The sequence below is a fragment of the Eschscholzia californica genome, unplaced genomic scaffold (genome assembly GCF_041429995.1).
Source record: "Eschscholzia californica isolate CP2 unplaced genomic scaffold, dmEscCali1.0.p SCAF_1, whole genome shotgun sequence".
Taxonomy (NCBI): Eukaryota; Viridiplantae; Streptophyta; class Magnoliopsida; order Ranunculales; family Papaveraceae; genus Eschscholzia; species Eschscholzia californica.
In genome coordinates, this window is record NW_028238198.1 from 37,384,805 (window position 1) to 37,447,194 (window position 62,390).

Genomic DNA, 62,390 nt, shown 5'->3' on the forward strand with positions numbered 1-62,390 from the left:
CCTGCGGAAGACATTAGCAGGATCTTTGTATGAAGAACCCTATTGAATTGAAAACCTTTCATTTCAACATCTGCACTTCTTATGTTTCTAACCAGCCAGTATTTCACATCCTCTGACAAAGACGCCACTTTGGTCACCTGTAAGTTCAATAAAATATAAGAAAGTTTCCTTTGATATCTACACAAAGATAAAAGCAAGTACATCGTAGTCGGTCCAACTTTACCTCTTACCCACTGAAGATGCTTCCTTTAATTTACGAGTCTGATGGTATCAGTATCCGCCACAATTAACTTTGAGTGCCTCGTTTCTTGAAAAAGAAAAAGACTTTGAATGCCTAGTCAGCTGAAGAAGTCTCAGTATGACTTTTGAACTGAACAAAGATTTTCTTAAAACGTATTCTCTAAATTTACAGCAAAACTTTACCATATTTTCAATTACGAGACGGATATCAACATCCTGTCAAGAAGCTCAAATTTGTAGATAAAATATAAGAAGTTCCAAGAGTAGGACGAGGTCAAAATTGTGAATAACGGATCAAATTGGGGAAACAAGGCACAGGAAGAAAAAAAACGTCAACAGCAGGATTCGAACCTGCGCAGGCAAAGCCCAACAGATTTCGAGTCTGTCTCCTTAACCACTCGGACATATTGACGGTTGTTGTCTCATATCGTGGTTTGTTATTGGTTTAGAGATAAAGTCATTATGCCCTTCTGAAGGCCACTATTTTGGAGAAACGTGATTTTTAATCGGGTTACAAAACTTTTGGGTAGAATTCTTTTGGTTTTGTTTTATCGATCCTACTACAATTTCTTTCCTCTGAATGCTGATAAAAGTTGCCGGCAAACTATCATTGTTGGCAATTTTTTCCAGATGTTTCTCTTCTCTCTCCTCTTCCGACCACCACTATCATTTTCCTCTCGCTCTCTCTGTCTCTCAAACTTTAACGTTTTGTCTATCAATCTCACTGTCCCAGTGAAAGGTGCATATCTGGTGGCCTAATGACCCCAAAACATCTCGTGACACGCAACGTCGCTGGCGAACTTCGAAAAAGTATTTGCTATACGAGATTCAACTGTAGTAACTAACATAATTAAATAAAATTTTACCAAATTTAAACCTAAAAGAGAAGATTTTAAGAGTTTTTTTTTTTGAGAAATCAACTAGGATCTACGTTAGTCGTTATAAGGCATTGATACATCGGGACGGTATGATAAGCACAATAACTATCGAAACATTACTGACCTATAGCCTGACGAATTAAATGGCTAGCCTGACGAATTAAATGGCATATAGCCTACATAAACTACTTTAGTAATACCCAAGTTTAATATTCTTGGATTTGAACTTCCAGTGAATCGAAGTTGAGACCTCTGCTTGCAGAGTATATACACTGGCCAACTAAACTACCAGTGGTTGGTAGATTTTAAGAGTTGTTAGCCCAGCAGATACGACGTAGGATTTCATGGGACTCTCCACCCGAACGAGCTCTATCTAGTACTCTTCTTGCTGCAAGAGTTGTGGCACTTACGAAATAGAAAATTTTTGTTGCAATAAAAGAAAACCACTTTAGTCTCTTAAAGAAGACCAACAAAAAGAAATTCTATCTTGGAGCACAAGTACATCTATAACTCAATAAATAATAGATTTTCAACTGAATAAATCTGTGCCAATTTAAGACTAGTTCAATAGCTACCACAAATAAAAAAATCCGTTCTTTAAAATGCACAAACTTAGATGTATCTAATTGCATAAAAAGCACATACGTAATCCAGAAACTAGCTCATTAAATATCTAAAACCAAAACCAGGCACAAACTTAGATGTATCTAATTGTATGAAAAGCACATACGAAATCCAGAATAGGACTAGCTCATTAAACATCTAAAACCAAAACCAGGTAAACATTTCAATTTAACTCCTTGCTCTGAATAGGCAAAACAGACCACATCCCTGTAACAGCACAACAATGTCGAAGGGGTTTCTAAATATAACAAGAACCATATCAATAGAGTATTTAAGCAAGATCAACCTGGCATAACAGCTCCCTTCAACACTGCAAGAACGATATCTTAGAAATGAAAAACATGATAGTTACACATGGTGCAGAACTGAAAACCATTCATAACAGTGATGAACTCCAAACTGCATCATTCTGGACTCTGCAATTATAATCTTTAACAATAAGAAAGTACTAAAATAGTCATGAGAAGCAATAAGAAATTATTCAGTAGCTAGAGAGGGTGAAAATATAAATCCTAACAACAATAGTTTCTCCCATGGCAATTAACATAAACCATTAGAAGTGAAGAACAAACACCAATCCGGGAACAACAAAATTGAATGTCATCTGCTTACAAGATTGAAAGCTGAACCATATCATTTAATATCCCTCATGAACTTCTCATACTCCGCTTCAGCACTAGAAATTGTATGCTCCGAAGACGAAACAGGTGGTGGTGGTACTGCATGATTCGAAGCCCAAGGGGCAGTTCCCATGCTATGTGAGTGCTCTACTGTTGTATGAGATACAGGAGGAGGTGCACTGTAATAAGATTGGTACCCTAATGAAGATTGGGGGTATGATGGTACACCATACATACTGGACGGCAATGATTGTGCAGAAGTATTTTGAGATGACAAACCCGGTGGGTAACTCTGTTGTCCTTCACTAGATATACTATGAGATGACACACCTGGGGGTATAGTTTGAAGTGATGGAGGATAAGGCGCACCATATGGAGGAACTGGTTGACCTGGCATAGGGGTGTAGATGCTTGAACCAGGAGGAGGAGGAGGAGGGGCATATGGAGGAGCATATGGAGGAGGTGGTGGTTGTCCCCATGGATTTGGTGCGCCCATGTAGCTGGTATGTTGTGGATTTGGAAGAGGACCACCAGATGTGAATTGCTGAGAAGCATAACCTCCAACCGCCTGATCAGAACCAGGGTAAGTCATCTTCTGAGGTGGAGGTCCAGGTGGTACAACAGCCGGAGGTTTACCTGCAACTCGGACGGCTATTACTCGCCCCTCTAGCTGATAACCGTTCATACTAGCTATTGCATGATTTGCCTGAGCAACATCAGAATACTTGACAAAGCCATAGCCTTTACTTAATCCAGTTACCCGATCCTTAATAACTTTGCCCATCACAATATCACCAAACGGAGAAAACAACCGTATTAGACCATCATCATCGAAATTAGGCGGCAAGTACCCAATGTACAAATTCGTATCGTCATAATCCTTCCCTGTCTTATTAGCTCCACCTGCCATCAGTCCTGTTTGCAGTCCACCTCCAGTACTACCTGAATTGTTGGTGCCACTAGCCCATGGAGGAAGACTTCCAGAGCCTGAGCTGTTTGACCCAATTAAAGGCACTGCTGAGTTTTGCCTAGTCATTGATTCCGGGCCATTCCCACCTAGTTCTGTCAGGAAATTTTGGTATTCATCGTCCATTTTCTTGCCAGTAGTACCCTTCATAGGACAGTCAATCGTGGGGTGTCCTCCATCCCCACATATCTTACAAAGTACATCACTCTTAAAAGTCGACGTGCGAGCAGGACAAGCGTATTGGCGATGACCCGGTTCACCACACAACCTACAGTACTCTTCGTCTCTTATTGTTCCATTTAAAGCAGCAAGTTCCCTCAGCTGTTGCCGCTTATGCTCATTTAGTACTTCATCAACAGGTTGCAATAGCTTTTCCACCATCCCAGCAGCAGCATCAAGTGCTTCCTGAGTATCAGCTTCTACCAAGACATGTAAATCTTCATTTTCGGCAGGATCCGGTTTCATGTCATGTTTTTGCTGTAACCTTCCTTCTTTAATCGAACCTTTGCCACGAATCACAATCTTTGCACCTGTTTCCTTCGCCATTCTTTTCTGTGTATTTCCCCTTGGACCAATAATAAGTCCAATAAAATTGTAACCTGGGTATTCCTTCATGGGTATGTAAAGCTTCTTCTGAAGTTTAGGAGGTCGGTAATCAGCTGGGGGTTTAAACGCAGGATTCCGCTTAATCAGTTGACTTATAATTTCTGACCTAGCCTTAGTAAGTCTCTCTCTGGCGCGGTATTCTCTGGTGTTAATTCTAATTCCCATGTTATCATAAATTGGCTCAGGTGAAGGTGAGCGAGCGCCTTCAGGCCGATCATCCAAAGGCAGTCCAGAAGATAACATTCTACTGATCTCCAAAAGTCTAATATTAAGAGCTTGAACTTCAGGGTCAAGGTCCATAGTACCTGTAAATTCCTTCATGAAATCAGGGAGTTGAATAACTGGCTTCGGTTCATCATCGGCCCAACGTGACTTTCTCTTTCTAGTTCCACTACCAGAATCAGTGTTTTGTTGGTTATCAGATTCAGAAGGAGGATCCCACCTGCTACGACGCTTTCTTCTAGAGCCTGTTTCATCCTCGCCACCACAACTATCTTTATTGCTGCCGCTGTTGTTAGCTCCGTTTTCAGATAGATAAGTTGACTGATTATCTGGTTCTAGTTCCTGATTCGTAACTGTCAAAGCACTGGATTCAGATTTCTCAACCGAGCTTGACGGATCTAAACTTGGAGCTTGGGCTTCCGCAGAAGTGTGATTTAGGTAATTCTTTATGGTTTCTTCTGCAGACGGTTGTTCATGAGAAACGGGTGCATCATGGTGAGATGGATGATTTGGATTAGAAGAAGTTAGGGTTTCTGAAGCAAGAGGAGGAGAAAGATTATCTCGTATCATGATCCGATCGCACAGTTCTGCCTACCTGCAAAATACATTAATCAATCAAGAAACAAAATATGGAGCAGAAGCAGAGTTTTTTGTTTCGAAAGTAAGTACATTCATATTGGCGGCAAGAAGAGTGAAAAAGAAATATTATTAGGAAGAAAACAAAATACAGATATGATGTCAGAGACTGGATTGAGTAGGAGTGCATACTTTGCATTACTCTCATATAATACACAATATAGAATGAACGATAAGTTTATACGCATCCATATACACATCTACATATGTCACGTGAAATACATAATTCCCAGAACATTATTAAAAACTAACCAATGTCTATCACGCAATGAATCCGAATAATAATCATGTCATTTGCAAAGATCATAAGTCCAATATTTACATCATCTCACTAGCTAAAGATTAGCTCTAAATTAGTGCTAATAGCTATTATTAATAGTAAATCACTAAACACTTCTAGCAAGAAAAGCATTACTACTTTTACAGTACCACAATATCATCGATGTACTCCTTTTGAGTGATATGATCAACTTGGTTCATTCTATCCCCTATTCGAAAGTTATATTGCTATCTGAAACAAGTAAGCAACCTTGCTTGGTAAAGTCGGTGGATTTACGGGTAGGAAGTAAAAGGTGAGTCTTAATTTACATAGATTCAATCACAACTAGAAAATGAAAAACAAATATTCTCAAAGTAAGAACTTGAACCCAAAATCAACGTGATACTAATAACCCTAAATCATTCAAACAACTGTCTCCCTTATAATGCAAAGTTAAGGGAGTAAAACAATGAAGAGATATACATGGATGATAGATAAGATGAGTGGATTATCCTTTAAGAAACTTGATAAACCAAACCCTTCTAATAAGTAATAGCTAGGGCAGAGATTTGATAACCAGTTAATCTCAAAAACGCATCACCCATCAAGTAAAAAATGAAACTTTTCTATTCTACTGAAACCCAACCCGTAACTGAAGCCGATCTAGGGCGTCCTGGGACATAAAACCCTAAATCGAGTCATTTATTGAAGAACTAAAAGAAATGAATAAACCCTAGATCCGTTTCGATTTCTAAAACAAAAAACCTAATTCCACATTGAAATGACAGCATCCAAAAATTGAACAAGGAAAAAGTAGGATAGAAGAAAGAGAGCAAACCTTTCCCTGAGGAAGTTCTGTAAAAAGGCGAACCCGATCGAGGAAATAGCAGAGTTGGGGAAACGATTAGGAAGAGCGGCTGGAAGATAGAGAGAGAGAGAGAGAGAGAAGAGGCGGCTGGGAAGAGAGAGAGATAGAGAAAACGGAGAGCTCGGCGTACCAGATGACGGTGTCGAGGAGGTGATCTACTAGACTGCCGTTCTAGATGGAAAAGGATGAGAGGGGATGATATCAAAACACCAAGGTCTCAATTTGAAGATCCGGACTCTCCTTTATTTTCCTTATCGGTTTATTCTCGCAAGGTCCCAATATATGGTAAGCTCGCAATTTTAACCCCTAACGTATGGTCCCGCTTTCTTCTTTCAGAGATCGGTGAACTTATCAAACAAAGGTTCGATATATTTTACGGGGTCAATCACCGGCTGTGATTTTACGGCGGTCAGACAACAACTTGACGATGACAATGTGGCATGATTGTTAATTGAAACTTTCTCACCATGATATGATCGTATCTCCTGTTATGCGTATATTTGACGCTATTTTTTATCACTTTCTTCTTGTCGGTTGACGGCTATCGGTAGGTCACCCACCGACGACCATCATTTAAAAAAAAAAATCTCCTTCCTCCTCTCCTCCCACCACCATCCCGCCGCCCACCATCATCTCTCTCTCTCTCTCTCTCTCTCTCTCTCTCTCTCTCTCTCTCTCTCTCTCTCTCTCTCTCTCTCTCTCTCTCTCTCTCTCTCTCTCTCTCTCTCTCTCTCTCTCTATGGATAAGTCGTCTTTTTTAATGTTGGTCATCGATCTCCAACTAGTCGTTGCTATGTTGGTCATCGATCTCCAACTAGTCGTTGCTTGCAAGATCAAAGTGACAAAAGATATGGAGGGAGTTTTGGACAAAAGGGCAAAAAGAAAGAAAAAAAGAAGTCAACCAATAAAAAGAAAATGAAGAGAAGGCCAAAATAGAAGCAAGTCATCTTTAGAGGCCCATTTTGATGAGTTGGACAAATACTTTGCACATTGGGTTGGAAGTGCTCTTTCAGATTCTTTTTCGAGTTTGTGTTGGAAATGCTCTTACAGAGTTTCTCACTTCGGGTTTTGCATTGGACTTTGGAGGTGCTCTTACACTTGAGCTCTATATGAAAACCAACACAAACTATGTTCAAATATTATGTAAATTAGCTAACTAAAAATATTGATGAATAGTTAGGTAAGAGAAAAAGTGGCTTTCGGAGTATTGACCATTTTCGCCATTAAACAAAGACATGGCCTGAAGAAGTCCAGATCTACTCCTTTCGTGAGAGGTATGTCATTTTCTATTTCCATCCTCGCAAACACCAGAACTCCGCTCATGTTACCAAGTATTGCCCTGAAGAATTTTTTCCAGGTGCGTCATCTGTGCTTTTCACCACTTCTTTCCTGCTACAATACGGGGACTAGGACCTGCCAGCCTCTCAACTGAAAAACTAATTTCTTCCGTAGGATTCCAATAAACCAACCAATATAGCTGTTCTGATAGTAGAACTAAAACTACAATAAGGAAATTTGCTAATGGTAATGAAAACTACACAAACGGATCAAACATTAAATGAAGTTGTAAGGGTGGTCTTATCTCATGACTCATTTAAAACATCAAGCAAAACCATCTTACATCTCACCTATAGGACCCAGTTTACAAAATACTGAACTCTTTCGGAAGTTCTACCAAAGACAATCATATGAAGATTGATATGATTTTTGAAACTAAAATACAGACTGATTTATGTTTATCCTTGTGGGATTTATCAAAAACTAGTCATTCCCACAGTTGAATTTGTACGTTTTGTAGCCCGAGAAGCCTGAGATGTAGCCTTGGTAAAGTACATGTAATAGTAAACGTTTAGAATCATAGTTGCAACTACAAAGACAGCTCCGGCGATGAACACACCTTTGCGTAGTGTTTCACAAGAAAAATTGTCAGCGTAAATTACCCCCCTGTATTTGGTATGATATGCATTCTTTGCTGCACCAGCAATTACACATGCCTCTGCGATCAGAAAAGTCACCCTGCCAACAGGTGAAGCAAAGGTTAAAGAGTAACTTTGAGACATAACACAAATATGGTTCTTTCATTTGTTCATTAAAAAATAACACTGAGTTTGGCTTGTCGATGAAGCAGACATGGGCCAACATGTTTATACACAACAAACTGCTAACAATGGGAACAAAATTTCCTGCTCAGGGGCGTGCTGAGGGGATCCCACCCTGCTTCACGAACCCCAACTACATTTCTTACTTACTGTTGATTTTTTGACTTTCCATTTTCTACTTTCTTCTATATTTTATTTTCAATTACTTAAACAAAGGAAAGTAATGCAAGAAAAATATTCATAGCTTCCTCGTATTCTAGTATATTGATATGTGTTTTATGGACCTAAAGCTTAGGTCTCCTATAAAGATTTTACATGTAAAAAAGTTTTATTTCATTTTAAGATTGCCATATATAAGTCCCACTTAAAGTTTAGCACCAGACACCTGACTTCTCACCATGATTGGCTAGTCTATCAAAAAATAGAAGGCAATTCCTAATTGGAAGGTTATCTAAAAGGACAACCCAAATTTATAAAGCATGAACAGCTATGTAATATTTGGTATGATTTGAAGCTGTGGAATGGGCAGAACTTAGTCCTACAAAAAACCAAGATATTCCCCATGGCGAGGCGTTCATGCTAATAAACCTGAATCAGCCAAGTAGCAAATCCACTTTAGAACAAAAAAGCCTCCAGTTTAGATTTTGACCAATCTATCTTCAATTTAATAGCTGAAAAGATATATGATATTATTTGTTGTCTGCACAAGATATCTATCGTGGTTCTAATATAGAAAAAGGGGAAATGCAGAAACTCCACGAAACATTTGTTTTTTCTAGATCTTTACCTACAGGAAAACATTCATGCATACTAGCATGTGACACATAGTGGCATAACTTCGGAGCACGAAACGTCAGCAGAAGATTGGGGAGAAGAGGGTGCAAAATGTCTAAGAAGAGGAAATATCTTACCATGAAGAGACAAAATATATAATAGACCAGGCTCGATGACCACCAGGGGCTAAAGGTCTCCCGAAACACATACACTTGGTGACTCCCATAAGCAATGATTCACTTGACAGGAGGAAAAGGAATGAGCCAACTCCATAACCAGTAGCAACATCGGAGTTATAGACACAGTAGGTTTCATTTCTGTCACCTTTAAATATGGTTCCCTGTCATGTAGAAAAGAGTTACGTCAAACTTGAAAAAATTCACTTGATCAATAAAAAGTGAAATTTAAAACACTACTGTGTTGCATGTAAACACAAGTACTCTCCACAAATCAGATTGCAAATACAAAAAGTTTGGTGCTTGAAGACCAAGGTGAGGTAATGCATTTCTTAACTAGTCTAAGTGTTGGGTGGGCAGTTTCTTTCAACATAGTCACCGCAAAAAAAAATCAGCATCCACAGACATTTGCTTTTGCTTCAATATTTTTTCGTTACATCAGAGTGATATTTACTCTTTCTGCACCTCCATGCTTATTTCAATAAGAATTCGACAAAAATGTTCACTTCATAAATTGACCGGGAACAACATGCCCCTCCCGATTCAGGGTCTCACCCACTCTTTTCTTTTTTAGGTGAGAGAAAAACTAAGATAATAGATGCTCCTCGGCAAGGTAAGGCGAGCAAAGCCCCCACTCAAGCCTCAATAGCAAACTAGGCGAAATCTCAAGAGAGGAAGACGAGCTCCTCCTCACCCTTGCGCCTTTGGCATTTAAGAGATCCTTTGACAACATAGACTAAATCACAGTTAAAGAAACACATAATATGATTGGAAAAAGTTGAGACTGAGGCTGATGCCTAGGGATTGGGCCAAGGTCCGGAGTCTAGGTGTGGGGCTAGGGCCAAGGTCCAGGGTTTAAGGCTAAGTAGCTAAAATTATGATCAAACAAAAGTTCTAGTAGTAAGTACTCAACAAGAGAACATATTGATATATCGATCTTAGCTAAATGGAGAGTGGGATCAATCAGAATCAGTCCACAAAGACGGTTAGCTCAATATCATTCTCATACATCTACAGAGAAATACAAACTAGACTTTCCCAATTATGCCACCGTAAGATCTGTTTAGACAATATTTCATCATACATAGCTCTTATAATAACTGACTTAAAACAGATTGTATCTGAACACCAATATGGACGGATCAACTTTTACACTCGTGAGAAAGTAAGAAAGAGTAGATCACTGGTAACAGAGAAACCCTAAACTAAGAAATGGAAGCTAAAGGAAACCATCTCAAAATATATTATAGTTGCCAAATAGAGGTTTATACTGAATAACTAAACAAAGATGAACTGTTAAACTACAAACCGATCTCAAAACAAGATTTAACTGGGAAGAGAGAGAGAGAGAGAGAGAGAGAGAGAGAGTGTGTGTGTGTAGCTTACAGTGCTTCGTCGACGTTCAGCAGCAATGGCGAATCCAAAGGCAACTAAGCTTAGAACAACAACCAGGATGAGTACTAGGGTAGAGCTTCGTCCCTCCCCCATCTCTCTCTCTCTCTCTCTATCTCTTCTTTTTCTGCTTTACTTTTCTTCTTCGGAAACAACACAAAGAGGGCGTGGAGCCGTGTACTGTGTGTGAAACTGTGAACTGATAAAACAAAGTGAAAAGCATTTATTTAACAAAAATAAGTATGAAGAAAAAGTTCCAAAAGTATGACTCAGTGGGGTCCACTAGTATAGCCCACACCTGAAAGCTGTATCAAACTCGGTCGGAACTTTGATCACATGTATCTAAGACGGACGGAATAGTCGAAATGACTGCCCGTTAGATTTCCCCCTGGACCTTAGATGAGTGGATTAATGACATTGCAGGTGGATATGCATGTTGACAAAAGGTCTAAACACATTTTTGAGATATTAAGACATTTTAAGAGATTGGTGATGTAAAAAAGTGATTTTCTAGTAGTCACACGAAAGTAACCTGGTAACTCTTGATTGATTCCATCTTTTCTATGTAATGGAAACTTGAGATGCGACACCTGCAAGAACTTACTGATGACTCGTGCAGGTTTGAAGAAATTAATAGAAGTGAATTGTGATCCCTTTTCAGAGATACTTATAGGTTTGTGAGGCGGCAATGGAAAGTTGTCAGTTGATAGCCATGTGGCATGATCGTACACGACAAGAATCACTTAACCAAATCATATCTTTTTATCTACAACAACTTCAATTTGGAAAGCGAATCTTTGGCGTTGTCTAGCCTTCTGCATAACGGTCGTTATCTTGGGAAAGTGCATAACTCATAACTCAAAGTGTCGAACTTATTTCTGCTCTATCTCTCTATTCAGAGCAGGCTCAGAGGCACAACTTACTCAGATCCACCTTATGTTTGCCACTATGCTATGACAGAGTTCAAGGTGCCTAGGAGGATCACACCCACCTACACATATATCTCTCTTGGTAGAGTAGGATCCAGGTGGCAGAGCTCGTTTAAGTCCCCTCTCTGTTAACTTCATCGCAAACTCGTCCTGTATACGTGAGGATGAAGTTGACACGTGCCGCTCAGGTCAATTTGTTGATCAATTATTGGCTCAACACGAGTTCCCTCACTCCTTAACAGAGTGAAAGAACCAAGGCTTTCAGTGTTCAGTTGGACGAGGCTTGCTTGCGCCTAAAAGAATCAAGGCTTTCGATGCTCGGTTGGACGAGGTTTGCTTGCGCCTAAAAGAATCAAGGCTTTCGATGCTCGGTTGGACGAGGTTTGCTTGCGCCTAAAAGAATCAAGGCTTTCGATGCTCGGCTTTATATGTGTATGACTTAAGCAAATCTTAGTTAAAACACTTCAATTAATTCCAAATGTATAATTCAAAACTATATCAAGAAAATATCTTTGCGAACCAAGTTTAAAAGGTATGCACGCCTAGAGGACCTTTTTGAGTTTGGGGCAAAGTTTTTCTTCAGATGCAATGCATTCCACGGTCAAGACAGGATATATCCACCTGCATCTTCCAAGATGTATGTTCCATGGAGCACTATCTTTAAGATTTTGTATGGTCCTTCCTGTTGATGTCAAAAAATGGATGTCTTTGTTATCAGTCAGAGAATAGAGACCTTGATGCTGGATCGTCTAATTGAATGATGTTTCGTCTGGATGATCAACAATTCTCTTATTGATTCTCGCTCCTTGCTCCTAGAAACTTGGGGGAAAAACCTGCAAAGAGTTTGGAAACCTCTCTAACGCTCGAGACAGTCAGATTGCCCTTTGCAGTTAAAGTATGAGTATTGAGTGATCCTTGCGGAACGTAATGAGCTTACCTTGGTGAAGGTGATGTGATGCCCTTTTATAGACTGCTTAGGACCGACTGTGATAGACGGTGGGGATGAAGCGGTTTTGATCCACCGTTCGGGATTAAGACTATGTTCGTAGTTAGGGTTTCCTTTCCAGTCTATCTCGTATCTAGGATAATTAGAAGTTCCTCCGTTCCATGATACTTCGTAGATATCCTGCTGAGTTGATAAATCTTCTAGGAGATGTTTCCTCCTTTGGGACTCTTGAAGCCCAAGTTAGTTTAAACACTTAGGATTGTAGCAGACTGAAATCTTTAAGAAGATTCGGGATTAAGCCTGTAAGCGTGCGGCGCGCTCCTGCCTTCCCATGTTTAGGATGTAAAGCATCGACCTTGCTTACGTGGACCACCTATACTTCTTACGAATTACAGGGTAGACCTGGTTGTGTTGTTAGGCGAAACAGGGTTGGAGCTCCTTAGATGATTTAGCCGACCTCCCAGTTCTGGGCTTAGGTGGCAGATCCGTTTGGGCCTAGCGGTCATGTTGCCTTGAGACGGGTTGACACATTGGGCTTATGGTTTATTAGTAACTTCTTGACGTCAGTCAACGATTGACCATTTTATGTATCATCACTTACCAATTGGAAAGCGGGAGTGCTACATGTACAAAGTCTTTGACAAAATTCTTGACTTAATGAGTCATTTTCACTAAAAGACAAAAGTTTTTCAAAATTTGACTTTGATCGGGACCGTTCACTTAGCATTTTGTCAAGAATCTTGTTAAAGATTCTTTATACATTTAGCATTTCCCATTGGAAAGAGCTACATTGCCTTCTTACCGCATTATGGTATGCAAAACTGTTGAGCTTGCCTGATCTCTGACCTCTTCTATAAGGTGCAAGGGTTCTCTAATTATTTTTTAATTTTTCTCAGAGTCGAACTATTTGACTTGGAAGTAGGTATGTCTATTTTCACTAGCAAGACAGATTCCAAAAATCACATACCATTTTATAGAAGGTCTCCCGATGTTGCTCTTCTAGGGGTAGTTTCCTACGCCCAAAGGACACCGAGGAGCTCATCTATCCAATTTTTCCCCTTTTCTTCACATTTAGTATTCAAGCATTGAATGAGGGTTCGGTTCTCGCGGGATGAGTTACGTAGACGTATGTTGCTTTCACTCGATGATCTTCCAGGAAGCTTCGTACTTCTTCATTATCACTGTGATTTTTGTGATCCTTCAATTTGCTTCTTCAGGGCTCTTGCCTTCTTTAGGTATTTCATGAGGTCAACTGACCTCATATTCCCCCAAAATTTGGTTCACAACAAGTAGGGAACCACCGGAAGTTTCAACCTTTGTCTCTTTCATTCGCAGAGCTCATTAGAACCCTGCTAGCAAAGCTTTACACTCGTCTTCAAGATTGTACAACATTCAACTTCACTATTATCTCTTGGATTTGTTGAACTGATCTTTGTGATCTAATGTTGGACACTTGTCCTCTTTTCTCATTCTCATTCGAGATTGTGAGAGGGCGGTTTCAAATTGGCGGTGGCTTGTGGCGGTTTGGTTTCAATGGGTTTTCAAATTGAGACAGCCAATTGAAGAGGTGGTTTGAAATTTGAATTATGAAGCTTAGGCGGTTTGATTTGATAAGCTTAGGTCGGTTTATCCTATATATATATATATATATATATATATATATATATGGGGTTTGAGAGCTTATTCAACATCAACAACAAACACAACAACTATTCTTTAGAGAGAGTTGGAGAGAGAGCAAGTGAGAGAGAAATTTTGTTCATAGTTTTGAGCGGTGTTTAATTTCTCGGTCGTCGAAAATCTAGTATAGAAGGTTAATTTCTATACGGTACCATCTTGGGACGAATTTGCGGGTTGTGTGAGTCGTCTTCATCTATCCTTCAATAAAGTTTGCTTGTTCGCCCGAGGACGTAGGCTTTAAGCCGAACCTCGTTAATTCTGTTTGCATATTTAGATTTTGGCTTAGCTTTTCGATTAATTTTCATAGTCTGATCAATTTCTAAGATAGATTCGATAGCTTCCGTGAACTTTTCGTACTAACAGAGATTGATCCAATTATAGAGTCTCATTTTTTGTCGTCTTTCGTTTAATCTCAGTGAGTTGTTAACACTATTATAGATTCGAAGGATGGCCCTTCAACTTCGTAAATCGATCTCTTGAACAAAACCATGGGGAGCTCGACGACCATCTCTTTCTACAACTGAAGTTTCTTTTCATGTTCTTTTTGGAGTCTCTCTACTTTCCTTCACATTCCTTTGTCTTGTTATTTCTTCCTCTTCTTGTTGGGTTTCTCTATGGCGTCCAAATTTTTGTCATTAGCAATGAATGCAGTAAAAGATGTAGCAGGCTACAGGCATAACAAACAAATTCTTCACAAGAAACCGAAGAGGTTTCCTTTTCGACTCCACTTTTCTCTGATTTTACATCTGATCTTTGTCCTGGATTCATATGACTAAATGATGATAGATTGATTTGTACAAAAAACGAAGTTAGTGATTACTAGGTTCGTGTTTTTAACGAATATTTGGAGGTTGTTGAGCGCTCCCCTTCCTTTAGTGCCAAAGTGATGATGTCAGAAAGTAGTTTTCCCGGACATCTTCTTAATTGATCAAGACCTCTGATCAGAATATGAATTCTCTTTTATGTTTTCTATCAGATTAGGTGGGCAGAGCTTGCAAAAAACGAAAAAGATACTTTGGCGCCTAAGTCAGTGAGGTGTTTTTTTGCAGTTTTTGGAAATAATTCAAAAGTCAAGTGTAGACGATAGCTTCGATACCTTTTAGGACAAACCGGAAATGCTTATATAGGTTTGGATGATTGCTGAGAGCACGACTAAAATGTTGTGGTGGTAAGGCACCTGCATTGATGGTAGCCACGTTTGTGACCGATTAGAAGATAATATGTGATGAGTGTGTTTCTTCTAATATAAACAATTCGTACGTGGAAAACATACCTTTGGCCCTGCTTGACCTTCTGTGTCAATGTTGCTCTCTTCAGGCACAACAGAGCTCAAGGTGTCGAGCTGACTTTTGTCGGCCTCCTTACTTTGTCTCTGAGGCTTAAAGCAAGGAAAGGTGGCATGGGAAAAGATGAGGAGAAATGTCATATTGTTTCAAGTTGTCTTACTATTTGAGTATATTGCCCTAGAAATCCTAGTTGCCTCTTCTCTTCCGATGTATTCTTCTTTCCATCACTCGTTCTCTCTCCGTATTCGGTTCTTCGTTCCGTCACTCGTTCTCTCTTCCCCATCACTCGTTCTCTCTCCTTATTCTGGTTTCTAGATCAGAAGACGCTTTGTTATGTTAACAAATCACATTCGATCATCTATTATATTTAGTTTTATGTTTCAAGCATTTTGGGAGAACGTTAGTATCTTCAACTGAACAATAAGAATTGAAGTTCAATTTCAAGCATTTTTGCAACCACAGTCTAGAGTTCTAATAAGAGTTTTTTTTGTCTTCAGAAGCACTTCCCTCAATTGAGAAACTAATTTGATCTATTTGATGATCACAGTGACCATAGCAACATAAAATCCAGATAGACAGATTTCTTAGTCTTTACAGTTCACTCTCTCTGTGCTGATAAAAGAGAACCAGGTTCCAAGCAAAAGAGTAAAGAAGTGTCAGTTGCATCAATTTAAACTCCATTCGAGCACCGAAAAGAATTTTTCATTCTTATAAACTAGAACAACAAAACCTTCTCCACACAAATTCCGAAACCTTCACACTTATTGTGATCACACCAAGAAAAGTAAAAGATATTCAGTCATCATCCTCCCGCACAAGAAGCTTCACATTAAACACAACGCGATAAAATATCAAAGTTGAAGACGGGAAACAACTAGTCGTTCCATAATCTTCGTAACTATGTTATTCCCTTCCGTCTTTCAGCAGCAGCGGCATTGTGACTTCTCTTCTCAATATCTGCATTAATACTACTACGAAATTGGAATCTCAAAATTACTTTTCAGCATAAAAGTAAAACACTAAGTCATTTCTAACTGGAGGCAGTCACCCACAATATCGAATCCTAATCACTTCCTTGTTTTTACTTCTTTTTCCCTTTTTTGTACTTTTTCTGCTTTACTCAAGCCTTGTAATGAAATATCTAGACAACAAAACAACAAAAATAGAACTGCACAATCACCATCAACTCGTTATTATTAAACTGGAATCTGCTGCATCTGGGGGCAGTTTTTACTGTGGTGGTAATTTCCACAAACGAACACATGCATCCTCGCCCGAACTCACCACGCTGCAGTTATCAGTAAAAGCAATTCCATTAACCCCACCTAAGTGAGCATTCTTGATTGTTAGTCGGGTTGATGCCGGCTTGCTGATCTCGTATATTATCACACATGTGTCAAGGGATCCAGTAGCAACCATGGTGTTATCGGGAGACCAAGCCAAGCAGTTTATGCGAGCAGTGTGGTACAACATGTTTTTCACTTTTACCTGCAACAAATCATTGAATTTTACGATTATTCGCAATTTCAAGAAATCAAGATAAATACTACTGAAATATTACATATTTTACAACAAGAATCCATCTGCACATACAAGAGGAAATGTACTTGCTGATATGATGAGTGAAAGATGTATCTACTTGAACGCAATAAAGCAGAAATAACTGACTAATACTATTTTACGGAAATTACGAGCCAGAAGTATAATCCTAGTTGCAGGCAAGGAACAGAATCACCAGCTCAAAAGATAGCTCTTTTAAAATAATCAACTAAATGCGAGAACAAAGAAAAAGTATGCGAGTCACCAGAAAAGAATAATAGTGCACGTGTGCTATTATTGGTTTCATAGTAGAACTGTCCACTAGAATTTCCACAATCTAAATCCGATCCAATCTATTTTTTTCTTTCATGTGCTAGGATCCGCTTCAAGACTTCTTTAAGAACTCGAGTTCATTTCATAAGACATCTTCAAGTAGCAGCATTTACGAATACATCAAATTTCAACTCAAGAACCAGTGCATGTACTACAATCTATAAAGATAGCTCTTTTACCAAATCACTCGTCTCTCCAAGACAATGTTTTACAATCTTTCACTCTGCGTTGATTGTGCTCTAGATTGATGAAAGACTGTCACAATTAGGTAATGTTCATCTCCAAGTACAAGTATAAATTTTGAACTCACTGATACTTATTGGAGACTCCATGTTGGAGACACAAAATGTTGTACACAGGTCCAATGGAACTTGTTTCTTTTTTTAATTGAAAATTAATATTCAATTTAATTCAAATAGGTGCACATATTGAATGATAATACTAAAAGATGTATCTCTCAGTAATTGCATCTCTTTGAAGAGGCATTATAGCTCTTCTAATAGTCACCTAGAATTCTATAAATACCCATCTTGTTTCTTATTTTATAAATAATCTTTTGTTTAGTTCTAGAATTGCATTAGAGGGTCAACTAATTGTGAGGGTTCTCTACAAATTTGGTTCGCCATTTCATGGAGTTGAAAATAATACTAATTCTAGAAGAAAGATCCTTGTATCTGGGGAGATGATTCGGCAATGTAAACCATTTAGCACCAATGCGGGACGGAGAGCGTCTAAAGGAGAGTATCCAATACTCTGACAGTCTGACTCCATCTATTTACTATTTCTAACTTATTGTGCATCTCAATCGTATATATGAAAAGCATTTATATCTTATTCAATAATTGATATTATTGTGATTGTTTAACTCTCTTCAAACAATCGAAAACCGCAAATTTGTAGAACACAAAATGCATCACAACTCTGAAGTCTTCGAATACACTTCTAGTACGTATTTTCATTCCACCAAACAACAGATATCAGATAATCAAAGTATTGATTTGGTCAAGTAAAAAGGTTGAAGAATTGGAAAATGCAGAGTGGTTCAATAGCATCTACTATTGGTATATATTACTTTGAGAGACCACGGAACCACAACCGCAGCACTGGAACCCCACCCCTCCGTTGCGAGGCTTTTATCAAGTTCTACCTGACATATTTTTACCATTTTTACCAAATCATATTACTCCAATTATTTGGGAAAGGGAGCTTCATAACTACACTTTTATTTTATTCTGTTATTGCTGAGGATTTGAAAAACGTCATTATGTTATTATTCAAGTATGGCGCCAGTATTTGGTAGTGAAATTGAATTATGTGAGATATATAGTAGTAAAAAAAATTAAAACTTAACCTCTCGTGATACACGGTCCCAGACAACAGCTTCTCGGTTGGCATCAGCTGAAGCAAACATAGAAGCATCCGGTGAGTAACGTATAACAGTGATAGCACCTCGATGCTTCTCAAGTGTTGCCTCTTCAGTAAGTGTGTCGCCATTGATGGAGTAAATGTGCAGTTTACCATCCTGTCCACCAATGATTGCCTCACTTCCGTCGGGCGCTATTGCACATGCTGCTGCAGCGTAACCAAGACTGATGGTTGATGCAACCTTTTCCCCATGGAGTATGATAACTCCTGTATCAGTTGAAATCAAAGCAAGTCCAGGAGAAAGAGGTGCAAGGCTCAAGTCCTTGGGCTGAATCCCAATATCAATTGGCTCAGCCTCACCACATTGATCACCGAGAAGGGGTATTCTCCATACCTGAGATTTTGAGGATAAACAAAGACATAGCCATTATATACAATAAATATATTTGTTCAGAAACACCTATACCTATTTATCCTAAATACCTTGGTCCAAAAATGAATTTCATATTTTTTTTCTGAACAATATAAAACCATATTGAGTACATTAGAGACTGTTGGGACCATATAATTCTTCTCCGTGCCAGTCTTTAGCAAAAGCAACAATGTTATGTGTGTAGTTGTGATCATAATGAGACGAACATTAGCCAAAAGTATATACACGGGAATACCATATATCAACAGGTAAATGTCTCAAATAGCCTTTGTATCTGAAAATATCTACCCCTTCCCTCTGATTTGATGCCCTTTGGGTTAATTAGCTATGAGCCTAAAATTGATAAAGAGGGACCCTAACTTGCACATTTTCAGTAAAAAAAAGGTCAGATGGCATAATGGATAATGCAACTCACTATCCCAAAATAAAAAAGAGCAGTAGGTTGTAGTTTCTAAATAGAACCTGTAAGATGATTACAATAAACACTGAAGTCAAGAAGGCCAAGAAGTGCCATATCGGAAGCATAAAGACCCAAGTCTCTTAAATAAATTACGCACCTTGTTGTCAAATGCAAATGAAACAATTTCTTCTTCAGTAGCATAAAAAGATTTGATTTGAGAATTGTCTTTCCTCTGTAGCTTTCCACTATACCCAATCCCTTGAATCCATCTTACTATCACACCATCGTAGCTGCTAGACAAGATGACATTCTGGCTTCCTGGAAGTACAGCTAGAGCATTGACACTCTTCAAATGTCCAGAGAAAGATAAAGGAGATTTATCCAGGTCACTGGCTAAGTATACACTGATTGTCCCACCCAGCGAAACAGTGACAAGGTGATCATTCTGCCAGAGACATCCAACTAGCATGTCTTCAACTCCACTTGATCCTACTGATGCCAAAGTCTTTTTCACCTTCCCGTTACCATCTTCACAAATTTCCCATACTTTTGCAGTCTTGTCCGCCGATACTGTCAGTACCTACAAATCAGCCATTACTGTTTCAGACAAGTAAATGATTTCACAACCATAAACAACCCTGTGTGAGGATAGCACAAATAGTAAGAAACAAGCGTGTAAGAAAAGTGCAACCGAATGAAACATAAATACAATCATTCAGAAATAAGTGTTGTCGTTTCATACCTCGGAAAGCCTACACGGTACACAGGAATCAAATGAATAGAACCAAAATGGGTATTTATTGGGTAGAACATAGCATATATAAGTTACAGTTCAAATCTACGGCTCTGATAGTTGTTCAGATTATGTTATTATAAAAATTAGATAACTTTAATATGTTCAGAGGTTCAGTTTAGCTTTACACCATGGTTCCTGGAGATATCAGTGCACATACAAGTTCCTTGCCTTTTATTTTTATATTATTTCCATAAAATGTGTTATTAGTTTAAAAATAAACTTAAATTTCAAGCAACAGGATGTAAACCAATATCAGCTCACTTGTTTACTGTCAGGACTCCAGCTAACAGCATAAATACTCCCTTTGTGTCCATCCTCTGGAGACAGCTCTCCTATCTTTTCAGCAGTCTTGGCATCATATAGAAACCCCCTCTTATCAGAGCTTACGGTGATGAACTTGGTGCCATCTGGAGAAAATCTTACACAATTCACAAAGTTCGAGTGCTCCCTGTAGATACATAACAATATACTTGCATGAATTAATTAAACAATTAGCATGGTAGCACCCGTCGCTCTTTGGCTTTGACTAATTCGTAAAATTTTAGCCAGAAGTAACTGACATAATTCACGAATTCATAATTTATGTATTGTATGATAAATAAACCACTTACATATAAAAAATGTGTTTATGTTATCTGCTTCTATTAAATATTTAATCTATGCCAACAACCCTTGGTTGGAGTGGTAAGAGGTATAGTCTTCCACCTTAGAGGTCAAGGGTTCGAGGCACGCTGAACAATTCAAAAAAAAAAAAATTTATATATGCAACAACATCATCTGTAATTTCACTTATCAATTCTGATCACTAACATGGTACTAATATGGTTGGACTTCCATCAAAACAACAAAATATTTCTAGTCAGTATCAATGACGTGTCTCGACTGGAATTTGGACAAAAGTACCAAAAAAAAAATTTAATGCTTTTGATACTATTTCGATCATCCCTCAAAATATGCAGAATAAAATAAAAATAAATAGGAAAAGCAGATACCTAGACAAAATAGATAATTCTAGAGCGTGACTCCTTTCTCTTCAAGGATAAGTACACTTGCACGAAAGCAATAATAAAAGAAATGTCAAGGCGACATTTGTTTTCTGGACAAGGAGAACGGAATGACTGAGATGCTGGACTTATTCAGATTTTGTTTTTAATTGGGAGGCTTTCTTGGCCACGTTATAATTGTTTGCTTTCTTTCTAGTTCCTGGGAAGTCTTTCTATCTAAACAGTAACTTTACCTCGTTTATACATATTCTTCATTCAATACCAAACTCAAATTTAAAAATAACTTCATCATATCCGACATGACATTGTGTCACGCGAAAACAACCAATTGCATATTATTATAGATAGATCTTTAATCTCTACCTAGACCAATGGAAAAGGTTAAATCACTTCTTTTAAGTCGACAATAGTTCTGATAAAGTTCATGGCAATAGAAGGTTGAAAGGATGATCCCTTTTTCATGGTGGAATCCCAATGAAAACCATCCAATTAAGAATAATCCCAAAATATGATTCAAAAAAAAGAAGAATAATCCCAAAATATTATGTCTTCCGCCACTTAACATGGATACTGCTTTTCAGTATTTTTTTTGTAATGCTGGATACTGATATTCAAAACTCAGATACTCATGTCACTTAAGTAGGTAAGCGTGAGACTTTATCCATGTAATGGCCTTTTTTCCACTATTTGTATCCAACTCCCCGTACCGGCGTCTGACACCAACACGAGTAGTGTCCATGTTACTTGGATATCATCAAACTCTGCTTTTGTATCATTAGTTTTAACTTTCTAATAGTAATATTATGAGCTTAAACATGAGTCACTCGATGATTAAAAAAAAAATGTCAATTGGTCTACTTTATCTTTCGTGATGCAGATACGCAATAATATGCGTTTAGTTCGGGAATCCCATAAATACTTTCAGTAATCAGTAACACCACAAATAGAAGCAAATATATAATTTCAGCAGAAAAAAATATAACTGACCTGTGAGAAAGTTTGAATTTGAATGGTGGCCCTTCGTAGAAGTTCACTATAAAATCCTCTCCACATGTGACGATACGAAATGGTCTCGTTGGCTTAAAGGCGCAGCTTAGGACTCGCTTTGAATGACCATCAAACTCTCCCACATTAGAGCCAGAATCCCACCTACAGAAAGAAAAAAATTGCTTGTAATTCCTTGACCTCTCGCTCTTTTTGGCTTTTGTACTTGTATATTCACTATTATCAAAATAATACTTCTTTTTCTTGTTCAGAAAAACCCTTAGATATACAATAGTCAAGAGGTGAAAAAGAATAATCAATAGAATCGCTAGTCTGCTTAGAATTTGCATACATTCATTGGTCTATACTTATTTTAACTAAGAAAGGCAACTTTTTAATAATTAAAAGAACAAAGAAAAACTGAAGTCTAATAACACCTATTAGGTGATTAGTTTAGGAATCTAGTCAACGGAGTCCAACACTAGTCTAGGATTTAAACTAATTGAGAACCTAAAAGGGTGAGGCTGATTATCAAGTCAGTTAAGTTTGGACAAGTAACTATTCGAGTAGTCAGGGACTAGACAGAACAATCGGGACATGCCAGGAGCAGTTAAGGACTAGTCAGGAGCAATCGAGCACTAGTCAGGAGCAGCCACGAACTCGTGAAGAGTAGTTGGGACTTTAATACCAGAGTTCACCATAAATTGGAACCCTGAGCCAACATCTTCAATTGCATATTGATGTAATTAAGGTTTTTTGTTCAAATTGGGTAGAAAAGGAGTATTGATGTTATAAACTCCATAAAATTGTGACAAGCCATAAGAGGTTTGAAGTAAGGATTTTCATATTATTTTACGTGTTAAGGTTAAGCTCCAAATGAAGCTACTATAGCCCCAGATACACTAAACAAGATTGGGTACAAATATGCAATTTGGCCTAAGAACTAATATGTTATCCCTATTAAAATTAAAGAATGCTTTATTGTCATAGGTAGTATCAAACTACTAACACGTGAAATTCCTCTCTCCATAAGAATCTCAACATTCTTTTGGGCACGAATCCACTTCATTAGATAACAAGCTGTTGAACCACGACCCAGCTTAATATGGTATGTACTAAGCAGATGGAGACAGGATAAGCTCAGTATCAACTAGCCCGCGATCTCGATCCCCCACAACGGGATTCGCTTGGCGACAATCCTGATCACCCATAATGGGATCGGCCCAAGGTTGATCATCTTTCAAACTATTTTTTTTGAAAATTTTTTAATCACCTTTCAAACTATGTATATCTATATAATAAAACAGAAGGGAAAAATATTGACTGGGACAAACATCCTTTTAATAAAGGATATTGTCTAGCAGCCCATCTCTAAATGTACAATGTAGTCCTTCTTAGAAATAAAATAACTTATTTAAAAAAGAAATTTTAAAAATTTAGGAAATAAAACAACCTAAATTTACAATGTTATCCTTTTTTATTAAAAAGTTTGCACGGGTTTAATGAAATAGTCCTTTTTTTAATTAACTTATTTAAAGTAACTTATTTAATAAAGGATATAAAATTTGGGTTTAGAAATTTATCTCACCCCTCTAGAAATTGAAATCTCTCTTTTTTCAATTTCTTTTTTCATCTGTCTCGTGGGTTCAGTACTCATATTGATCTTGCACGGGCTATTTTGCTCTTCGATCTTTTTTTCTAAATTTCATCTCTCTCTAGATTCTTTTAGGGCAAAAAAAAAGAAACTGAAATCTTTTATACTTATATTTGTTTGATGGTTGTTGAAATGTTGTTTGTTGTTTCTACAGGAAATGCAAATGGGGGCTCTTGGAGATCAAGCTTATGAAGAAGAAAAAAAGACTACAAGTTCTCGGATATTGAAAAAGTTATGTAAAAGAATTACAACTGTTTATGTTTTTTTTATTTTCTTAATGTACCATGATTGATGTATTGCATTTGATTTATCTAAATCTCAACTTATATATTCTTTCTTAATGTAAAAGAATCTGTTACAAGATCGTTAATTTATTTTGTACCAAATATTACATTTCTGGGTAAGATAAGTTTATGACAATTTGCTTGACTTCAACAACAATTTCGTTAAATTTGATTGATACAGTTGTCTGTGTCGTAGGGCACAGGTTATACCCTAGTATTATTAAATACATATTCATGTAGACATTATAGACAAAGCTGGACGTCTTTGACTCGGGGGATCGGAATTAGATCAGCTCAGTCTACCAACTCGGCCGGATCTGGTAATCCCAATTGCATAAGATTGTACAACTACCTAAATTTTCTAGATCTGAATGCTAAGTTGTTAAACTCGGACTCGACTAAGGATCGACTCTACCACAAGTCAACCCGAGATGAGACCGAGTAACTAGGTGATTCTCACCTCTAAGAAGAAGAATTAAGACGTAGTACAATAGTACTTATCTGGATTCTAAAATAATCTTTTACTTAACTACCCAACTAGTCAAACTGAAAGATTTTTTCAAAGGATTTGGGTTAATTAAGACTAACAATTCCGAACGTCAAATTTGGTGCATTAGGTCGTGAACCCGCCCAAAAAGGGAACAGGTAGTTGGATACGCGGTACGCAAAGGGGAATAGAGTATCTGGTAACTTCTATCAATAGATAGACTGCTACAAACACGGGTTTTTCTAATAGATATGTAGATATGCAGCACGGCTTGCGTGCACCCCGCCCATTGAGGGTTTGTTGGCCACGGGAATCCCCTTGCCTTGCCATCAACAGCTTGATATTGTGAAACCCATATTATGATGTGTCTCAAGATACTTCTACCACATTAGTGGAAACTCGAGATGTCAACACCGTTCCCCATATTTCCAGCAGAATGTTAGGCCACGTCGACGATTTCAATCCTTGAAACAGCCAATTGACAAAGTTATCATCCTTCATACGTATAAGTGTATAACGGTATGAGAGACTATCACTCCTCAAAAAGGAAACAAATAAGCATCTCACCCCCTCGATATATGAAGCCACGTCTCAGCATTGATCAGAGGGGGATTCCTCAATGAGGTATTCATTTCTATTGAATTAAAACTCAGTCGACTTCGAACCCACAATCCACGGCCTCATGACATTCCTCTTTATTCAAAATAGAACATCATTATATAATTATATGTCAATAATGTCACCATTACCGTATTTGTAACTTTATGAGATTGTTGGGTTTAAACTTGAGAGTCAGTGAGTATGTTATTTAGGTTGTTGAAATATGCCCCAACAGATCCCAGATAGGGAATTTCTGCTAATTGATTTCAACTTAAAACAATTCAACAATAAATTCAAACACAAGGAAGACAATTTAGAGAGAGAGAGAGAGAGATCTTACATGAAGGCTCGGACAAAAGATTTACCCTTTCCATCACCAGAAGCCACAATCCTCATACCATCAGGAGACCATTGAAGATCATCAATCCGACCAGACAAAACTCTAAATTCATTCTTAAGAACATGATCATTGTGCTTTCCCCAGATCCTAACAATGCCAGAAACATCAGCAGATGCGATCCACTCACCATTAGGGGAGAATCGAGCAACGGTGACAGGGTAAGCGTGTTCACCATAAACTTCAATCTCTAGAGGCTTATCAAGGTAACGGATGATCACTGATCTGCCATTGCAGTAAAGAATTGAGTTTGATTTTGGATCCCCAGATATTAGGATCCCTCTTCCTCTCTCCGTTGACGGAACACAGGGATAGGTCTCTGAGAGCTGAGCCATCTTCTTCTCTGCTTTATGGGAATGGTAAATGAAAGAAAGAAATGCTCCTGTAACTATCTCCCTTCCCGATTTAATAGTTTTATGTCATAGCCTGACAAGCTCCGACACCACTCTAGTGCCAAATTGTACTCTCTCAAGTCTCAACCCAATAACAAGGGATATGGGTTTATTGTCCATTTATTTACAAACCCACAAAGGGTTAGGGTTTTGATCCACCACCCTTCGGTGCAGCGGTTGGACACCCCTCTTAAACTCGTGAGGTCGTGGGATCTAGTCTCCGTGGAAGCAGTTTGTCATCAATATTTATCTCATGTAATTTAGACAATATATATAGTAAATAATATAATAAATTTATCGAATTGTAAGCCTCTTTCATGTTATCGGGCTTTAGACCTCTTTCATTATGGTTTAATTTAGGTGGTTATCGTTCTCATCACATCTTTATGACGTATCAATGCCTTGTAACAACTAACGTAGATCGTAGTCGATTTCTCAACAAAAAAAATTAGGGTCTGGGTCTAAATATACACCAACGTCCAAAGAAAAGAAAAGAATAAAACGATGCAAAAAAAACATCCATTGAAAATTTTTAAAGGTTGCGACTTTGGGAATAAAGAATAATCTCGAGGGAATAAATTCTATAGGGAATCTATGTGTTTTTTGTATGTTCTCGGGGGTATATTTTACTTTAGTCCAAAAATTCACTTGATCAAACATTGCCCCCTAATCTTCATCCTCTTTGTCACCTTCACCACAACAACTTCCCACCACCACCATTCCGGCCACCACCACCATTCCGGCAACCATTGCCACTTCTTCTCTCTTCCTCTATCTCTCTCTCTTGTTGTTTTTCTTCTCTTTTTTTTTCTCTCTCTTTCTCTCGCTCTTACTGATTATCTCTCTGTCGTTCTCACTCTATATCTCTCTTTTTCATTATAGATCACTCTCATTATTATCTCGGTGTAGACATATCTCTCTCTCTCTCTCTCATTATCTACATTTCTCTCGCGGTATTTATCTTTCTTTCCCACTCGTTCTCTCTCGGTTTGAATAGATCTTTTTGTGGAAATCACAAACTTGTTCGCCACGAAACATTTTGTGGCCGCGAAATGGTCATGGCCACAAAATATTTCGTACCCACGAAACCCTGGAGATGGTTTCACATAAACCAGAAACCCTCCTCGATGACAGGTTTCGACGAAGGAAACGCTTCCCTTTGCCGAAGCAGTGTCTGTGTGAGAGAGAGGGAGAGAAACAATCAGAAATCGATTGAGAAACAATGAGAGATTGAGAGAGAAACGGTGATCAGAAATCGAGAGACTTAGACAGTGAGAGCAATAGAGAGATACTAAGAGATAACCAATGAGGAATCGAGACAGATAGACTAAGAGAAGAAGATAGAAAGAACAAGAGAACAAGAGAGAGAAGGTGTGAGACAGTGGAAGAGAGTGAGAGGGAGAGAGAAGATGATGATTAGGGAGCAATGTTTGATCAAGTCAACTTTTGGACTAAAAAAAAATATGCCCCTGAATCAATATTTATTGACCAAAATCGTTATTCTCCCGAAGATTTTTTTATTTCCCAAAGTCGCGACCTTTTTAAAGGTGTTTCCCAAAATTATTATCCACCCTTGTGGTGGTGTGTAAGCTTTCAGCCTGGCTTTTTCATTTATTTTTAATTTCTTCCTTTTAAACCCTAAATCTCCAAAAAGAAAATCACATCTCCAAACACCCATCTCCTTACTGGAATCACCTCCACATAGTCGCTGGCAAGCTTGGAAGTTCTATGTACCGAAATTTTGCATCTACCCCATTGTAGTGTTGTATTCCAACTCCAAGTGCAAGAGGTGTTTTCTTTGTTATAAGCCACCGTGAACGAAAGCAATTCCAAAATTTTAGGGAAACATTCACGGTTCGTACCAAAACGACTACTACTCACGATGCGATTTCCAAAGAGGTGTATAACAATCCCCAACACATTATTGCACGTGTTTACGATTTTTTTTAATGAAATTTTTGAAAGACAAAAACCATTTCGGTTTAGTCCTACACCAAATCTTTTCACAAGTGGACTAGGTCGATTTCAACTCCAAATAACAAAATGAAATTAACGGACCTTTAAAACGGTGTTCTCGGACCAAATTATGTATGAAATTCGGTGTGAACGCATTGAATTCAACTTTAATATGAGTCAATTTATTTACTTGTTTTAAAATCGATTCACTCGACCAAACCAATTTCAACTCAAGTAATTTAATTAACTTATTGGAGTTGCAACCGATGGGTGTGAGTCGATTTTTATACCTATTCTCTGCGAAAGTGAAATGAAATTGATCTGTTTGTTTGGTCTTTGTCATTCTATAGTTAATTCATTCATTTAATATGGTTTTTCTTGTATGACTTCGATGTTTTTTTTCCTTTCTCAATTGCCAACTCATATGTCTTATGACACTTGGGTTTTAGGGGCCCGAATACCCAAGAGAGGTGGCATGTTGTAGCCAAAGGTACAGAAAAATATGGGATTTCTGTTGTCCGCAAACTAAAGATAACTGGTATACGGAAGTTGAGGGCATCCCTCAAACGATCAATAAAGGAAACCCATTGTGTAACAAATCTTTAAATGAAGCAAAGGTTTCTCAGGTTTCTTGCAATATTGAGCGATCTAGTTATGAAGTTCCCAATAAGATATGAGTTCAAATGATGAGCTAGTATGCATTAATGGTGGTCAATTTTTTTCAAACTCAATAAGATATTTGTGGTTTCGATGTAAGACGATTGTTAAGAAAGGTTGTAGAAACCAAAGTTAGAGCTACAATGTGAAAGAAGTGGGAGTACCGTTCATAGGCTAAGGCGAATTTGGTTTGAAAAACAAAAGAACCACCCCAAAAGAAAAAAAAACACTAAAATGTGTAATTATCCGTTCAAGCTAAAAGGAATACCAATTGATGGTGATAAATTGAAGTTGTAAGTGGTGTCTACAATTCATAACCATTGCCTGAAACTCTGATTGGTCATGCATATGCAAATAAATCTGAAGAATATTATTCAAGAGCTAGTTAAGATTGGCACAAAGCACGACTAATTCTTTCTCAAATACATGGTAAATTTAACAATAACACATCGACAAACATATACAATGGAACGATACGAATTCGTTGTAGCCATCAAGAAAGAAGAACCCTACAAAAGAGGAGAAGGAATGGAGAAAAAAGAATAATTTTGCCTAAGGAGATACCTCAGCCTAAGACAATACCCATGTGATGGCAGGGACGCGTCTGAGGCAGTCATGGACGACGCCTCAGAGCTTGGCCTAACCTCTAGCCGAGAGTTGTCTTGACCAAGTTCCTACTACGTCTAAATCGACTTTCCTTTGCATCATGCGTCACCTGGTACGCCCTTCCGTACTCATGGTCGTGTTTTTCCCCGTGTTGTTGTTGTTTGTGTCAGCTTATTGCTTTGATGGCCAAGCTTTTATTAACAACACAACTCATTTTGTTTTTTCTCTCTCCTTTTTTTCTCAAAACCTCAGTCTAAGGTAGATAATGAAGCTGATTTGGGATTTTTCTTTTTTGATTTCCCAAAATACTTTTGCTTTTCTTTATTCTTCCTTCTGATTTCACCCCTTAGGTTCCCTTATCTCATTTTTATATCTCTTTTAGCTCGAAAGACCAAAGTACCTCTATAACTTTCTCTGTCACATTGTCTCTCTTCATTTGCCGAAGAACAAAATATTTTTAGGATATTTTGTGCCATCTCGACACTCTTGTTGTTTCCTTTTGGAGTCTAAAATTACTAAATTGCCCTTCGATCTTACTTTTGCCATTTTTATCAAAATTTTCAGGTTTCACTGTTAAAATAATGTTCTTAATAATTTTATATCATAGTCAAGTATTTCTGTTATGCTTGTCTTTTTGTGAGCTTTTGCAAATGACACTTTGACTTTAAAGTTAAAATGTAAAAAGTAAACGTCACGCCTTTCTGACATAAAGACTTTATTTAACAAGATTTGACATTGGGAGCATCTTCATTTTTGGTCCAACTTTTTTTACTATTTGTTTCCCACCTCAATTTAATTTCCTCTGTCTCATTTTTTTCTTCCTCGCTCTCTTGTTATTCTCCCGTAAGGTACAAACTACATACACTTAATTTTAGAAAATAAATTTTTTCCAAGAAAATAATAATCAAATACAACCCCAAATTTATCAAGTAAATAAAATGTGGGATCTTTCAACAAAATATAAATAAAAAAAATAAAATAAAATGTGGGAGTGTGAGGCGCCAAGAAACTTTAGGGCTTTTTCCAATAAGTCGTTATGTCGGAGAAACAAGAAAAGTTTCGGGGAAGAAGGTGGAAACCCCAAAATAAATTCACCAAACGCATTTAGGTCGTAATCCGTTTTAGATACAAACTACATGGTTTGTTTTGATTCTTTCTTAATCTTGTTAAGGCATTTAGGTCTTAATCCGTTTTAGAAGAACCGACTACTCAAAACTATGATGTGATGACCACTCCTCTCTCTGAATAACTATTTTTTCTAGAGAGAGAAAACCGTAAAGTTCATCGTTTCCTCCGGCGAAGGTTTGTCCCTTCGCCAGAATCTTTATTCTTTTCCTTCTACGAGTGTTTTCGTTTCTTGCCATAATTTAACATCTATTACCATCTCAATAGAGTTTCTGGAGTATAGAAGAGTGATAAAACTGTAGAAATGAGATGAAAATGTTGGTATGGAAGAAGATCAGTTTCGCCAAAATCGACAAATCATCATCCGACTTAGGGGGTGGGAATTTAGCCTGAGAGCCCGAAACTCGATCCGGAACGCCCGAGTCCGGAAGGGAAACAAACTACCCGAAGCCCGAGACAGGTCGGTATTACCCGCCCAACCCGCTAGGTTTTGGTGCGCGGGCTTGGGCTCCACTTAGAAAAGCTCTACCCAAGCATCAAGCCCGATCATAGAGCCCGCTTCTTATAACCGGCCTATATGGGACGTTGGATCATGATAAGTATAAGGTTTCAACCGTTAGATTAGGGAAGCTACTTTTAGGGTTTTATATAAAAGGGTCCTACTTTTCTACATTTCTAAATGCCAACAGGGAAATAAGCTAGAGACAAAGACGAGAGAGAGAGATGCCCAGATATGAAATTCGGCACTTGGTGGAGGAATAATACCTGTGGTGAGAAGAAGGTCCAAAACAGTTCAAGAGGTTGGAAGTTAAAGAGAAGAGAGGAGATGGAATAATGGAAATAGTTTGGAAGTATATATTCTTTTTAAGTAGATTTATTAATTTTTAGTCATGGAGGTCTAGAATAGAAACAAAATGATTTCTTTTTTCACTTTTGATGCAGATCTATATGTAATCTGTATCTCTCTGTATCTTTCTCTTTGAAAATGAAAATACTGAAGATGAACATTTGTATCTCTCTATCTCATCTGTGTGTAGATTTGATTTTTTTGTCTTTTCATGTTGATGGTTTTTCCATTTTTTTCAGAGTTAGGGTTTGTAGATAATTTTTTTTTATCTCATATCTGAATAATGGACAACCCGATACCCGGCCCGCCCGAAGCCCGTCGGGATAGTACCCATGGCGGGCTTTGTGCAACAAAGTTTGCTTTTACCCTGCCCGAGCCCGCCCGTTAAGTTATTTGGACATTGATATATGGGACCCGAAATGCCCGAGCCCGGACCAAAAGTACCCACGGGTGCCCGAGCCCGCCCCGACCCACCCCTAATTTGACTAATCATTTTCAATTGTCATTGGGGGCGGAGGAAGTGGGTAAAGGTGGTGGTTTCTTAAGGTGATCCGTCTACTGATGAAGACTGATGTTCGTCCATTGATGAAGATCGACGATTCCTTATTGAACCAACTATGAAAAATATAACGATTAGGCATCTAACTATCAATCCATAGTCCACGATCCAACCGATTGCAAGTGCAAGAAAAAAGAGTTCGTGATTGTTTTTACAAAATTCAATCTGACAGACTCGCACAATCTCCATTTCTCTACTTGATTTATAATTTTTACTTATGTTTTATTACAATAAATTTTTATGACCTTTAGGGTCTTTTCATTTGCGATCTTGATGATCATTTCATTTTATGACCTTTAGGGTATTTTCATTCAGTTTTTGTCTTGTTACTCCTTTCCCTTCACGAGGTATTTTACGTTTGGAAGTTCTGTGTTGTACTTTACTTATGTATCTCTCTTGTTGTACTCAGAGGAGTTAAAAATCTCAATCATGTAATGTTATGGATTGATTTCCAACTTATGAATGAAATTATAGTTTAACTCAAAAAGAAAACCCGACTTAAATTTCTTCTGTTAACTATTATTGGGTACTCAAATCAGTCTAAATTAGAATCAAGAAATGTAGGTTTGGGTAAGAATTTAAGTTTGATGAAGAGAGATAAAGCAAGAGCAATTGCAAAAAGAATCAAACCCTTAGTCAGATAATTCAAAAAAAACTTCCAATAAGGATGAACAATGTGGGTTTTGTTCTACACAAGGCCTAATTCAGAATTACTAAAATTTTAAACAAAGTGGGGTTCCTTCTAAATTCATGTACTATTCAAATGATACTTGGGTTGGGTTTTTTAGGGAAGTTTTTGAATTTTTGAAGGTGGATTACTTACAAAGAAAACCAATTTTAGAGATTTCTATTGAGGGTACCTAGTATCTACTTGATTTCTTAAGGTGTATTACTTGGATTGATGAAATACTTTTTCCGTAGAGTTGTTGTGGATGAAGAAAGTAAGGATAGTTATGAATTGCTTCAATGAACTGTGAAAATTAAGATAAAAATCGATGAGAACTCCGGTAAGTGGAAGAGAAATTGATCTTATACTAGTGATGTAGAGAACACTGAAATTTCGTCGAATGATCGAAAAATTGTAACAAAGAAACCTCCTGAGGGTAACTCATTTGTGATAGAGAAGGAAAAATGGTCTGGAGTAGAAATCTTGAAATAAGGAGATAAAATTTTTAGAGATATCAAGAAATAAAAGAAAGAGAGGGATGAAGAGAGGAAGAGGAGGAGAGAGACGACAATTTGAGTTATTGTCGCCGAAGTTAATAGTCGTCGGAGTTAATAGTGGTGGGAAGGAAGATGGAGGAAAAATAAAATAGAAAGACCAAAAGTGGGTAGTGTTTGGAGGAAACAGAAGAAAATTGTTTTCACCCAAAACTTTCTCCTCCGGGGAATTTTTTTTATTTCCCCCAACACTTCCACCTTTCCAATATTATTTGGTCCCGATTGAGCTCCACGTACAACTTACGCGAAATTCCAGCTCGTAGATCGCGTTGACGTCGAGGATTTCACTCATCTCGTTATTGATCCTTTCAAAACAAACGAGCTATTTCATTTCCTCTCTCTCATCACATTACTCGAGGGATAGCCAAACAAATGTGGAGTCATCTCTCAGTTGTTGCCTAATTAGCTGAGGAAAATCTATAAAACAGAATAAATCAAAACCCTAGTTTTCTATACTAGGCTAGCAATGGCTTCTCGTAAGGTCTTATCATCTCTACTCCGATCATCTGCACGACGATCTGCTTCATCTAGATCCACGATCTTTAACCCTAGATCACCATCTCCGTCCCCCTTTTCTCGCCCTTCTCCCAAGGGTTATCTCCTCAACCGTGTCTTGGACTATGCTACCTCTGCCGCCGCTACTGCTCCAGAGTCATCTGCTTCCCCGACGTCGACGAAAACTGGATCCAAAGGTAAAATTACTGATGAGTTTACCGGAGCCGGAGCCATCGGAAGTGTTTGTCAGGTTATCGGTGCCGTTGTTGATGTTAGATTCGAAGAGGGATTGCCTCCGATCTTGACTGCTCTTGAGGTTTTGGACAATTCGATCCGTTTGGTGCTGGAAGTGGCTCAGCATTTGGGAGAAAATATGGTCAGGACGATTGCTATGGACGGAACTGAAGGTCTTGTTAGAGGACAAAGAGTCCTTAATACTGGCTCTCCCATCACTGTAATTCTTCTTCTCTCTCACTAGATCATCTTTTTTGTCTCGATTTATTTGATTGTTGTTTCGAAAAGATTCTAACTTTAGCTCTTAGGGTTCTTAATCCCCTTGACTTCCACTGATTTATCAGATTTATATTCTTTTTTATGAGCGTGACCTCTTTTATGTCGATCATTTTGTATGCCCAATTTTTTATTCCAAATTTTTTCTTCAGTTTGAGTCTGTTGAATATGTTAATTGACATCAATTCACTGATGCTGCATCTTTTGAAGAACGATTGTGGATCCAGTTTTTTGTTAAGATCCACACTAGGCCCTTCTGATTGATCAAGCTATGTCCCAAAATAGCATTCTGTGTATAAATATATTTCTATGATTTTCCTTTCCATCTTGACGATTTCAAATTCATACTTGCCTATTGTTACTGCGTGGATGGTGATCAGATTAAGCATTATCATGTGCGACCATTATTTCTGTTCTTGGTAATGATGTTATTGTGGTTTCTCCTTGCTTATATATTTGGTAACTTATTTGACATAGGTACCCGTCGGTAGAGCTACCCTTGGCCGTATCATGAACGTTATTGGAGAGCCTATTGACCACAGAGGAGATATCAGTAAGAAATTGGAAATAACTGCATTTTTCACATGTAATTTGTTTTAAATTCGTATATTACGGACTTGTAATTTGAACTGTTTGTGTTACTCAAACAGAAACTGATCACTTTCTGCCAATCCATCGAGAGGCCCCTGCCTTTGTGGAGCAGGCCACTGAACAGCAGATTCTTGTTACCGGTATCAAGGTACGTTGTATTCCAACTCTTGACACTAACGAAGGCTACATTAAATATTTATGAACTTTTTCTTAGAAATTACTGGGAAAAAGAGAAATTGAAGAAGGGGAAGAGGAGCAAATATAAACAATTAGATGTTCATAGAAAAGAAAATAATGAAAACATCGAGGATGCTAGAGCTGACATTCAGCCTCAGAACCTTAGTTTTAAACTTCTAATTTGTTCTCTACTCGCTTTTATGTTAGGAACGTGATATGTTAGGAATACTTGCCTATCAAGTTACTAATTAAAACAGGAGTTGCTATATATTAATCTGAGGATTTGGAGAATTTTTTCCTCCTATATAAGAAAGAGACCGGTCGAGATAGTTTCACGTTAATTATTTTGTTTTTGAAAACATTTTAGGGGTAATTCTGTTTTGCCCCCCCTCCCATCCTCATTTGTGACTAACTGGTCATTTTGTCACCCATAAGTGTGCAGGCCAAAAGGATTGTCTTTCCCTTTTCCGGAAACTACCTTAATAGTATTTGTGAAAATAACTTTTTTTTTTTTATCAATATCATCTACCTCTTTCCTACACTCCAGTCATCTCTAACCCTCTCCACCTCTTCTCCCTAACTAAGGTTTGGCCGACAACTTTCAAACAAAATCGTCTGGTCTGGACCTAGATGTCCCACATCCAGACAAAGTCGTCTGAAAATTCTTATTTTCTTATCTTGATCTTTGGTGAATCCTTTGTAGCAGCTCCTCATGACAAGTTTATATCACATTCTTGCTTCCAACGAAATGTTTCCATGCAACTGATGTAATCAAACACTTCTATGTAGAATGCACTTTCCTATCAAAGACGACCGATGATATTTTTTTCGAACTGAATATCATCATATCAAATCTTATTGGTCATTCCCTTCTTTTGATTATGCAGGTTGTGGATCTTCTGGCACCATATCAAAGAGGAGGAAAGATCGGACTTTTTGGTGGTGCTGGTGTAGGAAAGACTGTGCTTATTATGGAGCTTATCAACAATGTTGCAAAAGCTCATGGTTTGCCTATATAAACATCTTCGAAAGAGCTCTGTATCTCTTTGTTTGCTGGTTTGTTTGTTTGTTGTGTTCATGTGTTTTCTTGCTGTTAGGTGGTTTCTCTGTCTTTGCTGGTGTCGGTGAACGTACTCGAGAGGGTAACGATCTTTACAGAGAAATGATTGAAAGTGGTGTCATCAAGCTAGGAGAGAAGCAGGTCTACTTCTTACGCTCAAAATTTTAGTCGTTTCTGGATTTCTATTTTCTACCATTATTCATGGGTAAAATTTGGGTTCACCATGAATACTTGCATCACTTATACTGTTAATGTTCCATCCAATATTTAAGAAATTGGCAAAGCACTCTTCAGTCGTTATTCACCCCAAGGCATTTGCACATGAACACTCAAACCGTTGTACGCAATTCAGTTGTAAGATGTGCACCTTGAGGTGTAAGAGGCATCTAACTTTGCATATCGGGTCACAATTGTAGAACATTTTTTTGTATAAATTTTAAGAAAAGCACAAATGCAATATACAGGAGGGATGTAGAATCATTAGGTTTCACTTTGGAGTGTTTATACTTTAGTTTAAGACTTGGAGTTTTGGAAACACTAATAACATTGATAACTTTTTCTTATTAGACTGGTAAGAATATATAACTGTAGCAACGTAGAAATGATATGTGATACATTGATACTGACATTTATATATGAATATAATGCCATTTTCTTTTTCAAATATCGATTTATGCCATTTGAATAATGCTCAAGGTGTATGCCCAAGGCAACGCCACTCTTTCTTAGAGCAAACTGTTGTAGCACAGATCATTGACCTATTAAAGCACCGTTAAACAGAAATGTTATCTTGTCTTGCCATTTTCTTTTTCCCAAATCTCAACTATGTTTTCTGCCTTTCAGAGCGAAAGTAAGTGCGCGCTTGTATACGGCCAGATGAATGAGCCCCCAGGTGCTCGTGCTCGTGTCGGGCTTACTGGGCTAACTGTTGCTGAGCACTTCAGAGATGCCGAGGGACAAGATGTGCTTCTGTTCATTGATAACATTTTCCGGTTTACCCAGGTAAACAAACTTGTTTGGATATTCACAAAAGTTCTTTCTTTCTTCACATGGCAGAGAGTGCATTAACGACCCCTCTTTTTCATCTATATTGCAGGCCAACTCTGAGGTGTCCGCTTTACTCGGTCGTATTCCTTCTGCTGTTGGTTACCAACCAACTTTGGCTACTGATCTTGGAGGTCTCCAAGAGCGCATCACTACTACAAAGAAAGGTTCCATCACGTCTGTTCAAGCTATTTATGTGCCTGCTGATGACTTGACGGATCCTGCTCCTGCAACAACTTTTGCTCATCTTGATGCTACCACTGTGTTGTCTAGACAGGTATAGATTCTTTTTGTAATAGTTGTTAAGTTTCATCAGTTAATTTATTGTTGACCACATTCTTTATGATTATATGCAGATTTCTGAGCTCGGTATTTACCCTGCTGTGGATCCCCTAGATTCTACATCCCGTATGCTCTCACCTCATATATTGGGAGAGGAACACTACAACACTGCTCGTGGTGTACAGAAGGTTCTTCAGAACTACAAGAATCTTCAGGATATTATTGCCATTTTGGGAATGGATGAGCTTAGTGAAGATGACAAGTTGACAGTTGCTCGTGCTCGTAAGATCCAACGTTTCTTGAGCCAGCCTTTCCATGTTGCAGAAGTCTTCACTGGTGCCCCAGGGAAGTATGTGGAATTGAAAGAGAGCATTACCAGTTTCCAGGGGGTTTTGGATGGTAAATACGATGATCTGTCCGAGCAATCGTTTTACATGGTTGGAGGTATTGAGGAGGTCATGGCCAAGGCTGAGAAGATCGCGAAGGAGTCTGCTGCTTAATTGGATCATGTCATCTCTTACCCGTTATGTGGACTTGGGAAAATCAATAATTTTGTGATGTACTTGCAATGCCTGTGCTGGCACCAGAAGCTGCTGCAATTTGTTTGGGAACTGTTTTCTTTTGCTTTCCTATTTAATTCTTTTTTGCAGGAATTGTAGTTAGCGCAAGGAGCTTCCAAGGGTCCTGCTCAGACTGGACCCATCATTGTTCAATAAGAGAAACAAAAGAGTTTTAACTTGATTAATACTTGTTTACTTTCTTGCTTTTGAATACGGATTCTTGATTTCAGTTCATTCCTGTGTTAATAATGTTCAAGTCTTAATTCTCAGCTACTTTCTATTAGTTCACTAGAAACTTCCGTGCTCCAGACACAATTCTGGTGTGTTTTTTATGTGTTTACTAAATATCCCATCGCTTTCTCTCTTTGGTATTTAATTTTTAAATTGAACACCTCTTAGCGTGCCACTTCTACCTTCAATACCAAAATCATTCTTCGTCAACAAGTTTGGATACAAAAACACCAAAAACTATAGCGTAAACTTCTTGTCCATTAAATTACATCAGGAAAAAGTAGAAGTTCAAAAATCCTGGCTATAGATGCCATTTGTATAGGAAAAATAGTTTTGCATTGTCATCCTTGGGAAACTTTCAACCAAGAAAAAAATTTGTGGGGAGCAAAAATTCTGGCTAAAGATGCTATGGCCAATTTTTTGGCCTGAAATGTCATTTGACCGAATCATTTTGGCCAAGATAGCCATTTCAATCTTCTCGTGTTTTTTGGCCATTAGGCCACAAATTCTTTTCTCCCAAACTGTCATTTTCCCACATAAGAAATTGATTTTCCCATGCTACACAAGAACATTTCACGATGCTACATATAGATAATAGATTTATTGTAGTGCGCCATTAGACCAAATTCTTTTCTCCCAAAACTTCAATTTCCCACCTTAGAAATTGGTTTTCCCTTGCTACACAGGAACATTTCCGGATGCTACAAATGAATTTATGGTAGTGTGCCATTAGACCAAATTCTTTTCTCCCAAACCTTGATTTTCCCACATAGAAATTGATTTTCCCATGCTACACAGGAATATTTCCTGATGTTACACATAAATCTATGGTAGTGTGCCATTAGACCAAATTCTTTTTTCTCATCACATTACTCGAGGGGTAGCCAAACAAATGTAGAGTCATCTCTCAGTTGTTGCCTAATTAGCTGAGGAAAATCTATAAAACAGAATAAAATCTATAAAACAGAATAAAATCAAAACCCTAGTTTTCGGTACTAGGCTAGCAATGGCTTCTCGCAAGGTGTTATCATCTCTACTCCGATCATCTGCACGACGATCGGCTTCTTCTAGATCCACCATCTTTAACCCTAGATCACCATCTCCATCCCCCTTTTCTCGCCCTTCTCCCAAGGGTTATCTCCTCAACCGTGTCTTGGACTATGCTACCTCTGCCGCCGCTACTGCTCCAGAGTCATCTGCTCCCCCGACGTCGACGAAAACTGGATCCAAAGGTAAAATTACTGATGAGTTTACTGGAGCCGGATCCATCGGAAGTGTTTGTCAGGTTATCGGTGCCGTTGTTGATGTTAGATTCGAAGAGGGATTGCCTCCGATCTTGACTGCTCTTGAGGTTTTGGACAATTCGATCCGTTTGGTGCTGGAAGTGGCTCAGCATTTGGGAGAAAATATGGTCAGGACGATTGCTATGGACGGAACTGAAGGTCTTGTTAGAGGACAAAGAGTCCTTAATACTGGCTCTCCCATCACTGTAATTCTTCTTCTCTCTCACTAGATCATCTTTTTTGTCTCGATTTATTTGATTGTTGTTTCGAAAAGATTCTAACTTTAGCTCTTAGGGTTCTTAATCCCCTTGACTTCCACTGATTTCTCAGATTTATATTTCCCAATGTAATTCTCAATTGATTGTGAACTATAGAAATTTGGGTAATGTTCTCAGATGTCAATCCTTCAACCCCTTAGTTAAATTTTTTATCTTTTTTTCCTTATGATTCCTTTTTATGACTCTGATCTCTTTTATGTCAATCATTTGGTATGCCCATTGTTTGGTTCCTATTGATTTCATCACTCGAGTCTGTTGACATTAAGATTGCAGAAGTATTTTTAATTTATCAGCCTGTGGTTCAAAATAGCATTTTGTGTGTAAATATATTTCTACAATTTTTTTCTTTCCATCTTGACGATTCCAAATTCATACTTGCCCTATTGTGTTACTGTATGGATGCTGATACAATATAGCTGTATCATGTGCTATCATACTTTTTATTCTTCGTAATGATGTTATTGTGGTTTCTTCCTTCTCATATATTTGGGAACTTATTTGACATAGGTGCCCGTCGGTAGAGCTACCCTTGGCCGTATCATGAACGTTATTGGAGAGCCTATTGACCATAGAGGAGATATCAGTAAGAAATTGGAAATAACTGCATTTTTCACATGTAATTTGTTTTAAATTCGTATATTACGGACTGGTGATTTGAACTATTCATGTTACTCAAACAGAAACTGATCACTTTCTGCCAATCCATCGAGAGGCCCCTGCCTTTGTGGAGCAGGCCACTGAACAGCAGATTCTTGTTACCGGTATCAAGGTACGTTGTATTCCAACTCTAGTCACTAGTCAGTGCTACATTAAATATTTAAGAATTTTTATAGAAAGTACTGTGAAAAAGAGAAATTGAAGAAGGGGAAGAGGAGCAGATATAATGAATCAGAGGGAAATAGAAAAGAAAATAATGAAAAGATCAAGAATGCTAGAGCTGACATTCAGCCTTAGAACCCGATATGGACAGATCATAAGAAAAAAGAAGTCTCCAAGGGGGTTTTCCCTCTTTCTCTCTCTTTCCTCTTCTTCACGCAATTTTTTCTCCTGATTTCTTCTACTGGCCGACTCTCTGTGTCTCCCCCACTATGCCCCGTAACCTTCCCTTCTTCCACTCTTTTGACTTCCTGCTAATTGGTAAGTGGTTTAGGGAACTAGTTTCACACTGTTTTAAGACTGAGAAACTCTCCAAGTCAAGTTAACACTCTTGATCCTGATCGGACTTACCAGCTACTAATGAGTCTAACTAAAATTAACGGACCCATTTTGTAGCATAATTCCATTGAGTACAGTTCATTTATTGGTTTTGGACCAGGGTTGGCGAACAACCATGCCTACACTTTCAATTATTCATTGCATCACCATGTTTATGTTTCCTGTGTTCTTTTAGCTTAAATTTTTTTTAACTTTTAACTTGTTCTCGACTTACTTTTATGTTAGGAACCTAATATGTTTAGGAGTACTTGTGTATCAAGTTACCAATTAGAACAAGAGTTCCTATATATGAATCTGAGGAGTATGAGAATTATTTTCTCATGTATAAGAGGGAGACCAATCGAGATAGTTTCACGTTTATTATTTTGTTTCTGAAATCATTTTAGGGTTGTTTCTGTTTTTGGCCCCTAAATTTGTGACTTATTGGTCATTTTGCCCCATAAGTGTGTAGTAGTTTGTTTTGGCCCCGAAGGCCAAAAAGATCCTCTTTTTCCGAAACTACCCTTACGGCGTTTTGTGTAAATAATTTTTTTCCACATCATCTCTAACTCTCTAACTATCCTTTGTAGCAGCTCCTTATGACAAGTTTATATCACATCCTTGCTTCCAAGAAAATGTTGTAACTGATGTAAACAAACACCTCCATGTACTACGCACTTTCCTGTCAAAGGCAACCTATGACATTCTTTTTCAAACTGAATATTGTCATATCAAATCTTATTGGTCATTCCCTTGTTTTGATTATGCAGGTTGTGGATCTTCTGGCACCATATCAAAGAGGAGGAAAGATTGGACTTTTTGGTGGTGCTGGTGTAGGGAAGACTGTGCTTATTATGGAGCTTATCAACAACGTTGCAAAAGCTCATGGTGTGCCTATATAGACATCTTTGACTGTGCTTTTAATTTTTTTTTGTTTGCTTGTTTGTTGTGTTCATGTGTTTTCTTGCTGTTAGGTGGTTTCTCTGTCTTTGCTGGTGTCGGTGAACGTACTCGAGAGGGTAACGATCTTTACAGGGAAATGATTGAAAGTGGTGTCATCAAGCTAGGAGAGAAGCAGGTTACTTACTACACTCAAAATTGTTGTCGTTTCTTGAATTTTACCATTATTCATGGCTCAAATTTGGGTTCACTATGTATACTTGCATGAGTTATACTATTAATGTTCCATCCGATGTTTTAAGAAATTGGTGAAGCGCTCTTCAGTCGTTATTCACCTCAAGGCATATGCACATGAAGGTTGAGACAGTTGTACACAAATGGAAAAATACTGGAGGGGTGTAGAATAATTAGGTTTTACTTTGGAGTGTTCATACTTTAAGACTTGGAGTTTGGGGAACACTAATAACATTGATAAATTTCTTTTTGTTAGACTGGTACGACTATATTACCGTAGCAAAGTAGAAATGCTATGTGATACACTGATACTTACATTTATATATAACTATAGTGCCGTTTTCCTTCTTTAGAAACCAATTTCTGCCATTTAAGAATAAAGGGTCGATGTGTATGCCCAAGCCAACAACACTCTTTCTTAGAGCAAACTGTTGTAGCATAGATCATTGACCTATTAAAGCACCGTTAAATAGAACCGTTATCATGTCGTACCATTTTCTTTTTCCCAAATCTCAACTATGTTTTCTGCCTTTCAGAGCGAAAGTAAGTGCGCGCTTGTATACGGCCAGATGAATGAGCCCCCAGGTGCTCGTGCTCGTGTCGGGCTTACTGGGCTAACTGTTGCTGAGCACTTCAGAGATGCCGAGGGACAAGATGTGCTTCTGTTCATTGATAACATTTTCCGATTTACCCAGGTAAACAAACTTGTTTGGATATTCACAAAAGTTCTTTGTTTCTTCACATGGTTGAGAGTGCATTAAAGACTCCCCTTTTTCATCTATATTGCAGGCCAACTCTGAGGTGTCCGCTTTACTAGGTCGTATTCCTTCTGCTGTTGGTTACCAGCCAACTTTGGCTACTGATCTTGGAGGTCTGCAAGAGCGTATTACTACTACAAAGAAAGGTTCCATCACATCTGTTCAAGCTATTTATGTGCCTGCTGATGACTTGACGGATCCTGCTCCTGCAACAACTTTTGCTCATCTTGATGCCACAACTGTGTTGTCTAGACAGGTATAGATTCTTTTTGTAATAATTGTTAAGTTGCATCAGTTAATTTATTGTTGACCACATTCTTTATGATTATATGCAGATTTCTGAGCTCGGTATTTACCCTGCCGTGGATCCCCTAGATTCTACATCCCGTATGCTCTCACCTCATATATTGGGAGAGGAACACTACAACACTGCTCGTGGTGTACAGAAGGTTCTTCAGAACTACAAGAATCTTCAGGATATTATTGCCATTTTGGGAATGGATGAGCTTAGTGAAGATGACAAGTTGACCGTTGCCCGTGCTCGTAAGATCCAACGTTTCTTGAGCCAGCCTTTCCATGTTGCAGAAGTCTTCACTGGTGCCCCAGGAAAGTATGTGGAATTGAAAGAGAGCATTACCAGTTTCCAGGGGGTTTTGGATGGTAAATACGATGATCTGTCCGAGCAATCGTTTTACATGGTTGGAGGTATTGAGGAGGTCATGGCCAAGGCTGAGAAGATCGCCAAGGAGTCTGCTGCTTAATTGGATCATATCATCTCTTCCAGGTTGTATGGAGTTGTGAAAATCAATAATTTGGTGATGTACTGGCATTCTGGCAATGCCTGCCCTGGCACCAGAGGCTGCTGCAATTTGTTTGGGAACTGTTTTCTTTTGCTTTCCTATTTAATTCTTTTTTTCAGGAATTGTAGTTAGTGCAAAGAGCTTCTAAGGTCCGGCTTAGACTGGACCCTTTATTGTTCAATAAGAGAAACAAAAGATTGTGAACGTGATCACTTGTTTACTTGCTTTTGAATACTTAATCTCGATTTCGTTCATTCCTCTGTTAATAACGTTCCCCATCTTTGAGAGCATCTCCAATGACTCAGATTGAAAAATTTGTAAGTGCCACTTAAAAATTTTCCTAGTCTTTTACAAAATTCTCTCCCATGTAAAATTCAATTTGGGTCATAAGGTGATGTGCCAACCAATGTCTCAACTCTCAAGAAGATTTCTTTCGAGGATTTCAAATGTCAAATACAAAATTATTGATTTCTGAAACGACACTAACGTAAATCTTAAGTTTTTTGATAGTTGAACTCTTTTAAATTGATGATCTTAATGGTGCCAATTAAGATGTGACACAGGATAAATGAGTTGTTTTTAAGTTTCACTTTCGTAGGACCAAACATCTATGAGGTCCTGAGTTCTCTTTTACCTACCCCTATCAAAACCCTAAAAAAACTTGGAATAATATTGACTGTGATGATGATGATGTAGAAAAAGTGACTACCAAATTTCTGATTTGAATGCCTTAGCATGATATGGCTACCAAAACTTTATACATGTTTATATGAACAAAGAAGAAGGGGGAGGAGGAGAAAGTTAAACACTTATATTCTATCTTTTTTAGAGATATAAAATCACTTTTTTATATAGCACAACAAATGTCTAATAAAAATTGCCAAAACTAAATTTTTAATCTTCCTGAAGGTGTATAGAGTCGCTGTATAGGTGGAGTGGAGAGTGAGAGAAAAATGTATTTCTTAATAGTACAAGGCATAATTTTTTTTCAATAATAACATAAGTGTGGATCCTATAGGTCCACCAGGGGGCTTAATTCTTACATGGAGAGATCACATCATTGTCAATAGTCATGAGATCAACAAACACTTCATACATGTCACCTTCACTTATGAAAGCACTGGTTTTTGTGGATCCATTACTGCATTCTATGGAAATCCTATTAGATAATTGGGATTATTTGTTTGGTTGCATTTATATGAAGTTGTGTCTAAATTACATATGCATGATATTTTCTGGTTTCTGATTGGTGATTTGAATTGTATTTTCCATGCTGATGAAAAGATAGGAGGTATGACAATTTTCAATTGGCTGATGTGTTAGATGTATTAAACATTACTATCGACTTGGTGTGCGGGTAATCCTTTTACTTGGACAAATGGGCAGTTAGGAATCCACAACATTCAAGAGAGGTTAGATAGGGTTTTTGCCAGCCAAACTTGGTTAGATTCTTTTCCTCACACTCAAGGTGACCACCTTAGAGAGAATTGGCTCTAATCACTCACCTCTTCCTGTCAGACCCACATATACATAAGCAGAAAGACACCTTTAAATTCTTCAGAGGATGGTTAGAGGATGAAAATTGTAAGATCACCATTGAGAATAAGTGAGGTATGAGTTTTCAAACCCCCAACTCATATTTATGCATTCTTAGTTGCTTAGACTTCAAAATGATCTGACCTATTGGCATAAATTTCATTATAATAAGATGAATGCATGCAGAGATAGATAGGCTGCACAACGACATAGAACAATCTGGCAATAACATATCAAGGCATTCTCTTATTCAATAGTTAGACAACCTTTGGAGAGTCAAAGAAGAATATTGGAAGATTAAATCTAGGGAGCAATTTGTGTCTCTAGGACACCAAAACACTAAATACTTTCATGCTATAGCTTCTGCTCGTAAAAGAAACAACCATATTAAAACTCTAAAAGGATAAAAATGATCTTCGGTACACTTCTCATGATAGTATTGCTAATGACTCCCTTGTTGCTATTCCCTTGGAAGAGGAAATTTACCGAACTGTTTTACTTTGAAGTCTGAAAAATCCCCTAGACTAGAAGGGGTTTCTCCTACTTTCTTTCAGAATTCTTGGGACATAGTGGGAGAAGACACAATCCATATGGTCCAAGATTTTTTTAGAAGCCAGACCATGAGCCCTCTGCTAAATGAAACCTTTCTCACTCTTATTCCAAAGACTAGGGCCCCTCAAACAACTTACAAAATTATCTCTAAAATCTTGGCTAAGAGACTAAAGAGCCTTCTTGATGTTTGTATATTTTTATACCAATCTGCTTTTGTTCCGAAAAGACATATTACTGACAACATAGTTTTAACTCGTGAAATAGTTCACTCTATGCATGTCAAAAGAGCAAATCAGAAATTCATGGACTTAAAGTTTGATATGTAAAAAGGCATTTGATAGAGTAGAATGGACTTTTTTCCTTGATATTTTGCCTAAGTTAGGATTTTGTGATATTTCTGTAAGTTGATTCAGCAATGCATTTCAACATTTAGTTTGTCGGTTTTGCTTAATGGGACTCCTGGGCTGTTTCTTCGTCCCTCCCGCGGTTTACGACAAGGAGACCCCTTGTCTCCCTACCTCTTTATTATTTGTATGGGGGCCCTTAGTAGGCTCATGGATAAAACTCAATCAGATGGACTTATCAGAGGTTATGCTATAAATAATAGGTTTCCGATGATACACCACTTGTTCTTTGGTGACGATGCTTTATTTTTATCAAACTTGGCATCCCTGAATCTCATTATTTACTCCATTTGCTTAGAAAATTTAGGGCCACCTCGGGACAAATGCTTAATTTTCAAAAGTCTAGTGTTTTCTCCAGCATTAATACCCCTCATCGACATGCATTACAAACATCCTTAGATAAGGTTAAAAGCATGAGTGATACAGCGACATACGCAGACACTAGTCTCTTCTTAGGAAAATCTAAGACCCGATCTTTTTCTTTTATTTTGGATTGCTAATAAACTTAGTAAATGGAAAATCTGTTGCTTTCTCAGGCAGGAAAAGTCAAACTCTTTAACTCAACTATTACCGTTGCTCCAATGTACAAGATGTCTATTTTCGAGATCCCTAAAAAGATCACGAGTGATATTTTAACCCTTCAAAGGAATTTTTGTTGGGGCAAAAAAGATCCAAAAAAGTTCTATATTTTAAGGCTTGGTCAGCTCTAGAAAAGCCTAAAATATGGGTGGATTAGGGTTTAAGAATCTGAACCACTTCGTTGTGTTTGATAGGAATTTGGAGAAAAGAAAAAAAATAGGGAAAAATTTACACCGAGAAAGTTTTTCACCGAGAAACATTTTCTCCGTAAACTTTCCGCATTTTCTATTGTTTGGTACGTTAAAAGAAGAAATTTTTTTTAATATTCCATTTTCTTCTTGTAAAATAAGTAATCAGAGAAAAGATAAAGAGAGTCAAGCTCAGGAAATTAACCCTCATCTAGGATCCCCATTAAAAAGTTCCAATAACTAGTAAAATAACAAATTAGAGTGTCTACCTTAAAGTCATCTATGTCGAGAATAAGTGGAAGTGAGCCGACTGATGACGACTTCGAATTTCTATTACCCTAATTTTATCCTACTTTCTGGCATCTATATATGAGTTCATATAATTATGTATATATAAGTTGTTTTATGCATTAATGATTTAACTAACCCAGTAAATAATGGGATAATCTAGGTATGTGAAAACTAAGAAACATTGAATCAAATAAATTGATGATTCTCATTGATTCAAACCAAGTGTATCATATTCTCAAAAAAAAAAAACTCAGTGTATCCCATAAGAAAAATGTAACATGATTTTTCATCCATTTCCATCTCGTAAAGAAATATATCCCATTAAACCTTCAAACTCATTTTTTCTTAACACATCATCAACATTCACTGGCCATAGTGTTGTAGAGAGAAAGACTACCTGTCTACCTGTAATGTTTTAGAGAGAGAGAGAGAGAGAGAGATGGAAGTAAGTGAAATGGACGTTAATGTCCTCCGGCTACCAATCTTTGAGCAAAAAAGAAAATCTGTTAAGGGGTCAAAGTTGGAGGAGAAATTTTTTTCTCCCATAAAACATGGGTCAGAAGATTCCCTAAATTTGAGGAAACTAGGGAAAAAATCAGTCACGTGACTTTTTAATTTCTTTCCCTTAAAAACCCAACAAACATAAGAAAAAGTTACATTTTTGAGAAAATTTTTCCTTTTTCCCTAAGAAAATGCCTATCAAACACAACCGAATCAACTCTGCTTTACTTGGCAAACAAGTTTGGAGGCTAGCCTCTCATCCAGAGTCCTTGTGGGCGTCTTTCTCAAGCAAAAATATTATCCCTGAACACAGTTAAGAACATTCAAGGTGAGAAACTCCGTCTGGCTGTGGAAGGATATACATAGACGAATACCAATGGTTCATGACTTGTCTATTTGGGATGTGGGAGATAGTGAGAAAATTCATATATGGCTAGTGAAAGAAGTGAGAAAATTCTCTTGAAAGATTATTACAACATCTCTTCTATTTATAGTATATAGAAAGAGAGATAAAAAAGATAGAAGTTAGAAAGAGAAAGAACAAAAGAGGGATAACTGTTTTAGTAACAGATTAATTAACTTAACCTAATCTGTTACTAACTATCATTAACCACTAACTACCACATGTGCCAGTCACACATGTATAGAGGTGTGCCTATAGAAACTATTATAACAGTCCTTTCTGTATTAGATCCTTTCACTCCTTTAATCTTCCTAAGTAGTCCCTTGATAGTCCTTCTCTCTTACAGCCCCCCTCAAACATATGGTTCAAATTGAGTGAAACATAAGTTTGTCCCTGATAAACTCAAAAGCTGAAGGAAGAAGGCCTTTGGTGAACACATCTGCAAGATTCTGATCTGAGGGAACAAAATTGACCTCCAATTGGTGTTGCTGAACTAAATCTCTGATAAAATGAACATCTATCTCCACATGTTTAGTTCTAGCATGAAACACAGGGTTAGATGCTAAGTACTTAGCTCCCATATTGTCACAGAACAGAACCATTGGTAATACCACAGAAATATGAAGCTCCTTGAGCAAATAAGATGTCCAGAGTAATTCAGAAGTGGCTAAAGACAAAGCCCTATACTCTGCCTCAGTAGATGACCTTGACACTGTGAGTTGCTTCTTAGAGGACCAGCAGATCAGAGTAGAGCCTAGGAAAATACAATAACCACTAGCGGACCTCCTTGAATCAAGGCAGCTACCCCAATCTGAGTCTGAGTATCCACTTAACAAGGAGCAGTCACCTGATTTGATGATAGTACCAGCTCCTAAAGAACCCTTAAGATATCTTAGTACTTTCTTTAGAAGTGTAAGATGCACTGAGGTGGGGTGATGCATAAATTGAGAGAGATAATTCACAGAATAGGTGATGTCTGGTCTTGTCATTGTTGCATACTGTAACCCACCCACCATGCTTCTATAAAATAATGGATCATCCAACAGAGAACCATCTAGCTTAGATATTCTTCTACCAAATGATACAGGAACAACACTTGGTTTGGAATCAAGTAGCTCAGCTCTCTTTAGGCGCTCAACTATATACTTGGTCTGAGATAAGTGAAGGGAACCATTCACCTTAACTACTTCAATTCTAAGAAAAAATGGAGATCTCCTAACTCCTTCATAGCAAACTCTTTCTTTAAGTCAGACACAAGGCTTTGAATCAGGTGTAAGCTGGACCCTGTAAGAATTATGTCATCCACATAAAGAAGAAAGACCAAGATATGATCTTTAGAAGTGTGAACAAACATAGAGGAATCAGAGGAGCTCTTGAGAAATCCCCAATCCAGTAGATAGGTAACAATCCTTGTAAACCAAGCTCTAGGAGCTTGCTTAAGTCCATAAAGAGACTTATGCAAATGACATACATGGTCAGGACTCCTGTCGTCAATGAATCCCTTAGGTTACTTCATGTAGACATTCTCATGTAAGTCCCCATGCAAAAAGGCATTTGACACATCCAATTGGAGTATTGTCCATGAATTTGAGACAACTAAGGTAAGTACCACTCAAATAGTTTGTATCTTGACCACTGGACTGAATGTCTCTTGGTAGTCAACCCCTTCCTGTTGATTGTAGCCTTGAGCTACTAGCCTGGCTTTATATCTTTCCAAGGAACCATCTGATTTATATTTCACTTTAAACACCCATTTACTACCTAAAACATTCATAGAAGGTAACCTAGGAACCAAAGTCCATGTCTTGTTTTGAATGAGTGCTTCATACTCAGCTTTCATTGCTACCCACCAATGAGGGCTTTTGGAAGCCTCCTTAAAGGAAGAAGGTTCAAGAATGGTATACTGCTTATCAGCCAGGAAGGAAGCAGAGAACATATGAGGTGAAGGTGAAGTATATAATCCCACATGATCAGGGATAGCCTTGGGTTTGATAATACCACTCTTACACCTAGTTTGCATAGCATGAACATTGGTATTTATAGCTGGTGTGGGGATAGGATTTGCAGTAGGAATAGGAGATGGTGGGTTTATAGATGGCAATGATGACTGAGATGCAGAAGTAGGAGAAAATGGATAGGAGTGGAGTTCCTGATCATAGAGTGGATAGTTTATGTGGTGAGGAGTGGCATCTTGATCAACCACAAGTGGTAAAGAAGGTAAGTGGATGATGCAATGAGGAGCAGCTGGCTCTTGGGACAGAGACTCAGTTAAAGTGTTATTCTCAGCAAAAGGAAATGTAGATTCATCAAAGATTACATGTCTAGAGACATATTCTTTGTGAAGTAAGTCCAAATATCTATAACCCTTATGAATTGGACTATAGCCAAGGAAGACACACTTGGTTGATTTGGGACTTAGTTTGTCACTCTTAGTGTCTCCAAGATAGGGGTAACATAATGACCCAAAAACTTTAATCATATCATAGTTTGGACTTTGATGAAATAAGAGTTCATATGGAGTTTTATAGGACGATACCTTACTTGGTGTCATGTTGATGAGATAGGCAACAGTAGCATAAGCATGGAACCAAAATTGCTTAGGCATGGAAGCTTGAAAGAGCAAGGTATTACCCACAAAGGTGATATGTCTATTCTTTCTTTCTGCCTTCCCATTTTGTTCTGGGGTATAGGGACATGAGCTTCTAAACAGAATTCCACATTTGCTGAGATGAGCCTGAAAATCCCCTCTTACTAATTCCAATGCTCCATCACTTTGAAAACTCTTGATGGGGAGAGAGAGCATCCTTTCATAGTGCCTTTGAAAGTGTTGGAAACAACTCAAGCTATCTGATCTTTGTTTCATGGGGTATATCCAGAGAAACCTGCTAAAGTCATCCATAAAAATGATATAATATCTAATACCAGACTTAGTAGTCACAGGAGAAGGCCCCCATATATCACAGTGAATGAGTTGAAGTGGTTCAGTAGTTGTGCTGGTTGAGAGAGAAAAGGGAAGTTTTTTACTCTTCCCAAATTGACAAGAAGAGCATATCTTATCAAATGCCTTGGAAGAGAGGTGAATTTTCTGTGCTCTTTCCAAAACCAGAATAATATCTTTGGAGGGGTGACCAAGTCTATTGTGCCAGACCTTGGCTGAAGCACCAGCAACATATGTCTCTTCAATATCTTCACTTTGAGATCCAGGATGCAAGTTCATTGTGAAGTCAATGCTATATAAATTGTTTACCATAGGTCCATCTGCAAGCACCTCTTTGGACCATAGGTCTTTGATAAGAAACCCCCAAGGTAAAAACTCCACACTACAAAAATTCTCTTTAGTAAATTTGGAGATAGAGAGCAGGTTCTTTTTGATACTAGGGACATGGAGTACCTTCCTCAGCTGAAAAGAGTTGTCATTAGCTATAACAGTAGCTTTTCCAGTATGACTAATGTCAAGACAATTCCCATTGCCTATCATAACTCCATTATCACCAATATAGGGTGTACTCTAGTCTGGAGATTTGTTTTAGAGTGTGTCATATGACTTGTAGCTCCTGTGTCTACAATCCATTTATCATCTTTAATAGGTGCACAAGTCAAATGAAGCTCTTCAGACCTAGACTGTACGGTCTCAGTGCCAAAAAGGGCATGCTCCTCCTCTGTATCTTGTGTTTCCATCACATATTCAGCCTCATCTTCTTCTTCTTCTTCCATCTCTTGAAGATGTAAATATGCAAGTAGGTGGTTTTGTTGATGAGGAAGATGGTTCAGAGAAGTCTTTAAACCTCATACGACACTGTCGAGCTGTGTGTCCCCATTTATAACAGATACTACATGGAATGGTGGTGTAATCAAAGAAATTAGTCCTATTTTGAGGAGAAGTTTGCTTAATTTGGAATCTTGAACCAGAGTCAAGAACTTGATTCTGATTCACTTGTCTTTGAGTAGAAAAAGATGACCTGCCCATACCTCTAGATGGAAATATCTTCACAAAATAAGCTTCTCCCTCATCATTAGTCTCCTGCTCTTTGAGCCAATGCTCATGATGAATAAGCCTACTCCTCAAGTCAGCAAAGTTCAGAATACCCTCTCTATTCTGAATAGTAATTACAAATTGGGAATACTCTTTGCCAAGACCTTGGAGTGCTATTCTTGATAGCTCAGAATCACTTACCCTATCATTGACTGCTACAAGGGAGTCAGCCAAGTGTTTGATCTTACTCAAGTATTCAGAAATTGAGGTCGATCCCTTCTTTATGGTTTGAAGTTTATTTCGCAAAGATGATTTCTTTGCTTCAAATTCTTGAAGAAAGACTAATTCAAGATAGGTCCAGATATCTCTAGCAGTTTTTAAACCTAAAATATCTGAGGCTATCGAATGGGTAATGGTGGCTTTAATGAAAGATTTAACAAAACTATCATTTTTACGCCATTGAAGGTATGCTGGATTGACAACATCTCTACCATCAAGAACAATTAACTGAGGGGGTTCAATATAAGTTCCATCTATATAAGCCTGTCAATGGATATCCGAATATTCGACATCCGATCCGCATCCGTATTCGAATTTCAAAAAAATATTCGAAATTTCGAATTCGGATACGGATTCGGATATTTCTTATCGAATATCTGCTTATCGGATATCGGATACGGATACACTCATATTCGATCCGATAAATATCCGTATCCGATAAGTAATATAAAATATTAATAAAAATTAAAAAAAATATTCATAATAATATATAAAATGTATGGTTGAGATTTATTGTTTAGATCTAATGGTTAAAAATTTAAAGAACAAATTTGAAATTTTTGTTAAAGTTTCGGATATCGGATATTATCCGATATCCGTTAATATTATCGGATTCGGATATTGATTTCTAATATCCGTCGGATAATTATCGGATTCGGATATTCGAATAGCTTATCGGATTCGGATACGGATATGCCTATATCCGATCCGATAAGCTAACGTTTACAGGCCTATGATAGGCCTAAAATTAGTTATATTCCCGCAAGTATACGGGGTCAAGTTATAGTACTTCTAATAAGTCGAGTTTCGTTCCAAAGGACAAGCTATTTCATCTAAATCTCGAATTACACCCCCTTTTAAACTTTTGATTTGATTTGGAAACTACTATGAAAAAAAGAAAGCAATACTAATAGACTAATGAGAATGAAATCAAGATGAGAAGAAGAATCTAGGGTTTTCGATTTCACCACATAAATGGACTACTTAAAACATGCATTAATTAACAAATCCCTTTTCTCATGTATAACTCAAAATCTAACATAATAAACTATTTAGATTTCGGAATATATTCTTTAATAACACAATTCAAAATCAAGAATGTATGATTGACTATCTTATAAAACTAATTTCCTACACTATCATTCAAGATCTAAAAGGCATATCTCATCTAATAAATCAATAAAAGCATGAAATATCTAATTATAATACATGAATGATAATAAGGTTATAGAATCAACATGAAATGACAATCAATAGGCATTGAAGCTCAAAATAAGGATTCATTGATTTATAACATATCTCAAAATAAGCCCAAATATGGGTTTCCTCTACACCCTAGATACAAAATTTAGCTACTCATGGAATCTAAAATAATATTCATTGAATTCATAAAATAAATGGAATTACAAAAGATTAATGGAAAGAAATCACCAAGAATGTTCACAATCCATATTCCCATGTATCTCCATTTTGATGTCCAATTTAAGCTCCAAGTATCTCAAGAATATTGCTCAAAACTCCAAATAATAGCTTATTAGAAGATAAAAAAAGAGAAATTTAGAAGAGAGATAGAAGAAGAAGAGATTTTAGAGAAGAAGGTATGGAGAAATTAGAAGGTTGGAAGAAGAAATTAGAAGGAGAAAGTAAATCTAGAGAAAAGATGAAGGTGCTAGAGAAAAGAATGGTAGCTAGGGTTTTTAGTTGAGAAGAGGTAGAGAGAAAAGGAGGCTAAGAGAGGCTAAGAGGGGAGAGGAAGGCTAAGAGAGGAAAGAAGGGTTAGGGTTTTACAACTACAAGAAGGAGGAAAGAGGGGCTAAGAAAGAAGTGAGAGGGTTTGCAAGTCTAGCCTTTAATGGAGGAGCAAGAGATTTATTTATAGAGTTGGGTTAGGGTTTTGGTTGGGTCAAATGGTAAAAGGTGTGAAGATGAGGGTTAAAAGGGTAAATAGAAAGGTTTAAAAGGGCAAAAACCCTAGTTAGGCTGGCGGCTAGGGTTTAATGTTGTATTTCGGTTTGATTTGGTGTGGCCGGAATCATGGTGTTAAGTTGCGGAAGGAACAACAGCCGTCGATTCTCATGCGCACGGATCTGGAGTGACGATACAAGGCCACGTGTCTCGGAGCACGGTACTTAAACTGCTTCGGGTGCACGGGATAATCAATAAAACACGGGATGCACAGGAGCCGTCCGATCTTGATGACGCGGGAGGTTGCGGCCAAGATTATAACGTGGGAGCGGGACTACTGGAGCAAGCTGCGACGCGCTACACTGAATCAGGCTTATAAGGGCCACTTCGATGTCCAGCGGAAACACGGGATTTCGATGCTCCGACCTCCGAACTACGACACGTGTCCCTAAGCATACCGCGGGCCAGAAACTTGCCCGACATTGTACCGAATGCTGACCAAATGTTGACCTGACTTTGACCTTGGTTTATTCCTTCGTCCGGATTCCGATTTGACTTCCGTTTTCTCCTACGGACTCGTCTCGACCTCTACTTTTCAACCACGCACTGACCTTGGCCAAATTTCCAGAATGTCCTTGACTCCAAATGACCAAAATACCCTTATGCATCTTTTTCTCATTTTTAACCGTTTTTCACACTTAACTCTGCAAAAGACACCTAATCAAGAAAACCAACCATTTTATTACAATAAAGACTCGAAACAGACTAACTCAGCTAATTTAAACGACTCCGATGGGACATTTTCATGACCCATCAGCCTACATCTATATAACAGATCAAATCATTCCCAATTAAAGCATTCTCAATTTGATCTTTCCAAACTAGGAAATTAGATCCATCTAGTCTAGCAGAAATCAAACTAGTAATATTTGCATTATGGGAAAACTGACCTGAATTAGGGTTTTGCTGCTGTGTTGGTGGTGTTGCCATGAGTAAAGAGATTGAAACCCTGGTTCGTTAATCACAAAAGCTTCAACTCTTTTTCTGAATCAAAATTAGGTTGAGGAAGATATTGAATCCCGGATTCTTGATACAGAAGATTCAGCTCTTTTTGATTTAGGTTGAAAATTAGATCTCTGATTCTATGATAGTAGAAGATATAACTTCAATTTTACTCGTTCATCTTTTCCCTTTTCCCAATTAGTTTTCTTGAATTCCATGATCACAAAAAAAAACTTGAGGGCTCTGATACCATGAAAGAAGTGAGAAATATTGTATTGAATTCTCTTGAAAGATTATTACAACATCTCTTCTATTTATAGTATATAGAAAGAGAGATAAAAAAGATAGAACTTAGAAAGAGAAAGAACAAAGAGGGATAACTATTTTAGTAACAGATTAACTAACTTAACCTAATATGTTATTAACTATCATTAACCACTAACTACCACATGTGCCAGTCACACATATATAGAGGTGTGCCTATAGAAACTATTATAACAGTCCTTTCTGTATTAGATCCTTTCACTCCTTTAATCTTCTTAAGTAGTCCCTTGATAGTCCTTCTCTCTTACAGCTAGATAATTGGATTCCAGGCATGCTTGCTTTTAATTTTATTCCTGTGAATACTCCTTATATCTATGTGCATCAATTCATTGATAGTCATCATAACTGGAATGTGGAACTCTTGCATGAATTATTTGATGAACACATCTGCACTCTCATTCGTACTATCCCATTGCATGCCCCCCTCATCGACGATTCAATTCAGGGGCGGCCCAGACCCAAAGCACCAAAGCGGCTGCTTTGGGCCTCAGTTTGGGAGAGGCCCCAAAATTTTAATTCACTGAAGGCACCCCATGAAAAAAAAAAAACCCAGCCAATACAAAAGCGCGTTCAATAAAAACCCCACTAAAACCTTTGTAAACTCCTCAAAATCTGTGCGCCTCTCTTGTTGTTGTATCTTTTTTGAAATCTTTTTGGAAGTAAATACACGGTGGGGCCCACAATAAAAAATTAAAAATTTATTCTAACCTAATATAACTTTCAATTTTTAGGGCCATAAAAGTCTTTCCAGCTCTAATTCTTTTCTTTTTTTCAACAAAACAAACTCTATTTCTTTTTCCTCCCATTTCTCCAAAATTTTGCTTCTACATGACTACATCTTTATCTAAAAAATGTATGTTCTCTCGTGCAATGCGTTAAACCAAATCTGTAATAATTTCTTGCAACGGAAATAACAATGTTGCTCTCAACTCTGTCAATAGGTAATTGTTCACTCATTTGAATCTTATTTTTATAGTTGTTTATCTATTTTCTTTTATATTTTTTGAGTATTGAAACTTTAAAAGTAATCAATTTATATCTTATTATCGAAGAACAAGTGTTGATTTTATTATTATTAATATTAGATTTTAAAAAATAACAATCAGTTATTAAATCTATTTATGTGAATCTTATTTTTTTTTCAATGTAATAAATAAGCATTCATAGTCATATACCATAATGCAATAGTATTTTTTTGTTGAATACCATAATGCAATAGTTAGTTGGTATATGTTATATTCGATTTTTAAACTAAACACTTTTTTTATAGTCATTACAATGGCGTTGATATATCAAAGATGTGATAAGTACGATACTGTCAAATTAAACAAGAACAAGACTAAAGCCCAACTAAATTAGTTATACTCTAATGATCTCAAATTCAATAATCCAAAATTCAATAACCAAATTCTATAACAAGAACAACCCTAAAGCCCAACTACATTATTTATACGTCAACACTTCAAACCACTTGGGCAACTAAGTGTTGACAACCCTATTTTGTTACAATTGTAATTTTTAGAGTTGTAATATTTAATTAAATTGTAAGTGTTTGATTTAAATTTAATTTTTTTATTTTAGGTCCAAATCCTTGTATTGTACTTCAATTGTTCTATTGAAAGTTGTATGAGAATGAAACATATACATCAATCACGTTTACGGCAAAAAATTAATATTTTTTAAATAGTTAGCGTAAAAGGGCCCCAAAATTTTCTTCGCTTTAGGCCTCCCAACTACTTGGGCCGGCCCTGATTCAATTAAATAGACCCTTACTCAAAATGGAGATTTTACGGTGTCATTATTTTATAAACATTTAATGGGGTTTGGAACGGCTGAATTCAATCAACAAAATTATTGGAATGACTTATGGAAACTTGAGGTAACCTCGCGAGTTAAACTTCTGCTTTGGAAACTCAGATTAAATATTTTGCCTTTTTATTGTGTTTTGAGTTCCTTTATTCGGGTGCCCTCATTGTTATGTCCTCTTTGTGAAAGTTCAACAGAAAATTGGCACGATTTTGTCATAGTTTGCCCATTCACAAGAAATGTTACATTTAAGATTAGTTAAGGACTTCATGTCGATCGAATCTTGGATACAACATCTATTGATTGGGTAAAAAATCTGAATCACATATCATAAGACAATCATCCTGAAGACATCTCTGTTGCATGGAAGATCATCATTGGCATATGGTTCTGTTGGAAAGAAAGACGTTTAAAAGTTTTTCAGAATAAGTCACCATCCACGAACAAAGTTATACAACAATCTATAGAGTTGATGTCTCACCTTACAAGAAACAAATCCAACACTCAAACACTTAAATTATTCTAAAGCTACAAATACTCCAATGGATGCTCTTAGTATTAAATTTGATGCATCTTTTACAAGGGTAATTGAGGATGTTGCCATTGCTTTCATTGACGATCTTAATTCAGCTACTAACCTTGCCGGAGAATCAAAGCCAAACAGATGCCGATCCATAGATGAGGTGAAGCAATGGCCCTCCTCTTTGTCGTGCAATGGGCCATTGCTATAGAACATCTGAAGGTCCTTTTTTGTGGTGATTCGAAGAATGTCATCGAGGCGTTAAACGAAAATAAAAAAAGTGGGTGCCATCCTCACTAGACTTCGAGTCATATTTTGAGAACTATTAAGGAATTTTTTGATACTTTTCAATATGTAAAGTTTAATTATATTAATCAGTCTGCCAATAGTAAGGCTGACAAACTTGCAAAATGGTCTAGATTGCATAATGCATCGAGATCATGGTTAAATGAACAAGTGTTCTCTAGTTGCAATGACTCTTCTTGTAATCTTAATTTCTAGTAATATATTGTAGTTTGTTAAAAAGAAAAATAGTAAAAGACACGTGTTGTTGGAGATTAAGAAAAGTTAACAATAATAACATAAAGATCTAACACAATATACCCAAACTAACCATCGTTCAATCACAAATTTTCATTCAACACAAACACTAACATTGTTGTTCTACTTTTCATTAACAAAAACGACATTAAAAAGTATTAGATAATAGTTATAGATACATACATATCAATTGATTACTTCAAGTTTCTTCACAAAATGATTATCTCCAAAGAAACCTCTAGTCTTTCTCTCTCTAAGTTTACTCAAGTTGTAGACATAAGGAACTCTACTTTTTTTTTTAATTAATTCAAGGAGTCTTTTCCGTCTTTGCCCCTTCTATTTTGATAACACCATTTACTCAAGCCCACATTTCATATTAGGCCAAAATCCAAATTTGGCTTTTAAGCCCACTTTCAACATTTGTGCCTTGTAAGGAGTCACGGTGAAATGGACAAACAAAAGTTTAGAAGCGACTGATTCAAAATGACGAAAGAAACTACTAAACGAACAATAACAAATCTATGATGTCGTTTATAATTTAGTCACTATTTCTCTCCAAATTTTTCACCGTTTTCTTACTTTTGAATCTTTTTCGCTTTTATTTTTTCAAGGCTTTTATTTCTCGTTTCTTCGGTTATTTTCACCCATTTTACTAAAGCATTTTTAATTGGTATTTTTGTTGACTTTTATTTTAGAAACACTCTTTTCATTTTTGTAGGTTTTTTGTTATTCTCTCCTCCTCTTTTTTTACCAATTGTTATTCATTTCTATTTTTGAATTGTTTTTTCTTACTCTTTCAACAAAAAAGAAAAGTTTCTTACTGTTACTTCCATTGTTCTATGTCTTCAAAGTTTTATGTTTCCTTTTCCATTTTTTGTTGTGTTCTCCTGTCTGGCTATTGTTACTAAAATGTTGTAGTGAACATATTTCCCAACACTTGTTTGTTCATTGTTTTTTTATTGAAATACTAAATTTTGTTGGAGCTTCGTTTTTTTTTTCAGAAAAACGACTACCAGTTGTGGAAAACAAACAACAGTTTGTACAAAAATTCTCTGCCACCATACATATCTTACTTTCACAGTTCTACAATTATTAGTCTTTCACTTTTGAGGCCAAGGGTTCCAGGGGCGGACCCACGTTGGGACCCGTGGGGTCACGTGCCCCACGGGTCCAAACTAAACCATTAGTAAAAAATCAAAACAGAGGTAAAGTTAAATAAATAAATAAAAACCACAAGTGTAGCACAAAATATAGTTGGCGCGGTGGTGATTGCTTGCGGTGTCCGCGCAAGAAGTCGGGAGTTCGAGTCTTGTAGAGTTCCCTTTTTATTCTTTTTATTGAAAAATTCGTACATGCCCCCTAAGTTGTAATTAATTATCGCATTAGACCTATACTACTCTATTTTAACCCCGTATTCGCAGAAGAGTTGACTTTTTAGCCCTTTTACATTGTGAATTCGTTATTGACACATGTAAACATTCTTAAAGATATTTTTTACTTTTATACAGTTCGAATTTGTATACGAGTACTTATTTATATTGGTTACATTTAACACAACTCGTTAGTCAAAAGTACTTGAGTTGGCTTAGAATATAACGTTAATGTATAGTACAATTCGAATTTGTATACGAGAGACCTCTTTACTTTTATACAATTCGAATTTGTATACGAGTACTTATTTATATTGGTTACATTTAACACAACTCGTTAGTCAAAAGTACTTGAGTTGGCTTAGAATATAACGGTAATGTATAGTTCAAATCACTCGCTTGGACATCACACCAAGATTTCTAGATAAGTCACAACTTATTATAACTAAAAGTGCCCCCACCAACAAAATTTTCTGGGTCCGCCACTGAAGGGTTCGAGATACGTTGACAATTCAAAACAAATGACCCGTTTGTATAGAAATTCTTACTAAAGACGCCATTTGGTAAAATTATTTTGGCCTAAGAAATCAATTGACCGTATTATTTTGACATGAATAGCCATATTGATGTTCTATTAACAACTTCTTTTGGCCCAAACCGCCATTTTCCCGCCATACAAACTGATTATCAGATGCTACACATAAATTTATGACAGTGGCTCACTTACACAACAAGAGTTCATGAAGGACTAGAGTTGTTTATTCTAGATCATAAAATAGTAAATAGGTTTTCTTACTTTAACATAAACATAAATATAGTAAGTTAGTAACAGTACTAGTACTTCCTTTTGTTAGTTAAATTAATCCAACCACTAATCAATAATTATATCCTTAAGAAGAAGATGTGGTTCTAGATCCAATTCGAGTAGTTCTAGTGACCTGTTTTGTTTCCTTATCTCATTATTCTTCTTATTGTGAATCAATTTGTCATAGACAGACCATGGGAAACTAAGAAAATGAGGCCTATTTGTTCCCTCGTTGTACCGTCCCCAATATTTTGGATGATAAGTTACATGATACCAAGCCGAAGCCTTCGCACATATATCGTCTTCTACTTCATCTTCTTGTTGTTTTGAGTTTGTATTCTTCTTGTCAAACCATGATCTTGCCTCCTTTCTTAAAGCTTTGACTGCCAAATTGATTGCATCTACGTCTCTTTTCATATTGAATGTTTTCGACAATTTCATTATACTTCCTCCGAGTATTTCACCTTCGGTTTTGATCCCAAAGTAGTCCATTAAGTTCCCCAATTTGAAGTCATATTCTCGCTTATAGTAGAATGCATCACTGACATAATTCTCAAATCCATCGACTTCCATATCAACATCATATGACTTCTTTGCTACCTCCCTAGTGAATGATTTCTCGTAGTGTTCATGTGGTGCCATATTTTTTACCTTCCTAAATAGTCGTCCAATCACTTTGTCTGACTCGTACATGGGTCTGTCTGTCTTTTCCATGAAATCGGGGTATGCTCTGGCATGTAGATGAGGAGGAAGTTCAGCTGGTACGCCCGTTTTAGGAAAGTCAACCGCGACAGAGAACAATCTAGCAAGCTCTAGGCACTCGGGACTCTCTGCTTTGAGCTCCTTCTTGTCAGCAAATACAGTATGGGTATTTGCAATGACTCCTAAGCTATCATTTATCATGTAGTTCGAAAAATACTCGTCAACTTCCTGTCCCACAATAAGAATAAGGACATCAAAATTGAACTATAGTAACAAAGAAAATTGTACTTTGATGGATTCCTACATTCCTTGACAATGGAAAGGAGGATCACTTAAAGAGTAGAAAAGGTCATACCTCAATCATAACGTCACGATCCAAGACCACATTAGGTGCGGGAGCGTAATCCATGGGTTCCACTTGACGAGGCGGAACAAGATCATGGTCCCAGCTGATGAAGTATATATCCCCATCCAAATCACTTCCCGAACACTCATTTGGATGGGGTCTCCAATCAAGAGTACAAGTTATATACATTAGCAAGCAATGAGGATCGGAAAGTTTAATAATCAAGTTAGTATAAAGAGAGGCTATAAAGAGGTATAGCATGATCTCACCTTTTTCCTTTTTGTGGGAAAACAACACAGTCTACCATATGGTGCAACGCTGGAACGTCAATAGCTTTCAAGACGCGAATATCACCAGGATGTAGGCATGGATTTTTAGTAACTACTACTTCCCCGACCACGATAAATGACTTGCTTGATGTATTTCTAATGAAAGAATCTTCGTGATTTTGTTCGCCTCCAATACAAGAAGCTTGAATAAAAACGTACCCGTAATCTAATGTACTTGTCTCATCTAGGCATCCCATCATTGATCTACCTTTTGCTACGAGTATCCTCGTTTTAGTACGTAGGTCCATTAACTTTGATGCCCGAAACGTTTGAAGCATCATTGAGAGGAATGGTTCTTCATCTGGCTTATAACCACACAAAAGCATTTCCCCAAGAATCCTTGTATTTTCTTTTGACATGACCTCGAGTGTCTCATGTGCAGTTATCGGATCCGTTAAAATCAAATCTAATTGATGGACAGCTTCTTCTTGCATCTTCTCAAAAACACGGTCTTGGACCCCAAGGGTTGACAAAAGAATGATAATTTGGCGATTGAGGAAACACGGCTGAAACTTACTCCATGTCAAAACATCTAACTTTATGTTCTTCGATATGAACTTACACATACTTTTTCTCAAGTATAACTTCTTTTTCGACGTTGGACAAATAGCAACAACACCTTTATACCCACCATATCTAATTTGGAAAGCAGAAGGAGTAATACCTTGGAGGCCACACTTCATGGCTACTTTACGTGCAAATTGAGCTGATATTTTTCCAATTCCATCAGAAAACACATATTTTATTCCATTAGTACTTTCAGTCTCCACATCAGGAATAGTTTCAATTTCAGAGCG

At 37.4% G+C, this 62,390-nt stretch overlaps 6 protein-coding genes and 1 non-coding gene across 8 annotated transcripts in view; 2 read left to right on the plus strand and 5 right to left on the minus strand.

Annotated features, from left to right (window-relative positions):
- Nucleotides 1-570: 570 nt before the first annotated feature.
- TRNAS-CGA (transfer RNA serine (anticodon CGA)) lies at nucleotides 571-652 on the minus strand. The gene has a single exon. It is a non-coding gene; the product is annotated as a tRNA-Ser (tRNA).
- A 1,452-nt stretch (nucleotides 653-2,104) lies between these two features.
- LOC147566543 (splicing factor-like protein 1) lies at nucleotides 2,105-6,360 on the minus strand. Its single transcript, XM_086653039.1, has 2 exons — nucleotides 5,891-6,360; nucleotides 2,105-4,752 (listed from the first exon to the last, which is right to left on the minus strand). Exon 2 carries the CDS (start codon nucleotides 4,725-4,727, stop codon nucleotides 2,376-2,378), a length of 2,352 nt encoding a protein of 783 aa, XP_086509165.1. The 5' UTR covers nucleotides 4,728-4,752; nucleotides 5,891-6,360; the 3' UTR covers nucleotides 2,105-2,375.
- A 1,088-nt stretch (nucleotides 6,361-7,448) lies between these two features.
- LOC147566544 (sodium/hydrogen exchanger (DUF1218)) lies at nucleotides 7,449-10,582 on the minus strand. The gene is made up of 3 exons (XM_086653040.1): nucleotides 10,356-10,582; nucleotides 8,931-9,133; nucleotides 7,449-7,936 (listed from the first exon to the last, which is right to left on the minus strand). The coding sequence occupies exons 1-3, from the start codon at nucleotides 10,455-10,457 to the stop codon at nucleotides 7,675-7,677; spliced, it is 567 nt and encodes a 188-aa protein (XP_086509166.1). The 5' UTR covers nucleotides 10,458-10,582; the 3' UTR covers nucleotides 7,449-7,674.
- Nucleotides 10,583-15,848: 5,266 nt separating this feature from the next.
- LOC147566545 (actin-interacting protein 1-2-like) lies at nucleotides 15,849-26,030 on the minus strand. 2 transcript variants are annotated; one of them, XM_086653041.1, is made up of 6 exons: nucleotides 25,422-26,030; nucleotides 22,060-22,221; nucleotides 20,330-20,516; nucleotides 19,430-19,852; nucleotides 18,426-18,833; nucleotides 15,849-16,690 (listed from the first exon to the last, which is right to left on the minus strand). In XM_086653041.1, exons 1-6 carry the CDS (start codon nucleotides 25,811-25,813, stop codon nucleotides 16,433-16,435), a joined length of 1,830 nt encoding a protein of 609 aa, XP_086509167.1. In that variant the 5' UTR covers nucleotides 25,814-26,030; the 3' UTR covers nucleotides 15,849-16,432. The 2 variants fall into 2 exon arrangements, with proteins under 2 accessions (XP_086509167.1, XP_086509168.1); XM_086653042.1 differs by lacking the exon at nucleotides 25,422-26,030 and adding an exon at nucleotides 23,330-23,914 and having other exon boundaries at nucleotides 22,060-23,293.
- Nucleotides 26,031-32,734: 6,704 nt separating this feature from the next.
- LOC147566546 (ATP synthase subunit beta, mitochondrial-like) lies at nucleotides 32,735-37,794 on the plus strand. Its single transcript, XM_086653043.1, has 8 exons — nucleotides 32,735-33,790; nucleotides 34,324-34,399; nucleotides 34,497-34,585; nucleotides 35,502-35,619; nucleotides 35,712-35,815; nucleotides 36,518-36,676; nucleotides 36,771-36,995; nucleotides 37,075-37,794. Exons 1-8 carry the CDS (start codon nucleotides 33,308-33,310, stop codon nucleotides 37,498-37,500), a joined length of 1,680 nt encoding a protein of 559 aa, XP_086509169.1. The 5' UTR covers nucleotides 32,735-33,307; the 3' UTR covers nucleotides 37,501-37,794.
- A 127-nt stretch (nucleotides 37,795-37,921) lies between these two features.
- LOC147566547 (ATP synthase subunit beta, mitochondrial-like) lies at nucleotides 37,922-43,492 on the plus strand. Its single transcript, XM_086653044.1, has 8 exons — nucleotides 37,922-39,280; nucleotides 39,860-39,935; nucleotides 40,033-40,121; nucleotides 41,317-41,434; nucleotides 41,521-41,624; nucleotides 42,217-42,375; nucleotides 42,470-42,694; nucleotides 42,774-43,492. The coding sequence occupies exons 1-8, from the start codon at nucleotides 38,798-38,800 to the stop codon at nucleotides 43,197-43,199; spliced, it is 1,680 nt and encodes a 559-aa protein (XP_086509170.1). The 5' UTR covers nucleotides 37,922-38,797; the 3' UTR covers nucleotides 43,200-43,492.
- Nucleotides 43,493-60,152: 16,660 nt separating this feature from the next.
- LOC147566548 (putative RNA-dependent RNA polymerase 1) overlaps nucleotides 60,153-62,390 on the minus strand; it is a 5,853-nt gene continuing 3,615 nt past the window's right edge. The window contains exons 4-6 of the mRNA XM_086653045.1: nucleotides 61,534-62,390; nucleotides 61,274-61,424; nucleotides 60,153-61,146 (exon numbers count right to left, since the gene is read on the minus strand). The exon at nucleotides 61,534-62,390 is cut by the window's right edge and continues 1,020 nt beyond it. Coding sequence (XP_086509171.1) covers nucleotides 60,283-61,146; nucleotides 61,274-61,424; nucleotides 61,534-62,390 — 1,872 coding nt within the window. The 3' untranslated portion in view covers nucleotides 60,153-60,282. The remainder of the gene's footprint in view (nucleotides 61,147-61,273; nucleotides 61,425-61,533) is intronic.

What these genes read in the sequence shown, in the direction of transcription:
- LOC147566543 (XM_086653039.1), bottom strand. Translation starts at nt 4,727, where the DNA reads ATGATACGAGATAATCTTTCTCCTCCTCTTGCTTCAGAAACCCTAACT.
- LOC147566544 (XM_086653040.1), bottom strand. Translation starts at nt 10,457, where the DNA reads ATGGGGGAGGGACGAAGCTCTACCCTAGTACTCATCCTGGTTGTTGTT. An exon ending in CTGAACGTCGACGAAGCACT is followed by an intron (nt 9,134 to 10,355) that starts GTAAGCTACACA and finishes TCTACATGACAG; the next exon opens with GGAACCATATTTAAAGGTGA. An exon ending in ATATATTTTGTCTCTTCATG is followed by an intron (nt 7,937 to 8,930) that starts GTAAGATATTTC and finishes ACCTGTTGGCAG; the next exon opens with GGTGACTTTTCTGATCGCAG.
- LOC147566545 (XM_086653041.1), bottom strand. Translation starts at nt 25,813, where the DNA reads ATGGCTCAGCTCTCAGAGACCTATCCCTGTGTTCCGTCAACGGAGAGA. An exon ending in TCTTTTGTCCGAGCCTTCAT is followed by an intron (nt 22,222 to 25,421) that starts GTAAGATCTCTC and finishes TTCTTTCTGTAG; the next exon opens with GTGGGATTCTGGCTCTAATG. An exon ending in GGAGTCCTGACAGTAAACAA is followed by an intron (nt 19,853 to 20,329) that starts GTGAGCTGATAT and finishes GCTGATTTGTAG; the next exon opens with GTACTGACAGTATCGGCGGA.
- LOC147566546 (XM_086653043.1), top strand. Translation starts at nt 33,308, where the DNA reads ATGGCTTCTCGTAAGGTCTTATCATCTCTACTCCGATCATCTGCACGA. An exon ending in TGACCACAGAGGAGATATCA is followed by an intron (nt 34,400 to 34,496) that starts GTAAGAAATTGG and finishes TTACTCAAACAG; the next exon opens with AAACTGATCACTTTCTGCCA. An exon ending in CAATGTTGCAAAAGCTCATG is followed by an intron (nt 35,620 to 35,711) that starts GTTTGCCTATAT and finishes TCTTGCTGTTAG; the next exon opens with GTGGTTTCTCTGTCTTTGCT.
- LOC147566547 (XM_086653044.1), top strand. Translation starts at nt 38,798, where the DNA reads ATGGCTTCTCGCAAGGTGTTATCATCTCTACTCCGATCATCTGCACGA. An exon ending in TTCTTGTTACCGGTATCAAG is followed by an intron (nt 40,122 to 41,316) that starts GTACGTTGTATT and finishes TTGATTATGCAG; the next exon opens with GTTGTGGATCTTCTGGCACC. An exon ending in CAACTGTGTTGTCTAGACAG is followed by an intron (nt 42,695 to 42,773) that starts GTATAGATTCTT and finishes GATTATATGCAG; the next exon opens with ATTTCTGAGCTCGGTATTTA.